The sequence below is a fragment of the Medicago truncatula genome, chromosome 5 (assembly GCF_003473485.1).
Source record: "Medicago truncatula cultivar Jemalong A17 chromosome 5, MtrunA17r5.0-ANR, whole genome shotgun sequence".
Classification (NCBI taxonomy): domain Eukaryota; kingdom Viridiplantae; phylum Streptophyta; class Magnoliopsida; order Fabales; family Fabaceae; genus Medicago; species Medicago truncatula.
The window spans coordinates 21,292,196-21,364,284 of NC_053046.1; the positions used below are offsets into that span (position 1 = coordinate 21,292,196).

The following is a 72,089-nucleotide window of genomic DNA, read 5'->3' on the forward strand; positions in this document are numbered from 1 at the left end:
ATCCTTTAGGAGGATGCGCCTAAATTCAATAACCCCTCTGGAAGGCCTCTAGGTCTTTACGGAGGGTGTTTAAGTCCTTCCAGAGGGCTTCTAAGCTTTGAGGAATATTATGACGGTCCATATATATATATATATATATAGTAAAAAAAGAATAATATAAATAATGTGTGTATATAACTGAACTCTCTCGCACAAACAAGGCTTTATTAATTTTTCATAATTAACAATAAAACACATACCTCGGATAAGATAATCCGGCTGCTCCACTTCCTCCGTATTCAAAGAAAACATTTTTCCCGCCGCCTTCTTCGGCTTGGTACACTTAGTACTGATATGACCCTTCTCTCCACAATTGTAGCAAGTAACATCATTTGCAACACCCTTGCATTCAAAAGCCTTTGTGACCCGCTTTCCCACACTTGTGACAATTAATGTCCTTCTTACAATCATTGGCATAATAGCCCATAGTTCCACACTTGTAGCACTTGACATCCGCCAAATTCGGCTTAGAGCCCCCACCGGCTTCTCTCTTATTTCCTTTGTCCTTGTTGTACGGTTTTCCAACTCCATGGCCTCTTCCTCTCTTCTCATTTTGAGCCTTGTAGTAATTAGTCTTAGCTCTTCCAGCATCATCAAACATACGACACTTATGCACCAAAGTATCAAAGTCTCGGATCTCCTGAACACATATACTGATAGATATCCGGCCTAAGCCCACTCTCAAACTTCACACACTTCGAAACCATAACATCTTCAACATTGATGTACGGACAAAACCTCGAAAGCTCCTCAAACTTCGCCACATACTCGGCTACAGACATGCTTCCTTGTTTCAGATTCAAAAACTCAACCTCCTTCTTGGTCCTCAAGTCTTCAGGGAAATATTTCCTCAAGAATTCAGCTTTGAACTTTGTCCAGGTCACAACTTCTTCACCAAACTCAAGTCTTCTTTTGGCATTAGTCCACCACTGCTCAGCTTCCTCAGCAAGCATATGAGTCGCCAATCTGACCTTCTGGTCATCTCCCGTCACCATAGCACGGAATATCCGCTCCATGCTCTGTACCCAAGTCTGGGCTCCCTCTGGATCAAACCTCCCCTCGAATGTCGGTGGATTGTTCCTCAAGAACCGATCAAGACTTCGCTCCTCAGCCTCCCCTTCGTTCTGACGACTAGCCACTGCATTCTCATTCGACTGGGCCAACACTTGAGCCCAGTTTCAGCAACTTTTGATTTTCTTTCCGGGCATTCGGGGATCAATCTGAGCTTTGTAAAATATTTCTTTCAACTTGTTTAATCACTGTTTATACTCCTTTATTTACTGGAACATGTTTTACTTATCCAAACTTGAGATTTTCTAAATGGTTTGAAACTTGAACTTTTGATATTTTCGAATTTGTCGGAAAATGAACTTTTGTGCATTAAAATAACTACAAGCTTGGTCTACAGTTCATATAGACTTAGACGAGACATGTAAGGATGGTTTAATGTCTTAATTATATCAAACTTGATTTTCGGGTGGGATTGTGGAATATGTGAACTTGGGGTTTTCTCATACGAACATAGGCTAATCTTTGAACTAATGCTTGATAGTTCGTAAGTGGCCCATGCTCATACTTATATGATTGATTAAGATTGAATTGTAGGTTTCCAAACTTGAACAAGTTACCTTGCTTTGAAAATTATCAATGTTGGTTGTTTGCCACTTGATACGGACTTTGTTGATAATGATTCTTTTAAGCCGGTTACCTTATGAACCATTTGTGATTAGCTTTATTTGATTAAGTGAAGAGATGTGAATAATTGTTAAGCATTGGATACGATGTTCATGATAAGGTGTTGTATTTTCTCGTTACTTGGAATGTGGGAAAGTCATGTATTGATATTGAATTATGTGAAGAAGATGATATTTGTAAATACATATATATTGATTAATTATGATATTGTTGGTGAATATATATATGTTGAATGATTGTGGTGAATTGTTGGTGAGTTCATATATGTCAAGTAATGGTGAATTGTTGGTGAATGCATATATGTTAAGTGTTTGGTGAGAATGTGGTGAATTGTTTGTGTGAACATATGCATTTGTTGTTGAGTCATATGTTCACGCATTCATGACTGATGGTGATGGATTTTATATCCAATTGAGGTGATTATGATGTTCTGTTGGCATCATGGGTGACGGCCTAGACGTTGGTGATGTCGGTACCACATGCATTTAGGTGTCGTGTCTAAGAACATACCATGTTGTGGCATGACTCCTAATTGTGAATGTGAGTAATTGGTTGTGATACTTTGAAGTATTATTATGAAGTAATATTAAAATTGAATATTCATATTAATTAATTGGAACTTGAATTGGTTTATTTATATTCAAATCTATTTTGTTGATTATGATTGATGTGAAGCTTAACCCCTGTGGTTTCGACCGCCTACTTGTTTGTATGAATGGGTAGACAGAGTAGATGAGTAGTTTTCTTTTGGTGAGTGCTTGGATAGCAGGAGCTAATCTCCGTTATCGTTCTTGGAGTCTTAGATTAGGCTCTGATTAGGACGTTGGTCTTTATGTCTTTGTTGGATTTATTTATTATTGAGATTTTACCCATATGTCGGGATTTGGAGAATTTATATAATGATGTATATTGATCTCATGACATGTATACTTTGGAGATGTATGACTTATATCCGCTGCGACTGTTGAGAATTTTTATATATGCATGTTGTTTGAATTTTTATGTGAAGACGTAGCGTCTATTTCTTGAATATTTATATTATTCACGTGTATTATCGCTTTAATAGAAATAGGGCGTTACACCTCCCATTACAATACCAAGCATCTGTCAGGATACTTATCTTTGTTGCAGGTATAAATAAATAAATAAGTATGTTTGTTTAGTAACATGTATGTCTTGATTGTAATGTATATTTACATGTGGTTGTCTTTGTTGCAGACTTTGGTATTTCAACATTTTAGGGGTATGAGTAACAAGGATCTATGTGCGCCAGATGGGCACATAGATAAACAATTGGGCACCCTGCGATGCAGGTTGTGGAGGCGAATCTAGGATACATCAGATGGTTTTATATCATCTCACATCCACGCATGATTCTTCCAGACGAGGATGTTCAGGTCCCAAGGTCGTCAGAGCATAATGCCCTTGATGAGATTGTTGTTGAGCAAGATGGAGAGCAGGGGGTACTTGGATTTGGCTGGAAGGTTGGGCCGTATCAGATACCATGTTTATGCTGGCATGTCCAGTGGTGTGATTGTGCAAGGGTTTCCCCAATGGATTAGTTTGGAAGAAGTCTTGAGAGAGGTTCATGGAGGACGAGTTTACCGCCATAGGTTTGATGTTGAGGGTGGCAGGGGCTGATTTTATGTTATGGTGTTGTAACCGTTGGATAATTTTTCTTTTAATTTTAATGTTATGTCTTAACATTTGGTTTGTAACCTTTGGATAATTTGTGTTTTTAATTTAATGTTGAAAATTGTGTTGTGATGTTAATTTCCATTTTGAATTTAATTTTATGTTTGGACATCTAATCAACAGATGTTTATGTAGTTTATAAGCAATTTAAAGTGTCAAATGCATGTTTCAACCAAAACAGACATTGTCTGTCTCTGAGCTTATACAGTTCAAGATTATATAATCTGAAATGTTTTTTACACATTTCAAATTATATAACCCGGAATGACCCTTTTTCCACTCTAATTGTTGACTTTTGATAGGGTGTTTGACACATTTTGGATTATATAATCAAATTGACTAAAAGTTTTTTGTATTATATAATCCGAACCATTCAAATGCACTTCAGCATTAAGATCCTTCAGGGTGCTGCAGGCTCCAACAAGGTCGAAATGTTTCAAATTTTATAACCCAAAGCTGGTTCGGATTATATAATCCAAACCAAAGGTATTTTGGAAAGAAAAAAAAAAGGGCGTGCAAGAATAACATTGGGTGGGAAAAGTAATAATCATCTTATTACGTTGATGTGAAAAGAATAGGCCCACCCACCTTTCCTTGCTCACCAAGTTACTCTTACATTAAATATTCACAAGATTCGGCAAGACATTGTGCGTTGAACAAAAAAAAGGGTTAAAAAATATACTTTGCTAGTTCAATTGGAATTGTATATCGAATGTTCGTGATTATGGTCTAAACGAATGTTGTCATGTGTGCTCGTCTAATGTTCGTGATTATGGTCAAATGAATGAGGCTTCTATAAATGAAATGAAAGGAAACTTTAAACTAGTTAAAACGAGGCATTAATGTCGTTTTTGTTTTATTTTTAAAATTTTTGGTTGCTTTGCCATGAGATCAATTAAATAATATGTTTAGTGCGATGGTATGTAAGGTAAATTTAATACGGTCCACTTATATATTATTGACCAACAAGATAAAATAAAAGGAAAATTCTATGGTGAAGTCATGAGAATGATTTTTTTGGTGAAGTTAACGCTATAACATCAAAAACGTAGTGACAAGACTACACTTAATTTAATTTTATCCTACCTTGTTTTAACTGTGTAACACTTCACATAATATCATCAACTCTGTTTGCATGTTAAAGATTCCAACGATGTAAGTCCAAGATGTTGCAAGCATTACTAAATGCATTACTAGATCATTAATCAGTAATCAACAAAATCAAAATTAACTTTTTTAAAAAAGTCAAGTTTTCTTACTGCACCGTAGAAACTCCCAAAATAAAAACTCTACATGTTTACCGCTTTTCAAGTATATGTGGTACATACCTCATATTTTACTTTTGGCTTACTGTATTTCTATTATATTCTTTAAAGTTTGATATGCTATGCAGTACTAATGTTTTCTTCTTCTAATATTCATGGAAATAGGGATTTGATCCTTCTGATATTGGACCACAGACATCTGATCCTTCTGAACTTGGAAACCTGTTGTTACAACCAGGTCAACGACAAGTGGATCCTCAGGCGAAGATGAGGCTTATCAAGGAGAGATTAATATGAATGGAGACAAGAACGCTTCTGATGCAAAACAAGATTCTAGGAGTTCAATATGTTTCACATACGACGTTCTTAACGCCTAATGACATTGCCTCTCAGGATGCTTTCTAATAGGGAATCGGCTAAACTCTCAGGAAATAGAAAGCAAGCTCGTATTGTTGATGAATGCTATAAATCTTTGGGGCCATAAATCATTTGGATATGAATGCTAGCTATGGTGGATTTGCATCTGCTTTGATTAAGAATCCTGTTTGGGTTATGAACGTGGTTCTTGTCGAGGTTAAGGTTGATACTCTTCGAGCAATATATGAAAGGGGATTGATTGGATGATACCATGATTGAACAATTTATCACATATTAAACAATATTCAATGTTATATTTCCATTGTGATTTCCTTGATTAATTAAACAATTGTGCTTTGATTATTTTGTGTTCACAATTGTTCCTCTCCTGGGTTGTTATTAAAAGTAAATTAACTATAATAATGGTCAACCAAATCATATAGAGTTATAATTTGAAATCATATTATATTTTCAATCTCATTATATTGGTATCATACCAAACATAAAGTCTTCTGCAAAGTACAGACAAGGCCTCAAGGCTTGAATTAAATATGTATGCAAAACTGAAAAGATGTTTATACAAAAAAAAGTGAATTAAATATGTTTCCAAGGTCTTTCTGCTAGGTTTACACATTCTTTGTGCCTATAACAACCAACAAGATGATCAATAGTCAATCCTGCAACTTGCATAAAAGAGTAAACAATCACTGGACCCAAATATCTAAACCCGCGTTTTAATAAGTCCTTGCTTATGGCATCTGCTTTTGGTGTCCTCAATGGAACATCTCTTGAGTATCTGTATTTGTTAATCACTGGTTTGTGATTCACGTAACTCCATATATAGCTACTGAATGATCCAAATTCCCTCCTAATCTGTAGAAAAAGAAAAAAAAAATCGCCAATAAGGGTTCTCAAAGCATTTTCAGTTTTCATTTTCTAAAATTTGTGTTCGTTTTAGATTGTTAATAAGAAGATAGTTGACTCATGTAGTGAAAAATGTCGATGTATAAACATTAAATATATGTTATGTACTTACCTTCATCATGCATTTGGCATTGTCGACTATGCACTTTACTCTGCACTCAGCTAAAACAAGTTCTGTGGCTGATGCTATGTCGATAACTTCCTTCTCCTCCATTTTGGAAACAGTGTAAGGATCAAATCCAGCAAAAACTTGTCTGTGTCAAGAACAAAATTATACAAATATGTTAATGTAATTACAAATCAAACAAACATGCATATAGAAGGTTTTTACCTTAAAACTTCTTTTCTTTTTAGAATTTCTGTCCAGTTGTAATCTATCAGCAATCCCGACAATGCAAGCAGCTCGAACAGTTTTCTGTCTCAGTGTTCAAGCAAATAAAAAAGTTGGCAAATGCATATGAACATATGGAAATGGATTCCTTTTGGTCAAAATACCAAGTCTATCAGAACTGTTGGATAAAAGATTGAGTATCGCATATTTCAAGTTGCTTTCATGTTGTTCAAATATATATATATAAACCATTATTTACACTTGAATAGAAGGCAAGCGGGCAACAAGTTGCGCCGCTAGACCTTTTTGGATGGCAAAACCAATCCTCGTAAACACAACATTCATGGACCTAGGAGACACGACATTGTTATGCATGACCTTTTGAGCTCGATGTAGAAGGTCAACAGCCTCTGGTGCTAGGAAACCGAAAGTGTCAAAAGCAAATGGTATAAAAGCATGTTGATTGTCAGACACGCTTTCTCGTGTTTGGCCATCTTACTTGACGCAGCTTTGAGGGCTGCCTGTCCTACGGTAAAAGGCCCGACACCTTATCCCACAGTTGCTTTCTAAATCTGGTTTATCGAATTTGAAATATGAAATTCATCGTCTTATATTTATCCAACTGTGCTGACATATACCGACTATGGTGAATGCATATGTAACTAAATATTTTTGTGTTTGAAGGAAAAAAGAAAAAGTTGTAACATATTGAACAGTTCTTACTTGTCATCATAAGCTGGAACTCCCCAACATTCGTCATGAAATTCTATGTATGCCTTATCTGCACAACATTGATATAGCAGAATTGGAATTTACCTCATTGGTGAAAATGTTATTGGAATTTACCTTAATATTGTTGTGTATGCAAAAATTTGAAACTGTCTTATCGCAGAATTGATTCTATTTATGCAAAAGAAAGTAAAATGATAACGAAAAAAAAAAATCAAAATGTTTATACCACAGTTCTTTGTGATCCAGCTGCATCTTTTCAATTCACCAAGCTCAGCCGCGTGTTGATTTTGTTGTTGCTGTGAAATATTAATAAGTGTATGTTCTCTTCTCTGTCGCGGTGAAATCGAATGAAGTGCTAATGAGACTTCTTCATCTGCTATAGTTAAAGAATCTGTGAAACAAGGGTCATTTGAATTTTGTGATAGTGATGATGAAAATGAAGATATGGATGAAGATGAAGAACTTTTTTGTAATCCTATAGGGTACACTCTTTTGAGGTGTTTGTGGAAAATTATTTGGTTCAATTTCTTTGATTCTTGGTCACTTGATTTTTTCTCCATTGCATGTCTTTTTGCATTTACTTTAGACATGTTTGGGAAGATGAGGAAAAATTATATAATGGTATGATCAATATGAATGATTTTGTAGGGGAAAATTCTTAAAGGAGGTTGGTGAAACGTGAGTTTCAAGTTTGTCAAATATTGTTGGTTCTTAATTTGTTTCTAAGAAACATATTTAAGTCTATAAGATAGGGAACTTTTTCTTGATAAGGAAATTAGGATACTTCAATGTTTGGCAACATGTATTAATATCAATATTAGCATCATATTCTTGAATGTAAAACAAAACATAATTAGCAACAAAAAAAAAAAAAACTATTAACAAATCTTTTGCTGCTTTTCTTGTTGAATATGCAGACTAAGACAAGGATTGCCATGATTGTATAGTCAGCAATCCATTTTTTTAGCCAATCTTTTTCCGTCTATACCTCAAATTAAGTAACCCACACACCCACACCCACTCAATTGTAGTCTAATATGGAATATGATATGATTCAATCCAATTATTGAATTTAAAGTATTGGTTAGCAAACAAGTGTCATTTTTCGAAGGACACTTATTAAGGATTCAAAAGAAGAAATGATTTATAAATTTAATGTAGAAATTAATTTAGAAAAAGTTCTTTTTTTTAAGTTTTAATTTGTTGAATACACAATATCTAAAAAAAATATTTCTTCTTTAGATTTCTTTTTAGAGAAACTTCTTTAGATTTCTAAACAAGTGTTCTAAAGATACTTGTTAACATTTCCTTTAAAATGTTATAAAAAAATGATAAGGTACACAAAAGTTTGATAAATTATTTAAATATTGTAAATGCATTATTAGAAAACAAAATTTAATGTATAACCTACTTTTTAGAATACAAGCATATATCAATTTAAGATTGTAAAAACATGAATGTTTGATTAATTTTTGCTCAAAAAGATAATATTTAATTTATTTAAAGTTATACCGTTTGTCAACTCTCTCTCTCCCCCTCTCTTTTGTGAGCTGTCAGCTAAAACCCTAATTTATTCTTCTTCATCCACCAAAGAGAGGTGGTTTAAGGTCAAATTTTGACCCCAAATCAGCCCTCTACATCGTTTTTCTCCTTCCCCTTTGTTTAAATAAGTGATTTTCACATCGAATTAGGTTTTTCTTTCGTGATTTCGTTGTCTTAGCGTGACGTTGTTTTGTTTGTCGTCTTTGTGCGAAGTTTGTCTTTTCCCTCTTGTTTAGGTGTTTGTTCATATCAGATTTCTAGATCAGCTTCGATATCCAACCAATGACTTTGGCGTCATCAACGTTGCAGATCCGGAGGCATGGCTATTTCGGAGATTTTAATATAGTCATATTTGTAGGCTTATATACTTTGTTGTTTTATGCTATTAAAAAAAACCTGGATGTTGTGAGTTTGTTCACATGTTCATCCTTTTTGTTTTTAGCGAATTTGTATTGCATCGATGTACTATATCAATTTGAATGAATGAATGTCGTTTGTTTTTTGTAAATATATATATATGGGATAGGATCAAATGACACCAAGGTGTCAAATTAAATTTGACACCAAATCTTAACCATTAATACGGTTTTAATCTAACGGCTCCCATCAATTCATTATGTGTTCACATGCTTGATCAAGTGACGCATCTTTTATTTTTAGAAATAATTTATTCTTTCTTCTTTTGGTTAATTGCTTTCCAAAAATTCTAATATTCTATATTTTTTTTTTATGAAGGATTCTACATCGTTTATTCTTAGGGCTCTCTTGCACATGATTTACCCCTATTTCATTACTCCAAAACCTAATTGCCATTTTTTTTGCTATACCATTGTTTTATGCTTCACTTCCCAAGCTATTCACCATTACACCTTCCTTCTTATCTTTTCCTATACCAGTCGAAAACTTAATTTTGTGGCTGCTGTCCAAAACTTAATTATCGTTTTCCTCATCCTATAACAACCATATTTCTTTATTGAGTTTATTTCTATTAACTATTTTTTCGAAGAGCCTTAAAAGATTTTTTTTTTTAAAGAAGGGCTAGGGATGCTAAAAACATGAACAAAATGAATAATGACTAATTCTCTAATTTAAGTTCTTTATACAAATGTTGTGAGTAATTCATACCTAAGAATAAAAGATGTAGAATCCTGTGAAAAAAAAATCAGAGAAGTTTTGGAAAGGAATTAACCAAAAGAATAAAGAATAAATTATTTCTAAAAATAAAAGATGGATCACTTGATCAAGCATGTGAGCACTTAATGAATTGATGGGCGCCGTTAGATTAAGCCCGTATTAATGGTTAGGATTTGGTGTCAAATTTAATTTGACACCTTGGTGTCATTTGATCATATCCCTATATATATATATATATATATATATATATATATAAAGCTCGACAAATGTGACTATCATGTTAAAATAATGTGATTAAACAATCAAATTCATTAAAGGGTCATGTTAACCAGTGTCCCGAGACACTGGTTAAGGAAACTAAAAAAGAAAGTTTTAAAGTGAAAATAACACTTTTTATGCTTTCGAGAAGTTGATAGCACAAGTTCCAATTTAATGTTTATTATATTTGATCCCTTAACCAGTGCCTAGAAGACATCGGTTAACATTTCCCTTCATTAAATTCATGTTATGCAAAAGGTCTTAAATAGAGCAAGAATTATACAAAACAGTATCAAAAGATCATCACCAAAGAACTTCAATATATTCGTATGGTGTTTGTTTTCCGTTTTAGTCAGAAAAAATGGTATAGTGAGGGTAGTTGTGGTGTTTGTCTCAATGCAAGATGTAATTAGTCCATTTCGTTATTCTTAACTCTTACTCGATATGCACCTGTAGCCTACATAGACAAAGATACAATATCTTTCTTTTTAGTTATTCAATCATCTCTATTTGAAAACGATATGGCTCTTTAACCAGCGTTGGGGCAAGAGATAAAAATTGGTGAGATTCTTCCCCAATCACTCACGCGCACTCCAAAATTTCAAAAATACTATGTTTAGATTCTATAATTCGAAACCAAAAAACATACTATAGAGTCTATAATTCGAATCATTTCATTATACTTTTTGACTAAGACTCTTCCATCCTCACTTCTCCATTTTTCGTATTCAACCTAAAAAAACTCCCAAAACCTACCGAAATTCAAATCGCAAAACTTTGCGTCATTTTTCATCTTAAGTTACTCGCATCCATAACATTTCAAACATTTTTATATATGGACACACACTGATCATGTTAGAGCTATCATGATACCCATAACCGCCTCTTGTTTGAGAGAGCGTCGGATGACGTATAGAGCTAGGCATGACAACAAAACCTGCATCCACGGTTATCCATCCGACCCAACCCCGATTTGACGGTTTTCCCCACTTTGATTGGGTTTAGGTATAGGTTTGAGTTTTTCTCGATTTCAAAACACAGGTATGGGACGGGTAGCATAGATATAAGTACCCACCCCGAACTCATATTCAAACTCGTTCCGAATGTTGAAAATTACTTTATTACCATATTATTGCTCATTTTATTCTCGTGTTACAACTTTCTTTGGTTATTTTGTTTGGGTTCGTTCACTCTCATGCCACGGCCTCGAGGACTCCTTTCGTGAGGAGCCCTTTGAAACTTATTAGTGGTTGGGCGCCGGCCCATACCAGAACAAATATTATTTTTAAAAGTAAAAAACATCAATATCAACTTAAAAATATGTAGATATGGGCACATGGGTTAAATATGTTTTTAGACCTTACACTTTGCGCTCCTTTGAAGAATAGTCCCTACATTTCAATAAATATTTTTAAAATCCTCACATTTTATCTCCGTTATCAAAAATAGTCCATGTTGTTAATTCTCTAACGGAATGCTGATGTGACAGTTAGTGGGTCCCAATTATTTTAAGGTTAAATATGTTTTTGGTCCCTACATTTTCCGTGATTTTGAAAAATAGTCCTTACATTTCAATAAATGTTTTTAAAATCGCAAAAATAATAAGGATTATTCTTCAAAGTCACGCAAAATGTAGGGACCAAAAACATATTTAACCCTAAAATAATTGGGACCCACTAACTGCCACATCAGCATTCCATTAGAGAATTAACAGCAGAGACTAATTTTGATAACGGAGATAAAATGTGAGGATTTTAAAAACATTTAATGAAATGTAGGAATAATTCTTCAAAAGGGCGCAAAATGTAAGGACTAAAAACATATTTAATCCTAAATTTAATATGGATATGGATGAAGAGGAGAAGCTACTCTTTTATTGGTTGAAATTAATGTACGTTTTACATTTTGTAAACATGTCCCACATAAACTAGTGCGACTCATATATATTTTTTTTTTATCAGGTAGTCTACTGGCTAGAATTTACTTTTTAAAGTGAATAAGTGGGGTGTCCGGGGTTTGAACCTCAGCCCCTGCATATAATAATGCATTGTTCCTGCCAATTGAGCTATGACATTTTTCTTCTATATAAATAAGGATAAAAAAGTTATAAATTTGTTCCAATACGTAAACTTTTCTCATACAATAGAATGATATTTTTGTTCTATATATATACTAATAAGAAAAGAAATGTCCCTTGAATTTACCATTTTGTCCCCATAAGGGGTAATTTGGTAATCTACGTATTGGTTGACTTTTTTTTTTAACAATGGCCTATGAATTTACATTTTTGCCCCTAACCAATTTTTTTTAATTATTTTCTAATTTTTATATTTTTAATAACTTTTAATTATTTTTCAATTTTTTTATTTTTAACTTTTTCAATTTTTTATCCCAAATTCAGTTGTTTCTACATTGCCGTTGTGAGAGATTAAGGTATCGTTTAGCCCGATATTTTTCAAACTTCTCTACATTTTTAAGGAGAAGTTAGGTCAAACACAATATGAATTAAATACTTACTAAAAAAAGTACTTTTTTTGAACGCATAAAATTGAATGGAATAAGCTTTGACCAGAAGATGTTGAATGTTACTTTAAAAAACTACTTCTCGACAATTTATTTCACAAACACCTAATCAACTTACGCTAGGAACCTTTTCTTTATTTTTAATATTATTTTTTTTTTTTAACAATGGCCTATGAATTTCAATATTTTCCCCTAACCAATTTTTTTTAATTATTTTCTAATTTTTATATTTTTAATAACTTTTAATTATTTTCCAATTTTTATATTTTTAACTTTTTCAATTTTTTCTCCCAAATTCAGTTGCTTCTACATTGCCGTTTTGGAAGATTAAGGTTTTTCAAACTTCTCTACATTTTTAAGGAGAAGTTAGGTCAAACACAATATCAATTAAGTACTTACTAAAAAAAAGCACTTTTAGAACAAATAGGTTAAATCTAGGGTTAATATTGCATCACCGGTTAACATTTAGAAATAAGAGATGACTGTAACACCCCGTTACCCAAAAGTAATTAAATAACAAATAATCATCAAAGTTAAGCACCAAACGGGCATGCTACATCGCAAATTCAAAATTCCTTAAATAGATAATAAAACTATTTAACTCAACATCGTTCATAACTTCAAAAATCATGCAGCGGAAATGTTTGCATTTAATAACAACAATGGTTTTAAGTCTCCAACAACATCTTGGCATTAAGCCTAATCATCAACAAGTCAACCAACAAGGGCTACATCAATAAGTTCCAAAATTTGATACATGGAAGGAAAAACAACAATAATATAAATAATGATTCCCATCCCACGTATCAGAGCCCTAGACACGACATTGAGCCACCACCAACTACTCAGGATCACCTGCAAGTTACCCATAGGAAGGGCAACATTTTCAAGCAGAAGGGGTGAGATTCACAACAATAAATATAGATATTAAATCTTCAATTGAATCTAGCACCCTATAACTTCAAATAAATCATTTTGCAAATATAAATAATTTATTCACAAGCCACAACAACTTCATCATAATCCACTTAACAAGTATGTATACAATGTACATATTTACCAACAACCTCATCATCACCAAAGCAACAACTACAATCAACAACTAAGACTCATGCAAATGACATGACAACACTGCTAAGACAACACCTTAGACACCTCAAATATGCAAATATGCATGTGGTACCAAACAAGACCGAAGCCCTCACCGCTTTTGAATGGTTAAAGCATTCATCAGGACCGAAGCCCTCACCGCTGTTGAGCAACTAGTACTCCAGGACATGAGTTGTAACGCCCACTTTCGTTTAATCGTTTATTTAATCGAGTTTAGGTGATTATATTATAATTATATAATATATGCATGATTTTGGTATGTTTTGATGATTTATGATGATTTGATCGATGACGTGATGAGTTATGAGTTTTGGAAGATTTGATAAGGATATGAGAATTATTTTATTGTTAAATAAAATAAAGATTTGAAATTAATATAAAATATTTAGTTAAGGGCTGTTTTGATATTTTAGATAGTTTTGGGGGAGAAAGTGAGATAAGATAAGTAATTAAGAAGAGGTATATAAAGGTTAGACCTAGTTTTAGAAAAAACATTGTACGTACGACTGTTTTGGAGAAAAAGGAGAAAAAGCCAAGTTTAGAGAAACCAAGGAAGAGTGCTGCGATTTTCTTCATACAAGGTACGGGTGAGACTAATAATTCAATAACGTTGATTGCTGTAATTCTGATGATTAATTGACAAAGTTAGGATTGATTTAGAAAAGTTTTGGAATTAGGTCAAAACCCTAAAAATTGATGATCAAACGGTAAAACTTGTTTAGATTGATGTAGAAACCGTCCTTTAACCTTAGAACATGTTTAGGATGGATTATGGGATCAAAATTAGGCTTTGAACCATGTTATTTGATGGATTTTCGAGAAAACCCGTAGTCTGCCCGTGCTTCTGTTCATCGCTCGCCACGGCGAGTGATGATCCTCGCCTCGCGAGTGATGACCTTCATCGCTCGCCACGCGAGCCCTTTCCCTTCGACTCGCGAGTTGTTTGGTGCAACTCGCCATGGCGAGCAACCCTTTCTCGCCTCGCGAGCTTAGGCAGAGAGCATGTCATATTTTGTGTTTCGACCTTTTTAGTTGGACCTTGGATGCCTTTGAGTGCCTGAACATACCTAGTATTGATTAGGAATGAATGTAGGATCAGAGGGAACCCAGAACAACATTAGTTTGGGAGATGAGTGGTACTCGCCTCGCGAGCTAGCCCAGAACGTAGTTTGTTTGAGTGTAGTGCGATCTGTGTCGCACGTTTTGACCAAGAGTGAACCCCTAATTGGTAATGAAACCTAATGATGAAGTCTAATGCAATCTGTAAAGCCTTTAAGACATGTTGTCATTAATTGAACATGATTATTGTATTGTGCAATTGTGTAAGATATGAAGTTTAATTATGATGCAAATGATTTGCTATTGATATAATGATATCATTCTGTTATGTAACTTGATTATGCTGCTGCTGCTGTTATTTAACTAAGTGCATGATGATTATGTGTAATGAATAAGATGACGTTTAGCTCCAAATTATTGGATGCATGTTGATTACGATGATTACGTGTTTTGTTGTTAAGAGTCCATGCATAGCATATCATTGAGCTTAGTCCTCACCACGAATATTAGGAGCTTTGTCCTCTGCACGTTTTATAGGAGCTTTGTCATCCGCACGATTAAAGTATATTAATACTTATGATGACGATTGGTACCACATGCATATAAGGAGTCTAAGAGCATTGTCACATTGTCATGATTAAGATGCCTTGTTGATGATGATTGAATACGTGATTACGTGATAAGTGTTTATCAATTATGTGATTTTGTTCATGATAATTGGATATATGATTATGTTATAACTGTTTAGCAATTATGCAATGTTATTTAAGGAATGATTATGATGTTAATTTAGGATTCGCAATTACATTGATTAATGTTATTTGATTATGAAATCTCACCCCCTTCTGCTTGAAAATGTTGCACTTCGTATGGGTAACTTGCAGGTGATCGTGCTTAGTGTGCAGTTTGCTTTCGTGAGTTGGCCTTGCCTTCACTGTGTCGTCTAGGTCGCTCTGATACGTAACGGGATGGGGTTTAATGTTATAACATGCTTCATTCTCTTACGTGACTATCATGTTTATGTTTTATGATGTTGAACAATTATTATGTTTTGTTAAGTTGATTTAACTCTCTTGAGTTACTTTATTGGGGCCTGCGTGCCAAACTGATTTATGACTTCTGAACTAATATTCCGCTGCTATGTTAAGATTTGATGTGGAAGTTAAATTATTATTTAACTGTTTTTGGATTACGTTTCTTTGTGATATCCCGTTTATGGTTTTTACTCTGATAAATGCTTAAGAAATTTGTATATTGGGAAAACGGGGTGTTACAATTGGTATCAGAGCAGGTCGTTCCGTCCGGTCAATTAGAGAGTCGTGTCGAGTCTTAGTAATATTTATATTACTATCTTATGTTGTTGTTGCTACTTTTGTAGAATATCAGGAATGGCTGGAAGAAACGATGCTGCGTTAGCTGCTGCTCTACAAGCTGTTGCCCAAGCTGTGGGACAACAACCTAACGTGAATGCTGGTGCGAATGCTGAAGCTAGGATGTTGGAGACTTTCATGAAGAAGAACCCTCCAACTTTCAAAGGACGTTATGACCCTGATGGAGCCCAGACGTGGCTTAAGGAGATTGAGAGGATTTTCCTGGTTATGCAGTGCACTGAGGATCAGAAAGTGCGGTTTGGTACTCATCAGCTGGCCGAGGAAGCTGATGACTGGTGGGTTGCTCTTCTGCCTACCCTTGGGCAGGAGGGAGCTGTTGTGACTTGGGCTGTTTTCAGGAGAGAGTTCCTGAGGAGATACTTTCCGGAAGATGTTCGCGGAAAGAAGGAGATCGAGTTCCTTGAGTTGAAGCAAGGAAGCATGTCTGTGACAGAGTATGCTGCCAAGTTCGTGGAGCTGTCAGAGTTCTACCCGCACTATACTGCTGAGAATGCTGAGTTCTCGAGATGCATCAAGTTCGAGAACGGTTTGAGGCCCGACATCAAGAGGGCGATTGGGTACCAACAGCTGAGAGTTTTTCCGGATTTGGTTAATAGCTGCAGGATCTATGAAGAGGATACGAAGGCTCACTACAAGGTAGTGAATGAGAGGAAGGGCAAGGGACAGCAGAGTCGTCCTAAGCCGTACAGTGCCCCCGCTGATAAAGGGAAACAGAAGATGGTCGATGTTAGGCGGCCTAAGAAGAAGGATGCTGCAGAGATTGTGTGTTTCAATTGTGGTGAGAAAGGCCATAAAAGCAACGTCTGCCCTGAGGAAATCAAGAAGTGTGTCCGGTGTGGCAAGAAAGGTCATGTTGTAGCTGATTGCAATCGTACGGACATTGTGTGCTTTAATTGCAACGGAGAGGGTCACATTAGTTCACAGTGTACTCAGCCTAAGAGGGCGCCGACTACTGGTAGAGTCTTTGCTTTGACTGGTACTCAGACAGAGAACGAGGATCGTGTTATCAGAGGTACTTGTTATATTAATAATACTCCTTTAGTTGCTATTATTGATACTGGTGCTACGCATTGTTTTATTGCTTTCGATTGTGTGTCTGCTTTAGGTCTTGATTTGTCTGATATGAATGGAGAGATGGTTGTTGAAACTCCAGCTAAGGGTTCGGTGACTACTTCTCTCGTATGTTTGAAATGTCCTTTGTCTATGTTTGGTCGTGATTTCGAAATGGATTTAGTTTGTCTACCTTTGAGCGGTATGGATGTGATTCTGAGTATGAACTGGTTAGAGTACAACCACGTTCTTATTAATTGTTTTAGCAAGTCGGTACATTTCTCTTCCGTCGAAGAGGAAAGTGGTGCAGAGTTTTTATCTACTAAGCAGCTGAAGCAACTGGAACGCGATGGTATTTTGATGTATTCTTTGATGGCTTCTTTATCTGTTGAGAATCAAGCAGTGATAGATAGGCTACCAGTGGTGTGTGAATTTCCTGAAGTTTTTCCAGATGAGATTCCTGATGTGCCTCCAGGGAGAGAAGTTGAGTTTTCTATTGATCTTGTTCCTGGAACGAAGCCGGTCTCGATGGCACCTTATCGTATGTCTGCTTCCGAGTTATCTGAGTTGAAGAAACAGTTGGAAGACTTGCTTGAGAAGAAGTTTGTTAGACCAAGTGTTTCACCTTGGGGAGCGCCGGTTTTGTTAGTAAAGAAGAAAGATGGTAGTATGCGGTTATGTATTGATTATCGGCAGTTGAACAAGGTAACTATCAAGAATAGGTATCCACTTCCGAGAATTGATGATTTGATGGATCAGTTAGTGGGTGCACGTGTTTTTAGCAAGATTGATTTGAGGTCAGGTTATCACCAGATTAAAGTAAAGGATGAAGATATGCAGAAGACAGCTTTCAGAACACGTTATGGTCACTATGAATATAAAGTTATGCCTTTTGGTGTTACCAATGCACCTGGAGTGTTTATGGAGTATATGAATCGCATCTTCCATGCATTTTTGGATCGGTTTGTGGTTGTGTTTATCGACGATATTTTGATTTACTCCAAGACTGAAGAAGAACATGCTGAGCATCTAAAGATCGTTTTGCAAGTGTTGAAAGAGAAGAAGTTTTATGCTAAATTGTCTAAGTGTGAATTCTGGTTGAAAGAAGTGAGTTTTCTAGGCCATGTTATTTCTGGTGATGGTATTGCAGTGGATCCGTCTAAAGTTGAAGCGGTATCACAGTGGGAGACTCCTAAGTCAGTTACTGAGATTAGAAGTTTCTTGGGTTTAGCTGGTTACTATAGAAGGTTTATTGAAGGGTTTTCTAAGTTAGCTCTTCCGCTAACGCAGTTGACTTGTAAAGGTAAAACTTTTGTGTGGGACGTCCATTGTGAGAACAGTTTCGGTGAATTGAAGAAGCGTTTGACGACTGCTCCAGTGTTAATTTTGCCGAAGTCAGATGAACCTTTTGTGGTATATTGTGATGCGTCCAAGTTGGGTTTAGGAGGTGTACTTATGCAAGAAGGTAAAGTGGTAGCTTATGCTTCAAGACAGTTGAGAATTCATGAGAAGAATTATCCTACGCATGATCTCGAGTTGGCGGCCGTAGTTTTTGTATTGAAGATATGGAGACATTACTTGTATGGTTCGAGATTTGAGGTGTTTAGTGATCACAAGAGTTTGAAGTATTTGTTCGATCAGAAGGAATTGAATATGAGACAGCGAAGATGGCTTGAATTGTTGAAAGATTATGACTTTGGTTTGAATTATCATCCAGGTAAAGCTAATGTTGTTGCAGATGCCTTGAGTAGGAAGACATTGCATATGTCCGCTATGATGGTCAGAGAGTTCGAATTGCTTGAACAGTTTAGAGATATGAGTTTGGTTTGCGAATGGTCACCTCAGAGTGTGAAACTGGGTATGCTGAAGATTGATAGTGAATTTCTGAAAAGTATCAAGGAAGCGCAGAGAGTTGATGTCAAGTTTGTAGACTTGTTGGTTGCTAGAGATCAGACTGAAGACTGTGATTTTAAAATCGATGATCAAGGTGTGTTGAGATTCCGAGGAAGAATTTGTATCCCAGACAATGAAGAGATTAAGAAGATGATTCTTGAAGAGAGTCATAGAAGTAGCTTGAGTATTCACCCGGGAGCTACGAAGATGTATCATGATTTAAAGAAGATTTTCTGGTGGTCTGGTTTGAAACGAGATGTGGCACAGTTTGTGTATTCCTGTTTAGTTTGTCAGAAATCGAAAGTTGAGCATCAGAAACCTGCTGGAATGATGGTACCTTTAGATGTGCCAGAATGGAAATGGGATAGTATATCCATGGATTTTGTGACGAGTTTGCCAAATACTCCTAGAGGGAACGACGCAATTTGGGTTATTGTTGATAGATTGACGAAGTCGGCTCATTTTCTACCGATTAATATTAGTTTCCCTGTTGCCCAGTTGGCAGAGATTTATATCAAGGAGATCGTGAGGTTGCATGGTGTTCCTTCGAGCATTGTGTCAGATAGAGATCCAAGATTTACTTCTAGATTTTGGAAAAGTTTGCAAGAGGCTTTAGGTTCGAAGTTGAGGTTGAGTTCGGCGTATCATCCGCAGACAGATGGTCAGTCGGAGAGGACAATACAGTCGCTAGAGGATTTGTTGAGAATTTGTGTTCTTGAGCAAGGAGGAACTTGGGATAGTCATCTTCCGTTGATCGAGTTCACATACAATAATAGTTATCATTCAAGTATTGGAATGGCACCTTTCGAGGCTTTATATGGTCGGAGATGCAGAACCCCGTTGTGCTGGTTTGAGTCAGGTGAAAAAGTGGTCTTAGGACCAGAGATTGTTCAGCAGACTACTGAGAAAGTTCGGATGATCCAAGAGAAAATGAAGGCGTCGCAGAATCGACAAAAGAGTTATCATGATAAGCGTAGAAAAGATCTTGAGTTTCAAGAAGGAGACTACGTGTTTTTGAGAGTCACTCCTATGACTGGTGTAGGACGTGCTTTGAAGTCAAAGAAGTTGACCCCGAAGTTCATTGGTCCGTATCAGATATTGGAAAGAGTTGGAACGGTGGCTTACCGAGTGGGTTTACCGCCGCATCTTTCGAATTTGCACAACGTTTTCCATGCGTCGCAACTTCGAAAGTATGTTCCGGATCCATCTCATGTGATCCAAAGTGACGATGTGCAAGTTAGAGACAACCTTACGGTAGAGACTTTACCGGTGAGGATTGATGATCGTAAAGTGAAGACGTTGAGAGGCAAGGAGATACCTCTCGTGAGAGTCGTTTGGACGGGAGCGACTTGTGAAAGCTTGACGTGGGAGCTTGAGAGTAAGATGCTGGAGTCTTATCCAGAGTTGTTTGCTTGAGGTAAATTTTCGAGGACGAAAATCTTTTAAGTGGGGGAGAGTTGTAACGCCCACTTTCGTTTAATCGTTTATTTAATCGAGTTTAGGTGATTATATTATAATTATATAATATATGCATGATTTTGGTATGTTTTGATGATTTATGATGATTTGATCGATGACGTGATGAGTTATGAGTTTTGGAAGATTTGATAAGGATATGAGAATTATTTTATTGTTAAATAAAATAAAGATTTGAAATTAATATAAAATATTTAGTTAAGGGCTGTTTTGATATTTTAGATAGTTTTGGGGGAGAAAGTGAGATAAGATAAGTAATTAAGAAGAGGTATATAAAGGTTAGACCTAGTTTTAGAAAAAACATTGTACGTACGACTGTTTTGGAGAAAAAGGAGAAAAAGCCAAGTTTAGAGAAACCAAGGAAGAGTGCTGCGATTTTCTTCATACAAGGTACGGGTGAGACTAATAATTCAATAACGTTGATTGCTGTAATTCTGATGATTAATTGACAAAGTTAGGATTGATTTAGAAAAGTTTTGGAATTAGGTCAAAACCCTAAAAATTGATGATCAAACGGTAAAACTTGTTTAGATTGATGTAGAAACCGTCCTTTAACCTTAGAACATGTTTAGGATGGATTATGGGATCAAAATTAGGCTTTGAACCATGTTATTTGATGGATTTTCGAGAAAACCCGTAGTCTGCCCGTGCTTCTGTTCATCGCTCACCACGGCGAGTGATGATCCTCGCCTCGCGAGTGATGACCTTCATCGCTCGCCACGCGAGCCCTTTCCCTTCGACTCGCGAGTTGTTTGGTGCAACTCGCCATGGCGAGCAACCCTTTCTCGCCTCGCGAGCTTAGGCAGAGAGCATGTCATATTTTGTGTTTCGACCTTTTTAGTTGGACCTTGGATGCCTTTGAGTGCCTGAACATACCTAGTATTGATTAGGAATGAATGTAGGATCAGAGGGAACCCAGAACAACATTAGTTTGGGAGATGAGTGGTACTCGCCTCGCGAGCTAGCCCAGAACGTAGTTTGTTTGAGTGTAGTGCGATCTGTGTCGCACGTTTTGACCAAGAGTGAACCCCTAATTGGTAATGAAACCTAATGATGAAGTCTAATGCAATCTGTAAAGCCTTTAAGACATGTTGACATTAATTGAACATGATTATTGTATTGTGCAATTGTGTAAGATATGAAGTTTAATTATGATGCAAATGATTTGCTATTGATATAATGATATCATTCTGTTATGTAACTTGATTATGCTGCTGCTGCTGTTATTTAACTAAGTGCATGATGATTATGTGTAATGAATAAGATGACGTTTAGCTCCAAATTATTGGATGCATGTTGATTACGATGATTACGTGTTTTGTTGTTAAGAGTCCATGCATAGCATATCATTGAGCTTAGTCCTCACCACGAATATTAGGAGCTTTGTCCTCTGCACGTTTTATAGGAGCTTTGTCATCCGCACGATTAAAGTATATTAATACTTATGATGACGATTGGTACCACATGCATATAAGGAGTCTAAGAGCATTGTCACATTGTCATGATTAAGATGTCTTGTTGATGATGATTGAATACGTGATTACGTGATAAGTGTTTATCAATTATGTGATTTTGTTCATGATAATTGGATATATGATTATGTTATAACTGTTTAGCAATTATGCAATGTTATTTAAGGAATGATTATGATGTTAATTTAGGATTCGCAATTACATTGATTAATGTTATTCGATTATGAAATCTCACCCCCTTCTACTTGAAAATGTTGCCCTTCGTATGGGTAACTTGCAAGTGATCGTGCTTAGTGTCCAGTTTGCTTTCGTGAGTTGGCCTTGCCTTCACTGTGTCGTCTAGGTCGCTCTGATACGTAACGGGATGGGGTTTAATGTTATAACATGCTTCATTCTCTTACGTGACTATCATGTTTATGTTTTATGATGTTGAACAATTATTATGTTTTGTTAAGTGGATTTAACTCTCTTGAGTTACTTTATTGGGGCCTGCGTGCCAAACTAATTTATGACTTCTGAACTAATATTCCGCTGCTATGTTAAGATTTTATGTGGAAGTTAAATTATTATTTAACTGTTTTTGGATTACGTTTCTTTGTGATATCCCGTTTATGGTTTTTACTCTGATAAATGCTTAAGAAATTTGTATATTGGGAAAACGGGGTGTTACATGAGTCCTCTCCGCTGTTTTATGCATATGCAATGGACCTACTTGTGTATATCTACATACAACTGACCATGCAATGCAAACTCCATGTGACACCACTTAACAACATGTATGATTCAATCAATAGCATACATTTCAGTCATCATCAGTAATCATCAATCCAGCAATCCAATCATCCAGAAATAATGCATAATTAAGTATAACCATGCTCAAAAACAACACTCAATCATCTACCATACATGCAAGCAAAACAGCACTCTAAACTGCACAGCTCGCCTCGCGAGCACATCTGCTCGCTATGGTGAGTTCACAAAATCACTAGCTCGCCATGGCGAGTTCAAGGCGAACTCGAGGCGAGTGAAAATTAGGTGCTCTCGGGAAAAATGACATTTTCTCAATCAAACTTCTATACTAAGCTCCCTAATCATCTTTTTAACCTGAAAATTATTCCAGTCTTCATTAATATCATCTAGGTACCTTAAACCATCCCCAAAACATCTTATAACAACTTTTCAAAAATCAAGTTTTAATCTGTGCTACTCGCCATGGCGAGTTGGTCTGCTCGCGAGGCGAGTGTTGATGTTGTTCACTCGCGAGGCGAGACATGAATGCTCGCGAGGCGAGCGATGAACATTAGTACGGGCAGAAAACTGATTTTTCCCCAAAATCCCATTTTTCTTCCAATCACTCCCCAAATCAGTTTACAGACATAAATTAACTTTCTGTATGTACTTAGAACCTATTTCTAACATCAAATTCACACTCACAACTCCAAAATCCACAATTCAACATAAAACCCAAAATCCTCAATTTTCACCAAAACCTATTAAACTCAAAATCAGAATCTAAAATCTACACTATTGAAGTAAACCTCACCCTTACCTTAATTCAGAATGAAAAATGCACAGCAAAAAGGGTTCCTCTGATTCTAAGTTGCTCTTCTCTCCTTCTTCTCCCAAAAGTTGGTTTTACGTGAAACTGGTTTTCTGACACCCATCCTTTTTTAACTTCCCATTAATTGTAACTCCCTACTATTTTCATTTAACTCCCCATAATTTCTATTAACTTCTATTAACTCCCCAAACACCAAAATAATTATTATTTCATACTTATTCTAATTATTACTAAATAAACCATATAATAAAATAATACACCACATAAATCACCCAAAATCACACACACACATATATATATATATATATATATACTCCACATAAATCACAAAACATCATATATAAATATATATATATATATACTCCACATAAATCAAATTAATTAGATATAACAACTAGGGTGTTACAACTCTCCCCAAATTACAGAATTTCGTCCTCGAAATCTTACCTCAAGCAAACAAATCCGGGTACGACTCCCGCATCTTACTCTCCATCTCCCAAGTCAAACTTTCACCAGTCGCTCCACCCCAAACGACTCTCACTAGAGGTATCTCTTTACCTCTCAAAGACTTCACCTTTCTGTCATCAATCCTCAATGACATAGTCTCAACTGTCAGGTTGTCTCTAACCTGTACATCATCCCTTTGAATCACATGTGAAGGATCCGCTACATACTTCCGAAGTTGAGAAACATGAAACACATCGTGCAAGTTCGAAAGATGTGGTGGCAAACCAACTCTATAAGCCACTGTTCCAATTCTCTCTGAAATCTGATACGGACCGATGAACTTAGGAGTTAACTTTCTCGACTTCAACGCACGTCCAACACCCGTCAAAGGAGTGACCCTTAGAAAAACATGATCACCCTCCTGAAACTCAAGATCCTTTCTTCGCTTGTCATGGTAACTCTTCTGTCGATTCTGCGAAGCTCTCATCTTTTCCCTTATCAACCTGACTTTCTCAGTAGTCTCATGAACTAAATCCGGTCCCAACACAACACTCTCACTCGACTCAAACCAGCATAAAGGAGTCCTACACCTCCGACCATACAAGGCTTCGAACGGTGCCATACCAATACTCGAGTGGTAGCTGTTGTTATAAGTGAACTCAATCAAAGGCAAGTGACTATCCCAAGCTCCACCTTGCTCAAGCACACACACCCTCAACAAATCTTCTAATGATTGAATCGTCCTCTCCGACTGACCATCTGTTTGAGGATGATAAGTCGAACTCAACCTCAATTTCGAACCCAAGGCGTCATGTAAACTCTTCTAGAACCTAGAAGTGAACCTCGGATCTCTATCCGACACAATACTCGACGGAACACCATGAAGCTTCACCACACTATGAATGTAAATCTCTGCCAACTGCGCTACCGGGTAACTGATATTGATAGGAATAAAGTGTGCCGACTTCGTCAACCGATCGACAACAACCCAAATAGCGTCATGCCCTCTCGGAGTGTTCGGTAAACTCTTCACAAAATCCATAGAGATACTGTCCCACTTCCACTCCGGTACATCCAACGGTGTCAACAACCCTGCAGGCTTCTGATGCTCAACCTTGGACTTTTGACAAATCAAACAGGCATAAACAAACTGAGCAACATCTCTTTTCAAACCGGACCACCAAAACAGTTTCTTCAAATCATGGTACATCTTTGTAGCCCCCGGGTGAATACTCAACCTACTCTTATGACTCTCCTCAAGAATCAACTTCTTCAACTCATCATTGTCAGGAATACATACTCTTCCTCTGAACCTCAAAACACCCTGATCATCAACCTTAAAATCACTGTCCTCAGCGTCACTACCAGTAGTCATCAAATCAACCAATTTCACATCCGCTTTCTAAGCTTCTCGGATACTGTTCAAGAAGTTACTATCAATCTTTAGCATTCCCAATTGTATACTCTGAGATGACAATTCAAAAACAAGACTCATGTCTCTAAACTGCTCTAACAATTCAAATTCTTTCATCATCAAAGCAAACATATGCAATGTTTTCCTGCTCAAAGCATCAGCTACTACATTGGCCTTACCGGGATGGTAATTCAAGCCAAAATCATAATCTTTCAGTAACTTTAACCACCTCCTCTGCCTCATGTTCAGTTCCTTCTGGTCAAATAAATACTTCAAACTTTTATGATCACTGAACACCTCAAATCTGGAACCGTACAAATAATGCCTCCAAATTTTCAAAACAAAAACCACCGCAGCCAATTCTAGATCATGTGTAGGATAATTCTTCTCATGAACCTGTAATTGCCTAGAAGCATATGCTACCACCTTACCATCTTGCATCAGAACACCACCTAAGCCCAGCTTAGATGCATCACAGTACACAACAAACGGTTCTTCTGGTCTAGGCAAAATCAAAACAGGAGCAGTTGTCAATCTTCGCTTCAATTCATTGAAACTACTCTCACACTGAGCATCCCACACAAAAGATTTACCCTTACAGGTCAACCGTGTCAACGGAAGAGCCAATTTCGAAAACCCTTCTATGAACCTGCGGTAATAACCAGCCAAACCCAGAAAACTTCTGATCTCAGTCACCGACTTCGGAGTCTCCCATTGCGATACTGCATCAACTTTCGAAGGATCCACTGCAATACCACTACCAGAAATAATGTGACCCAGAAAGCTCACTTCACTTTCAAAACTTGCAAGACAATTCTCAGATGCTCTGCATGCTCCTCTTCATTCTTGGAATAAATTAAGATATCATCAATAAACACCACAACAAACTTATCCAGAAAAGCATGAAAGATTTGGTTCATGTACTCCATAAACACACCAGGCGCGTTAGTAACACCGAAAGGCATCACTTTGTACTCGTAATGACCATAACGTGTCCTAAAAGCCGTCTTTTGCATATCCTCATCCTTCACCTTAATCTGATGGTAACCAGATCTCAAATCAATCTTACTAAAAATTTTAGCACCAACCAACTGATCCATCAAGTCGTCAATTCTAGGAAGCGGATACCTGTTCTTTATCGTGACTTTGTTCAACTGACGGTAATCTATGCACAGTCTCATACTACCATCCTTCTTCTTAACCAATAACACCGGTGCTCCCCAAGGTGAAACACTGGGTCTTACAAATTTCTTATCTAACAGGTCCTCCAACTGTTTCTTCAATTCAGCTAACTCAGAAGCTGACATACGGTATGGTGCCATCGACACCGGCTTCGTTCCTGGAACAAGGTCAATTGAAAATTCGACCTCCCTCTCTGGTGGCACATCAGGAATCTCATCAGGAAATACTTCTGGAAATTCATTCACTACAGGTAACCTGTCAATCACAACTTGATTTTCTAACGACAATTGTGCCATTAGAGAATACATCAGAATTCCCTCACGTTCAAACTGTTTCATCTGTTTTGTAGACAGAAGCTCAACCTCACCTTCTTCCTCAGCAGAAGAAAATGCACTGTCTTACTATAGCAGTTGATATGAACTCGATTATATTCTAACCAATTCATTCCAAAAATAACATCCATACCCGAAAACGGCAGACAAACTAAATCAACCACAAAATCTCTACCAAACATAGATATAGGACACCCCAGACAAACAAGAGAAGTGGTTACTGAACCCTTAGCTGGAGTTTCAACAACCATTTCCCCTTTCATATCACATACATCCAAACCCAACTTATAGGCACATTCAATAGCAATAAAACAATGAGTAGCACCAGTATCAATAATAGAAATTAAAGGAGTACTATTAAAGAAACAAGTACCTCTGATAAGTCGGTCCTCATTGGTAGTCTGCGTACCAGTCAATGCAAACACCTTCCCACCAGTTCTAGCCTTCTTCGGCTCAGGACACTGTGAACTAATATGACCCTCTCCATTGCAGTTGTAGCAGACAATGTCCCCACGCTTGCATTCAGCTAAATTGTGACCCTTCTGACCACACCTGAAGCACTTCCTCTCATCTTTACCATAAACATTGCTCTTGTGGCCTTTCTCACCACGCTTGTAACAAACAATCTCAGCAGGAGCATCTCTCCTCTTGGGCCTCCTATCATCACCAATCTTCTGCTTTCCTTTGTCAGCAGGAGCACTGTAAGGCTTAGGACGATTCTGTTGTCCCTTACCCCTCCTCTCACTCATTATCTTGTAATGAGCCTTGGTGTCTTCTTCATAAATCCTACACATGTTAACCAACTCAGAAAAGACTCTGAGCTGCTGATACCCAATAGCTCTTTTGATGTCAGCCCTCAAACCATTTTCAAATTTGATGCACCTGGAGAACTCAGCTGTCTCCACACTGTAATGAGGGTAGAACTTAGCAAGCTCCACAAACCTAGCAGCATACTCTATGACGGACATGTCACCCTGTTTCAACTCCAGAAACTCAATCTCTTTCTTACCTCTGACATCCTCTGGAAAATACCTGCCCAGAAACTCCTTCCTGAATATAGCCCAGGTTACCACAGCATCATCCTGCTCCAACACAGGCAACAGACTCACCCACCAGTCATCAGCCTCCTCCGCTAACATGTGCGTCCCAAACCGCACCTTCTGTGTCTCAGAACACTGCATGACCCTGAAAATCTTTTCAATCTCCTTCAGCCATTTCTGAGCACCGTCAGGATCATACCTACCCTTGAATGTTGGTGGATGATTCCTCAAGAAAGTTTCCAGCATCCTGGTTCCATCACTACCAGCCTCAGTCTTAGGTTGCTGTTGGACAGCTTGAGCTACAGCCTCAAGCGCAGCAACAAGGGCAGCGTCACTACTTCCAGTCATCTCGAAGTTCTACACGAGAAACAACAACTCAGAACAACAACAAAAAACAACATAAAAGTTGACACTCTAACCTAGGTGGCTCAACACGACTCTACTACTTGGCCGGACAGACCAACCTGCTCTGATACCAAATTGTAACACCCCGTTACCCAAAAGTAATTAAATAAAAAATAATCATCAGAGTTAAGCACCAAACGGGCATGCTACATCGCAAATTCAAAATTCCTTAAATAGATAATAAAACTATTTAACTCAACATCATTCATAACTTCAAAAATCATGCAGCGGAAATGTTTGCATTTAATAACAACAATGGTTTTAAGTCTCCAACAACATCTTGGCATTAAGCCTAATCATCAACAAGTCAACCAACAAGGGCTACATCAACAAGTTCCAAAATTTGATACATGGAAGGAAAAACAACAATAATATAAATAATGATTCCCATCCCACGTATCAGAGCCCTAGACACGACATTGAGCCACCACCAACTACTCAGGATCACCTGCAAGTTACCCATAGGAAGGGCAACATTTTCAAGCAGAAGGGGTGAGATTCACAACAATAAATATAGATATTAAATCTTCAATTGAATCTAGCACCCTATAACTTCAAATAAATCATTTTGCAAATATAAATAATTTATTCACAAGCCACAACAACTTCATCATAATCCACTTAACAAGTATGTATACAATGTACATATTTACCAACAACCTCATCATCACCAAAGCAACAACTACAATCAACAACTAAGACTCATGCAAATGACATGACAACACTGCTAAGACAACACCTTAGACACCTCAAATATGCAAATATGCATGTGGTACCAAACAGGACCGAAGCCCTCACCGCTTTTGAATGGTTAAAGCATTCATCAGGACCGAAGCCCTCACCGTTGTTGAGCAACTAGTACTCCAGGACATGAGTCCTCTCCGCTGTTTTATGCATATGCAATGGACCTACTTGTGTATATCTACATACAACTGACCATGCAATGTAAACTCCATGTGACACCACTTAACAACATGTATGATTCAATCAATAACATACATTTCAGTCATCATCAGTAATCATCAATCCAGCAATCCAATCATCCAGAAATAATGCATAATTAAGTATAACCATGCTCAAAAACAACACTCAATCATCTACCATACATGCAAGCAAAACAGCACTCTAAACTGCACAGCTTGCCTCGCGAGCACATCTGCTCGCTATGGCGAGTTCACAAAATCACTAGCTCGCCATGGCGAGTTCAAGGCGAACTCGAGGCGAGTGAAAATTAGGTGCTCTTGGGAAAAATGACATTTTCTCACTCAAACTTCTATACTAAGCTCCCTAATCATCTTTTTAACCTGAAAATTGTTCCAGTCTTCATTAATATCATCTAGGTACCTTAAACCATCCCCAAAACATCTTATAACAACTTTTCAAAAATCAAGTTTTAATCTGGGCTACTCGCCATGGCGAGTTGGTTTGCTCGCGAGGCGAGTGTTGATGTTGTTCACTCGCGAGGCGAGACATGAATGCTCGCGAGGCGAGCGATGAACATCAGTACGGGCAGAAAACTGGTTTTTCCCCAAAATCTCATTTTTCTTCCAATCACTCCCCAAATCAGTTTACAGACATAAATTAACTTTCTGTATGTACTTAGAACCTATTTCTAACATCAAATTCACACTCACAACTCTAAAATCCACAATTCAACATAAAACCCAGAATCCCCAATTTTCACCAAAACCTATTAAACTCAAAATCAGAATCTAAAATCTACACTATTGAAGTAAACCTCACCCTTACCTTAATTCAGAATGAAAAGTGCACAGCAAAAAGGGTTCCTCTGGTTCTAAGTTGCTCTTCTCTCCTTCTTCTCCCAAAAGTTGGTTTTACGTGAAACTGATTTTCTGACACCCATCCTTTTTTAACTTCCCATTAATTGTAACTCCCTACTATTTTCATTTAACTCCCCATAATTTCTATTAACTTCTATTAACTCCCCAAACACCAAAATAATTATTATTTCATACTTATTCTAATTATTACTAAATAAACCATATAATAAAATAATACACCACATAAATCACCCAAAATCACACACACATATATATATATATATATATATATATATATATATATATATATATATATATATATATATATATATACTCCACATAAATCACCAAACATCATATATAAATATATATATATATATATATATATATATATATATATATATATATATATATATATATACTCCACATAAATCAAATTAATTAGATATAACAACTAGGGTGTTACAATGACATTTTGCATAAATTAAATCTAGGGTTAATATAGTAAAGTCACACGAAAAAATTAGGTTAAATCTAGGGCTAATATTGCATCACGGGCTAACATTTAGAAATAAGAGATTCCAATTTTTATATTTTTAACTTTTTCAATTTTTTCTCCCAAATTCAGTTGCTTCTACATTGCCGTTGTGGAAGATTAAGGTTTTTCAAACTTCTCTACATTTTTAAGGAGAAGTTAGGTCAAACACAATATCAATTAAGTACTTACTAAAAAAAAGCACTTTTAGAACAAATAGGTTAAATCTAGGATTAATATTGCATCACCGGTTAACATTTAGAAATAAGAGATGATGTTTTGCATAAATTAAATCTAGGGTTAATATAGTAAAGTCACACGAAAAAATTAGGTTAAATCTAGGGCTAATATTGCGTCACGGGCTATCATTTAAAAATAAGAGATGCCATTTTGCATAAATTAAATCTAGGGTTAATATAATTTGTTTAGTAAAATTAAAGAGAAAAATTAGGAGCGATTTGTTTATTTTGATTTCCCTAACAATTAACGTTAACATTTTGATCAAATTAAACAGGGTTAATTAAATAGGGTTAATACAGTAAAATTAAGTAATGAAGTTAGGTTAATTCTAGGACAAAATTTTGCGTCCGGGTTAACTTTAAAAAATAAAATAAAATAGGTTAAGTATAGCAAGACGGGTTAACATTTATAAGTAAGAGATTAAGTTAAGTATATGGAGACGGGTTAACGGTTATTCATTTCCAAAAAAACAGCATATAATTGGGAACATACTTTTCTTTTACTTTAGATAAACATTAAATGCAAAAGTGTGGTGGAAAAAATTAGGTTAAAATTAGAGATGACATTTTGCATAAATTAAATCTAGGGTTAATATAGTAAAGTCACGTGAAAAAATAGGTTAAATATAGGGTTAATATTGCATCACGGGTTAACATTTAGAAATAAGAGATGACATTTTGCTTAAATTAAATCTAGGGTTAATATAGTAAAGTCACAAGAAAAAATTAGGTTAAATCTAGGGTTAATATTGCGTTACAGGTTAACATTTAAAAATAAGAGATGACATTTTGCATAAATTAAATCTAGGGTTAATATAGTAAAGTCACACGAAAAAATTAGGTTAAATCTAGGGTTAATATTGCGTCACGGGTTAACGTTTATAAATAAGAGATGCATTTTGCATAAATTAAATCTAGGGTTAATATAATTTGTTTAGTAAAATTAAGGAGAAAAATTAGAAGCGATTTGTTTATTTTGATTTCCCTAACAATTAACGTTAACATTTTGATTAAATTAAGTAAAATTAAGCAAAGAAGTTAGGTTAAATCTTGGGCAAAATTTTGCGTTCGGGTTAACTTTAAGGAATAAGATATTATAATAGTTGTTATGTTATTTTTTATGTAGTGTTTTAGGCTCTGTGTTACAAAATTTTGGTTTACGCAGCTTTGATTTTCACATTTATAAAGGACAACAATTTTCTGTAATTTATAAGATTTCTCCTTCAAAATTAAATTTTAAAAAAATACGTAATTCAACCCGTGCGAAACACGAGTTTGTAACTAGTTCCATCATAAAATACAGACACTGAAATTGAAATAAACGGGTTTGTAACTAGTTCCATCATAAAATACAGACACTGAAATTGAAACTTTGTTTCATTATGCTCCATACAGTATCATTTCATTATCTTTCATTTGCTAGTTTTTAAATATCCAAACATGTTCAATGGTCATACATAAAGACTATAGTCATTTTTTGAACGTCAATCTGTATCTTGTAGCAAGTGCTATTTGAAATCCAGTGAAGGATTAAACTCAGTTAGTTACATGAACGACACATTCGACTAAAATTCATTCAATTGTTGGAGTGAAATGAATGTACCAAACAGGACCAATTAATGTGTTTTACTTGAAATATTCAATAAAACTATCCGACACAATATTGCAATAGTGTTTGTGGTACAAGTAATACAAAAGAATTATCAGACACAATTAAATAAACATAATGGAAAAATAAAATATAGAAAAACATTGATATTTCAGTAGAGGGTCAAAAACATCTGAGTAAATTTTCAAGTTGAGACAGCCATATGATCCATTAAACATCTTATGTAGAACAGATTACGATGAATTGAACATAAGGACTAACCACCATATTTAAAAAAAGGTCTTGTTAAGCGGCGAGTGCTCCTAAGACACTAGTTAAGGAACCAAAAGTAGAAAGGAAAGTCAAGTTTTGTATTGAAAAAAAATTTTTTTTAACTTTCAAAAAATAGAATACATAATTTTCAAGATAAAATTTCATTTTATAATTCCTTAACTGGTTAACATTTCCCTTCAAAAAAAAACATAACCTTCACAAGACAGATTGAAGTTTTAACTTTAAACATAACAAGTTATAAAAAAATGCATATAGTGCAAGAACTACAGGTTACAAAAAAATGCATCTCATATTTTGCAAACTAAAGTCTATTCCTGTGAAACCCCAATACTCCAAAAATGACGAAGAATTGGTATCCGATGTGTATCCGACACCGATAGTATATTTTCATATTGCTGATACAATAGAAATATTTTGCAACCTAAAGCCTATATTTTGATATTGTTGATACAATAGATGCCCTGAATTACAAATGAATTTCACAACATTTGACTCTATATCACACTATGATCTTTCTTTAACACCAAGTTGCTGCAAAGCATGGACAAGTTCATTCAACTCTTTAGAGGAAACACCATCCTTACTCACAGCCCTAAGAGCTTCCTCTTTCATCAACTTAGCTCTTTTCTTTTGTGGACTATCCCCACTCATAATACTTGATATCACCCGACCCAACTTATTCGGGTCAGGCACCGTATCCATTCCCTCGCAAACTCTGACCGCAACTCCCATATCCTCCACCAACAGCTTTGCATTCACAAACTGATCAGCCTCCATTGGCCATCCAAGAATCCCAACCCCGGCAACCACGGCTTCCAACACCGAATTCCACCCGCAATGACTCAAAAACCCACCCACAACCCGATGACCTAATATCGCTATCTGTGGGACCCAACCCTTCACCACAATCCCCCTACCCGAAACCCAATCCTCAAACCCCTCCGGCACCAATCCATAACCTTCCTCTATTTGCTCCACCGTCGACGGAACCTTCACCACCCAAACAAATCGGATCCCGGATCTTTCCAACCCGAATGCCAATGCCTCCATTTGATCCCTTCTCATTAACTTCTGACTCCCAAAACAAACATACAACACTGACCCATCCTCATCCCACCGGTCCAACCACCGTAACACGTCGGATCCATCTTCCAAGTCAGACCCGACCCGATCATACCCTAACGGTCCAACAGCAAAAAGTCTTCTATTACCGAATTGACCTTCAATATTATCCAAATAACCACCTTCCAACGCGCTAAACGTATTGATAACAAATCCCCAGCTTTCATCATTGGAAATGAAACTCTCTTTTACAAACTCCGACTCAGGATCCGATTCGACGTAACGACGAAATAAGCTAGGAAGATGATCACGCTTAAACGACGGCGTTCCGTGAATTTCATTGAACTCAACAACCTCCTGTGACTGAAAGAAAAGTGGGTTTCTCCAGCAACGGTTAATTACCGCGGTTAAAAAAGCCCCAGATGAGTAAAAAGCGATTCTGGGAATATTAAGTTGAGTAGCTAGTTGTTGAGTCCAGCCAAGGAAGAAATCGGATATGAGAGCAACAGGGGGATTATGGTGGATGTTAAACCACTGGATTATTGGGTTTTGAAGATTGGAAAGTGCGTTAATGAAAGGATAGTTTCCGGGGTTTCCGATTTCACGGAGATTTTCAACATCTGAGGGTATTTTGGGGTGTGAAGGGAATGGGAAGATTAGTGTTTTGATTGTGTTTGGGTGTGTTGACAAAAGAGGGGTTAAGATGGGGAGGTTTTTAGGAGTGACGATGATTGTTATGGTGAAGGTGGATTGAAGGGCTAATTGGTGGGTTAAGTCAAGGAGTGGAAGCATGTGGCCTTGTGCTGGGTATGGGAATATGAAAATGTGAGTCTTTGAGTTTGACATGGTTGGTTTCTTGCTTGGGTTGTTTTGGATCAATTTGATATAAGCTATTATCCACAAAGGAACAAAGAGTGTTTGACTTTAAATGGGAGGGAACACACAAGGAAAGAGTGGTGTTTTTAAGGCAAGCAGACATAGCCACGTGATTCTCATAGAAATTATCTACCGACGGTCTCTGCCTCAAGATTAAATATGCAATATTTTCTGAATGTGCACTTCTGTTATCATTTTAGTATCTGACATTATATAATTTTGTTAATTGAAGACGTGGCAAATGTTTTATGATTATAAGGAGTATGAGGTGTCACAAAGACTAAAATGAAATAGAAAATTGTCATTTTAATCCTTGAACAAAAAATTAATATTCCCGAAAATCAATATCTCCAAACTCGTCCAAACAAATGTTGCTCTTCGTCAAGAATTGTGTCGTCTTTCTCAATGAAGTTGTTATGTGGTCGCAGGAGACTTGATGTTAGGTCACCAACTATGCATACTTACTATCAGTTAGGTCGCTTTATGACAGTGAGATGCAAAGTCAGAGATCAAAGTGACCATTTACTCAATAAAAAGCGAAATTGTGATTAATTTTTATGAAAAATGTTAACTAATGTAGAAATTTAAGTGAGGGAAGACGGAAGGAGAGAGTGGTCTTTCCACTTGTATCTAATGTAGAAATTTATTTTTGAGGATTTAAATGGGTCATACATGTACAAATTAGTACTCCGCTTGACCCATAATAAATGTCCTTTTGTAAAATATATTGTCATAAAATAATTGACTCATTGCACGCAATTTTTTTTCTCTTTCAATTATATACTATAACTAATACTAACTACATCACTTTCAATTTAGTATCTTACACTTTGCATTTATGATTATGGTGAATACATACTTGAACACTTAAACCATTTTTCATAGGATATTATGTCATTTCTAACTAATCAACATTAACAATTCAATTTTGATAGTGTCATTTCAATCTATAAACTACCACATTGCTGTAAAGTTGAAATATTTTGCAATTTTCCTAACCAAAGTTAAAAAATTATTTTAAAAATTGTGTATTCAACACATAAAAACTTTTAAAAAACAACTTTTTCAATATAAAACTTACCAACTTTTCTACATAAAGTTTTCTAGATAGAAATTTTAAAAAACAACTTTTCTACAGAAATTTTATCTTTAAAATTGTATAATAACTGATTATTGTCAATCTATAATTGATTAGTTAAATACTTCCTCTGTCCCTATATGTAAACACCCTTTTATTAGAGGCAAAGGATGCTTACATATAGGGACGGAGGGAGTAATTAATTGTACATATGGGTCAATCGTCATTTATATCCATGTACCAAATCCAATAATATTGAGTGTGAAGGGGTGTTTATAAAAAAACTCAATTCCACATGATAAATATATGGCCTAAATCGAGTTTATAAAAAGTGATGCCTTTCACCTCACAATCTGATTTTCCAAAATTCAGTTAGATCCAATGTAAAGTCCTAATGTGATATAGTCATTTGTGATCAATAAAATTAATGCAGTACAATTTTATCTGCTCGCACATATGGAAGATCTTAATCTAGTTTATTATTATACTTATCCCAATGCTACATTACAAAGTGAAAACATAACCATACATATATATTAATTAGAGCATATATTTGTATTTTGTTGTTCAAATAATACAACTGATTTATTAATTAGAGCATTTTGAAGCTAGATGGCTTGCATATTGTCTTCTCAATGAAGCAACGTGTTGCATATATTTTGTTGGCAATTTGAGAGGGGTGATCATCAAAGAAGAGATGAGTGTTTCTGTTTGAACAAGTAGCATTATAAGGATGACATTGGAGATCACCAAAAATGTTATTTGGGCAGCAAGGTTTCCATGTTTCTAATATCCCTACAAAGAAAATCAGTTACTATTCAATTCGGTCCACCAATGCCAACATAAGTTATTATAAGTTCGACTCAGGTCCTTTCCCACGAAGCAGCTGTATGGATTAACCAGTTAAAAAATGGTTATAGCTGCACCGTGAGAGAGGATCTGAATCTTGCTAAATCAAACATTGAATAACCATTTGAATTTCTTCTTACCATATTTGTGTCCATTTTCTCTTAGATACATGAAGGACTCATAAAGATCTGAGTGGATAAAAGAAAAGCCAGGAAGTTGAGACTGCAGCTTTTGAAGTACATTAGGCAAACAATTATTATAATAGGAAATTGCCTTGTTTATTTTCTCATTGCATTCTCCTCTTGGTCTTGGTCTTGGAGCAAATGATGGAAAGCACCCAAGTGGTGCAATATTATTCATGAAAAACCTTCTAGCTCCTAGGTTGTAAATTTTCTGCAATAAGCAAATGATTGCACAATTGAAATAAATTTCATTTGCTCCAATTTTATATTGTGGTAAACCTACCTTATTTTTATATTTAAAATTAAAGTTCAAAAAGTAGAAGAGTAATTTTAATGTAAGTAGTCCATACAAATTGAAGTATTATTGAATTTTTTATTTTTTTATCTCAGCTTATTATATTAAAACTACATAAGGGATTTATGAAAAACCAAAAATAAAATTATAGAACAAATTAAGTGTGAAACCAATACATGATTGTAAAAATTAAGGTAGTTCTTAAATAAATTCAAGTTTGGTTAGATATAAGGATCCTATAACCAAAATTTATTTATAAATTAAATGATGCATACATACTCAAATAAAATTATTGAAAAGTTTATCAAAAAAATATTTTATTTTTTAATATATTTTATTTTTTTGTATTAACCCTCCTTTATCAGAGAAAATGGACACCGATAGTCCATAGTTTTTTTTTTTTTTTTTTTTAAGGAACTGATAGTCCATAGTTTTATCATGTTTGATTAAATAAATTATATCTTCAAATTACAATAAGATTCATTAAAGATACACTGTAAAAATTTCAACAATGCTTTTTTTTTTCAATGGAAAAAGTCAAAATACATTACATTTAGTCAAATACATTTAGTTTCCGGACAAAATAATAAAACAATCATAACCATTCCTATTATTTTATAATATTTAATCAATGGTTCAATCAAGATGAGCATAAGTTGGGGAAATTTTGCTAAACGTTGCCATGAAATAATATGTATATGCAGTTTTTTTTTTTTTTGAAGGAATGTATGATTGCAGTTATAGAGTTAAAATTAACAATAAATTATGTCACATATACCTGCAAGCGTAGGGAAAATTCTTTTAGCAGATAGGAAGAAAATTTTCTAGAGCCACGGAAGGTTCTGTTAACCAAGTTGTCATTCACACCAGTAGAGACAACAAACAAGGATTCAGATAGATGCTTCTCTAATTTTTCCTTTTCATCAAACATATGTGGCAAGTTATTCTTAATAACCCTCTTGAATAACTTTATCTGTTTGTCAAGAGTCAAAGTTTTCTGCAAAAAGGAGAGAAAAAAAATGTTACATAAAATAAAAACTAAAAAACTCTTCAATTCAAAGAATAGTTAAGCTTATGAATCTAAAAAATGTAGGTATCAAATTTACATTGTTAGTTTCTGGAAGAATGCCTGAACCAGCAGACGCAAAATTTATGCCTGTAATGATTTTGTTTCTGTGAGCCTTTGAAAGTCCCAAATAGGGAGGAACAAAGGGTAGCCCTAGATGTATAGCTGCATAAATAGTGAAATGAAATGTCAGTCAAATAAATCTATGAAGTTCGGACACTAGACACTACTCATTAATACCGATATTTTTTTTTGAAGCTAAATTAGCTCACCTAAATTGGTGCTGGGGGAATCGAATCTGAGACCTCGAGAAGGAGCACACTCCTAGGTCCCAAACCAATAACCCTCCGGTCACTATTATAAACAAAAATCATCATTTTAGATTCATTCATTAAATGATGTATGTGGTCTAAAATAAAGACCATATACATCATTAATTGAATGAATCTAAAATGCAAATTTTTGTTTATAATAGCGACTGGAGGGTGTACCACCAGACCAACTCAAGTTGGTTACATTATTACCGATATTAATTTGAGAAAAGAGAATATGAATTGTGTTTTCTCACCTAAGTAATCAACCACAGTTTTTCCATTAGTGTTTCGACCAGTAGGTTTGCCACCATCAAAGTCTATACCGTAAGGAGGAAATTTTGCATTTGATTGAATTGGAAGATAATTGTTGTTACCACTGTCAACAAGGGAATCACCAAAAACATAGATAGCTGGAATCTGTTTTGAGTGATATGAATTTGTTGATGATGCTAGGGGTAACAACAAAGTAATTAACACATAAGAAAAAGTGAGATAATTAGTGTTCATTTTCTCACACCAATATAGAAATAGCGTAGGAGGGGGTGTAAATGTAATAAAATGGAGTATGATTGTGGTCACTTAGAGGGATTGACCAACTTGCTTCTCTGCTTTGTAATGATTGTTGAACATTTGTTTGGGGTTTTATAGTGGTATAGATGTTTTTCTAGAACAAAAAAAAAATATCAATGTGAACATAATATATATAATTTACAAGGATTCAATGTGAAAGAGAGACCTACTTTTGTCTACAAAATCCCCCCTTGAATAAAATTCCTTTTTGTTGATTTCTGAATATCAAATCAAGTGACTTAGCTTTTTGGATTTTTGCCTTTCAAGAACTTACCATTATGGAGAAACTCTTCAGCTTCATCTCTAAAGGCTTAGTACCTTAATTAGTGATGCATTTGAGGCTATCACAAGAATGTAAATAAGAGATTCCTTCTTTCCAATGTGGTATTAAATTACAACTTTTACATTAACATCAAATTCAATGGAATCTTTGGTTTAGGGAAAAACACAAAAGTACATAGTCCAATAAATGACAATTATGCATATACTTACACATTAGTTGCCTTATTATAGGGGTATTATTTGTTCCCTTAAAAAAAAAGTTGTATTATTTATTACTTTAAAATATCAATAAGATGATAATTATACTTTCTTAAAAAAAAATACTACCTCCGTTCCTTTTTAATTGTCACTTTTTGACATTTTACACAAATCAAAACAATTAATAAATGTTACTACTTTTGATACAATTGTTTTCATTTTTACTATAATGGCCTTATTAATTTAATATTTTTATTTCATATGTTTCTCTCTTCACAATAAATATCTAAGGGTAATATTGATAAAACAACATTTAATGTTGCATTGAACTTTGAAAGTGACAGTTAAATATGAACAAAAAATTTCTCTAAAAGTGACAATTAAAAAGGAACGGAGGGAGAGTATTAATTATATTTTTCAAATATTATGATATCGCAATATATTTAACTATTCAATTCGGAAGTAGAAAAACAAGCAAAGAACATTGTAATGAAGATAGAAGAAATTGGAAGGTTAGAAGATTAAACGAGTGTGGGAGTCCCACATAAAATCGAACCCACACATTAATCTAAAAAATAGAGTGTGGGGGTCACACCAATTAATTTTAGCTTATGCTTATTGTGATAAGATTGAGAATCCAACTGAATTTCCTATTTTTCCTTCATTAGTTTGTTTCATCTAATCTTGTGCGTTTGTTTCTTTTTGAACTTGTCCAATTAGTTTGTTACTTGAGCTTATCTGTGAGTTGCTTAATTTTTAAGTTTACCTAATTCTTAAGTTTCTCCAAATTAGTTACAAACTCTCCATATAAAAGGAGAGCTCACCTAGTTCAAAAATCACACCAAAGAGTTTCTATTGAATTGTCGAGAACTCTTTATCTCTTCCCCCTCTAGCTTGTGTTGACGAGATATTCTTCTCCTCATCTCCTTTTTTCTTTCCCTTCGAAAATAAGAGTGTTCTTAAGACCTTAGTCCCTATTCGATATAATGTCCCATCGGAATTAAGAAAGATCTTAAAAACATAGTCCATTCGATAATGTATCTCCCTTCAGAATAAAGAATACTTTTAAGATCATAGTCCCTTTTTGAAAAATAATGTCCCATCAAAATTAAGAATGATCTTAGTAGTATATAAATATTCTTTAAATATTTTTCTATTTGAGGAGAATTTAAAAAGTCGAAAAGGTGGTTTCACCATATTAGAGTGGTTGTAGTACCATATTGATAGTTTGGAGAACTTAAAAGTTAGAATGGTGGTAACACTATATTTGAGTGGTCTCAACATCATAATAGAGTGATAACAATACCATATTAATGTGGTTTTAGTATTGTCATACCCCAATTTTTAACTTAAAATCCTATTTTAAAATAACTCATTTTAGTTGGTTCGTTTCAGGCCCACCTTTTTATTTATTTTATTTTATTTTTATTTAAGTTTTTTATTTTTATCATTCTTTTTTTTATTATTCAGTCTTTTTATTTTATTTTACTTTAATTTAATTTCATTTTCTCTTTTTTATTTTATTTTTATTAATCTAAAAAAAATATTAATAAAGTGTCCAAAGGGGTCCGAATTTTTTTTAGCCAGCGCCACCATTCGTGGCCAAAGTCAGGTGTCAACTTTCCCATTTCAAATCACATTCAATCCTTATCAAAATCCATTAAACCAGTTTTCCATTTTCATCAACCTTTGAACCTATAAATAGAACTCTCATTCCTCATTTATACTCACACCAAAGAACTTTTCTCTCATCTCCCTCCTTTAGCATATGTTGACAAACTATTCTTTTCCTCTACCTCTTTTTCTGTCCCGTCGGACTTTAAGAGTGTTCTTAAGACCATAATCCCTATTCGGTTTATTGTCCCTGAGAGGTATTTTAAAATACCTCATTTTTGGGTTCATTTTTGGTCCACTTTTTTTTATTTTATTTTTGTTTCATTGTTTATTTATTTGATAGCACTTTAATTTTGTTATTTATTAATTTGCAATTAGAATGTATTTTAGGAAGTTGTAATATAAAAAATAAAAAATATACATTGTCAAAAAACATTAGGTTTAGTTTATTATCCAAGGGAAAGGGGCTCATTTTGACATAGTGTCACTACGGATCTCTCGCACATTTAATTTATCGCTATTTTAATTTTTAGGCTTTCAAAAAAAAAGAACTCTTTTCTCTAAAAATCCTTGATTCTTACAAGAGATTTTTCCATTTTAATTTTCTTTAACAAAAAATTTAATTCATTTAATCGTATTTATACCTTTTTAAAAAAAATAAAAAACACTAAACAAAGTTCCTCTTTGCCATTTGGCTTTTATTTTTTAAAACATTTCAAAAATAACTAAAAAAAATCAAACAAATCATTCAGCTTTATACCTCGAACTACGTAGTTTTGATCCCTTGCGGATATGTAGGCAAAAACAATTGTCTTTCCAAATCAAATAATAATAATAAAAACATTTTCTTTCTTTCTACTCACCACATTAATATTTTTTAAGCAAATAAAACAATTTTGCCAAAAATAAATAAAAGCAAGAGGTTCCTATAGAATATTATAGACGTTTAGGGTGTTAACACCTTCCCTTCACGGGTGCTAACACCTTCCCTTCACGTATCCAAACCCCGAACCTTAAATCTCTTTAAAATGTGGGTTTATTCAAACTTTTCCCCCTTTCCCTTGGAAAAAATTAAAGCTCGGTGGTGAATAAAAATTTGTGAGTCAACGCTAATCAGTAGCCTGATCTCCAAAAATCACCACGACATAAATGATGACTTCATTGGGGATATCCCTTAAGAGGGTTGAGCCTATCTTGATTTTATTTATTTTTGTGCTATAATTTTGATGGGATAAACCGCAAGTGTACGGTTCTATCGAAGTAGTAAAATAAGAGTATCGTTCCGACAGGGAGTTGTTAAATTCAATTAACTTTTGTTGATCATTAGAAGAGAATCAAGTTGCAAAGTTGGGGTTTTCAAACGGTTGAAAGATAATATAATAAAGGGTTAATGGTGCTTTACCCCCCTGTAATATAGGTCATTTTTGGTTTTCCCCCTGTAAAATATTTTTTTTGATTTACCCCCCTGTAAATTTTTTTTTTTTGGAATACCCCCCTAATAGGTCATAAAAAAACGCCTTTATTTTTTTTTTTTGCTGAATTTTTTTCGTTTTTTTTATGACCTATTAGGGGGGTATTCCAAATAAAAAATATTTTACAGGGGGGTAAATCAAAAAAAAAAATTTACAGGGGGGAAAACCAAAAATGACCTATATTACAGGGGTGTAAAGCACCATTAACCCTATAATAAAAGGAGTCTTGGGATCATTGGTTCATCTTAATGACAAGTCCTTCTCAAACCAAACTATTAAACCTAGAACCTTATGTTAGACCTAACTTCTAAAGACAGTTTCTCTTTTGTTCCTGTAGCAACCAAGCATATTTCACTGACTTGATTACTATTAGATGTTGGTTCCGCTAGCAACCAAGCCTATTTCACTGACTTGATTACTATTACTTTCCTTGAAGATCGAAACTTATATGTCTCAAAGATTGCAAAGACTATTTTGCTGCCTTTGCAACCCTTGTCTAAATTCACTTGTTCGAATATCAAAGCTCCACTTTCGTTTTATGAATTGATATTTGAGATGATGGATTAACAATTATCAAACCCTCCACTTTCGTTTCCACAGTTTGATAATGGTTAATTCATGTTAAAACGGTGAATTTAGATTAGAGATTAGGGTTACATAAGATTAGGGTCAATAGCTTGGTTTGATTAGGATTATGTCATTTAGACTTATCCAACAATCTCAAGACAAGAGAAGTCTACTCACTCATGTTCTTCGTAGACATGGAGAAGAAGGAGAAAAGCATAAAAGTAAATAACAAGAAAGTAAAGGAAAAGAAAATAACTTTTATTAGAAAGACAATTGTCACTTATTGAATTCCATTAATAAAAGATGAATTTTTGTGATGGCTAGCTACTCTATTTATAGTTTACATTCGACTTAGAATCTAAGCAATTACATCACTAGAATGTTCCATAAGAAAACTAGAATAGAGTAGCGTAAAATCTAAGCAAAAGCAGCAAAAGGCTGTCCTGGGAGTGTGGCACGGCCGTGCCAATGTTAGCACGGGCCGTGCCAAGCTTCTGACTTGGGGGAGACATATTTTTGTCTCCGAATCTTCGTATTTTTGCTCCGAATCAGCTCCAAAACCCCTTTCTTTTGCTCCAAGACTCAATCCATCAAATATTCGTTCCTGTAATATAATAATATGCAATTGAAGTAAAATAGCTCTAAAAGGAAATAATATTAAAATAAAATAAACTTAAATCTAATTAAAACGAAACTAAACATTATACTAAAATAGATAATAAATGACTCATCAAATTCGCTTGTAAAAATGTAAATACTTGCGTATGTGTTTCGGTTTCTTCGTGAGTGGTGAGATAAGTCCCCTACCTGGACTTGAGGGAAACAAAAAAGATAGGAAGGTGGTATAATCACAGTGCCATGCCAAGAGTAGTCTTGAGCCTTGTGTACATGAGATATAACCCCGCTAAGTGGAGGCATCTTGAAGGTAGTACTCTGTCGTCATGAATAGTCGTGTCGGCGTTATTACTTTTCAATATGAGTGTCCCGTGAAGCTGAGGACCTTTAGAGTTACCTTTAACCCATCTTGGCCTTTTAGGACGTAGTGCGGTGACTAATCAAGAGTAGGCTTGAAATTAGTTGACATGCGAAACAACACTCAAATGAGAATTTCTTGCGAATATTGTTGGACCAGGAGCCGGTCTTATAAACCAATAAAATCCGGAAGGGGTCAATGACTTCGGGAACTTGGTAGAACCCGTGATACAGGTACAAATGAAACCATAGTCCTTACCATGCGGCGGAACTCTTACCCTTAACTTCATCATTGTGGGCCTAAACCATAGACCATGTTTTCAATGTTTTTTGTGCAAAATCATGCATGCATGCATTCATAAAAATAAAAATAAAAAATCATTAATATCGAAAGACTTAGATAAGTTATCTTGAAAATATCACAGATATGGACCTTGTAAAAAGGAGCACCAAGAAATACAACTTCAAAAGTCTTAACTAAACTTTAGCTTTTGTTAAAGACTTTTCCCTTAGCTTTGTTCTTGCTTTTAAAAAAAAGGGAACTCATGGTTAAATAAAACAAGATTCTTTGTGATGTTTGAAGCTGCTTTAAAAGTCCTTTGATACAATAAAAATTATCCATATTTTGCATAAGCATCATGCATCATTTTACATTCATAGTTTCAAGTCCGAGTCTTGCACGTTGTTATTTTTTTTTTTTAAAAAAAGGTCAATCCGCCTCAGAAAGTGGTCTGACGTCCAAAGTCAACTCATACCTACAACACTCGTGCAAACAAGAAAAATAGAATGTATTAGTTTGAACAAGAGATCCACGAGCTTCGTGAAGAGGTGACAACACTCCCGGGCGAGTTAGAGAATTTGAGTACACTGGTAGCCTCGCTGGCCGTTGTGCAGGATCCGTTGCAGTTCCAGCAAAGGCCCAAACAACGATATCAACAACGGTATCAACAACAGGATCCCCAACAGTTCGCCCCACATAATCGTGTTTAGAGGACGCCCCAGTTTGGTCTGATCCATATGGTGTATGTGAAGCTGCTTCCCGTTTTGCTTGAGAAGAACCTTGTCCAGACTAGGGCGCCTCCTCGGGTACTTGAAAGATTGTCGAATTGGTATCGATCTGACCGCTTTTGTGCCTTCCATCAAGGGGCACTAGGACATGACATCGAGCACTGTTACGCTTTAAAAGCCGAAGTCCGGAAGTTCGTCCAAGATGATATCTTGTCCTTCAAAGCTTCAAATCCAAACGTGCAAATTAACCCGCTACCGAATCATGGTACCTAGTGTGGTGACACTTGGAGTGGTTAGCCGCAATTGGGTCGCTGTTGATGTTTCTTTCGCTACTCATTTGTTCAAATAATGTGTTTGTTTGTTGTTTTCTGTTTTTCAAAAAAAATCCTTTCGTTTCGCCCGAGACGAAAGTGAACTTGTGTAGGGCTTTTTGCTTCTTGTATTTTCCATCATTAATTAAAAAGCCGTTTTGATCCCGACCTTGTTTCATTTTATGCTTTTTCTGGAAAAATGGTAATACAAAGAACTGATAGGATAAAACCACAAGTGCACGGTCTTACCGAAGTAGTAATAAAAGAGTATTGTTCCGACAGGGAGTAGTTTAATTCAATTAACCTTTGATAATGATTAGAGGAGAATCGAGTTGCAAGTTGGGGTTTTCAAAAGATTGAAAGATGATATAATAAAAGGAGCCTTGGGATCATTGATTCATCTAAATGACAAGTCCTTCACAAACCAAACTATAAGCTTATAACTTTATGTTAGACCTAATTTCTCAAGACAGATTCTCTTTTGTTCCTCTAGCAACCAAGCCTATTTCGCTGATTTGATTACTATTAGATTTTGGTTCCTCTAACAACCAAGCCTATTTCGCTGACTTGATCATTATTAGTTCCCTTGAAGATCGAAACTATATGTCTCAAAGATTGCAAAGACTATTTCGCTGCCTTTGCAATCCTTGTCTAAATTCACTTGTTCGAATATCAAAGCTCCACTTTCGTTTTATGAATTGATATTTGAGATGATGGATAAAGAATTATCAAACCCTCCACTTTCGTTTCCACAGTTTGATAATGGTTGATCCATGTTAAAGCGGTGAATTTAGATAAGAAATTAGGGTTACATAATATTAAGGCTTAGAGCTTAGTTTGATTAGGATTATGTCATTTAGACTTATCCAACAATCCCAAGACAAAGAGAAGTCTACTCACTCATGTTCATCATAGACATGGAGAAGAAGAGAGAAAGCATAAAAGTAAATGACAAGAAAGTAAAGGAAAAGAAAAGAACTTTTATTAGAAAGACAATTGTCACTTATTGAATTCCAAGAAAGATGAATATTTGTGATGGCTAGCTACTCTATTTACAGCATACATTCGACTTAAAATCTAAGCAATTACATTACTAGAATGTTCCACAAGAAACTGCAGGCTAAAATAGAGTAGCTTAAAATCTAAGCAAAAGCAGCAAAAGTGACTCTAGAGGGTGGCACGGCCGTGCCAAGCTTCTGACTTTGGGGGAGACATATTTTTGTCTCCGAATCTTCGTATTTTCATACCGAATCAGCTCCAAGTCCCTTTCTTTTGCTCTAAGACTCAATCCATCTAATATTCGTTCCTCAAAAAGGAAATAATATTAAAATAAAATAAACTTAAATCTATTTAAAACGAAACTAAATAACATATTAAAATAGATAATAAATTACTCATCAAGAACCTAAAAGAATAATCCTTTCCAAATGTCTGCATACAATCATTCACTTTCTAAAATCAAACATAAATGCGGATTAAACATTGATAAGTCCGTTGAACACATTAACCATGTACTCTCTTCCAACTTTTGAGTTCCATGTGTCCGAAACTGAAGGAGAGGAGGATGAAGAGGTTCCCGATGAGATCTCTCGCCTACTTGGGCATCTTAGCCGTTCAAGTTGGATACAAAAATATCAAGAAGATTGTCCAGAAGATGGCATCTAGTTACAAAGACTGACATAAGATGCTACCGTTCGCCTTGCACGGGTATCGTACTTCAGTACGCACTTCAACAGGGGCAACCCCTTTTTCCTTAGTATACGACATGGAGGTCGTGCTTCCCATGGAGGTCAAAGTCCCGTTAATGAGAAATCTGACGAAAGCCAAACTTGTTTGAACTTGAACGCATGACTACTTTATGTCATGAACAATTATATCAAAAGAGAATGGAACAAGCTTTTGGACAAGAACGTTCGTCCCCGAGAATGAGAACTTGTGCAAATAATATTATCTTTTCAACCAGACTCCAGGGGCAAATGGATGCCTAATTACGGAGGCTCGGATGGATGGTGACAAACTCGCACGTCATGTGAACACCGATGCAGTCAAGAAATACTTTGTCTAAAAATATAAGAACAGCTCCGTAAGTCGCAAACCTGAAAAGGCGGCTTAGGAAAAAATGAGCGTCTTAGTGGATTGAAAACCCGAAAGGGCGGTCCAGGCAAAAATTTGAGACATGAACATAAATGATTATCCTGATAGGTTGAAAACCTGAAAGGGCGATCTATGCAAAAGTTAAGGATTATGACAAGGTAACTACATAGGGGCGGACATGATTCACTTGGGGCATTTCAGCTGTTAAAAGGCCTCCCATTCGAAGCACCTGCATATCAAAGACTCGGAATAGTGGGATTCAAAGTTGTTAGGGAGAATAGCGGTTATTGTGTTCAATGTACCTTTCCCATATATTTACCATTTCCAAATTTTGCAAAGATTCGTGGAGCCACGCCATTGGCAGGCCACCACTCAATTAATTAATTTGAGCATGCGCCCATTTATTTCGAATTCTCATTTATTCTGTTTGCAAAATTTCTTCTATTTTTTATGGTAATACTTAAAGCAAAAAATTTCAAAAAATAAATAAAACTTTTTCATGTCTTTTTGAAAATGTGAACAACAAACACACTATCTTTGAACTCGTGAATAGATGAAGTGTACGCCAACATCCGCCTCAAGAATGGTTAAACTCTACAGGGAAAACATGGCTAAACGTTGTGGAAGGACTTCTATAAAAAAAATACAAGAAAAAAAGTTCGCTAAGCTGAAAACCTGAAAGGGCGGCTTAGGAAATAGAGAGCGCCACGGTGGACTGAAAACCCGAAAGGCTGTCAAGACAAAAATTAAGGGCACAAAAAAAGAAATATACTCCCGGTGGACTGAAAACCTGAAAAGGCGGTCCAGGAAAAAGTTAGGGATTAAAAAAAACACGACTACTACAGCGTGCCAATGGAAGAACACTCTGTGTCGGTTCAGAAATGACGAATTTCTTCCAGACTTTTGGACTAATAGTGGGCTTTCACCCCAGGAAGTGTCTACTTCCCCATAAATTGTTACCTTGTGTCGGGCTTTACCCCATCTGTGGCTCGATCTGTCTCCAATGATACCATCTCCGATGAAGTTTGCCAAGTGTTTGTACTGAGATGTCAGTCCACCTCCCAGTTCATTTGACCATGTCTTGTTTCATCGAGTTCACCTGTCATACAATTATACAGTCGCACAAGTTGTACATTCACACATTCATGCATACACAGTATATACACAACATCATTCATACATGATTGCATTAATCACCCATTGGTCGAATCTCTTCAAGTTTAATCTTGACCCAAACAGCAAGTGGTAGGTTCTACAAACGAACAACTTGCAATTGCTTTTATTTTCTCGAATAGCTTGCAAGTACATTTTTTCATCATGTGCCATGTGAATAGCTTGCAAATACATTTTCCCATCATGTGCCAAGTGAATAGCTTGCAAATACATATTCCCATCATGTTTCAAGCGAATAGCTTGCAAATAAATTTTTTCATCATGTTCCAAGTGGCAGGTTCTACAAATGAACAGCTTGCAATTACCTTTATTTTCCTCAAAAAATGACATCCCAGTGTGTCTGGTCAAGAGATGACACTAAAAAAGGCATATGTCTTCATTAAGCTATCAATGTACGATAGTAGACAATGCCATGTCTCTTATTATTACCTTCTTTAAGCTATCATAATGAGATAGTGGGTAATACCTATCATTCGTCTTTTTTTAAGCTTTCCTTTCAATGGTAGTAGACGGTGTCTCTTACTATTACCTTCTTTAAGCTATCATTATGCGATAGTGGGTAATACCTGTCATTTGCTTTTTTTAAGCTATCCTCTCGTTGGTAGTAGACGGTGTTTCATTTTTACCTTCTTTAAGCTATCATCATGTGATAGTGGGTAATACTTGTCATTCATCTTTTTTTTCAAGTTATCCTCCCGTTGGTAGTCGACGGTGTCTTTCATTTTTACCTTCTTTAAGCTATCATTATGTGATAGTGGATAACACTCTTCATTCGTCTTTTTTAAGCTATCCTCTCGTTTGATAGTGGACGATGTCTCTTTCATTTTACCTTTATACAACTATCAATCCCGATAGTAGGTAATACTTGTCATTTGTCTTCATACAGCTATCATACAGATAGTAGACAGTGTGTGACACCCTAAATCCCAACAAAAAAAATCTACTTAAAAACAATAATTTAAGCCACTTTGAACTATTAAAATTATAAATTTTCAAAAACTTTTAGACAAGGACGTCACAACTTATACATACAATTCATACTCCATTATTTGAAGAATTAATAATAAGAAAATTTGGCTTTACGACTAACATTTGAAATTACAAACGTTTTACAGATTGAGCTTAAATCGAATAAATTAATCCCAACCCGATGTCACCTTTCAGAGCGGGCTATCTTCCCAAAATAAAATGCGAACACACAATAAGTCTTCTTAAAGGCATGTACTTCACTTTTGGACTCATAACCTATAGGACTACGATTTTCGCAACCGCAGGGTTAAGCCAGCAAACACAATCAACGATGAGGTGAGTTTCGAGAACATGAAATAGTATAAAATAAATGCAAATAACCGGCGATAAAATCAAATCTAAACACTGTATCATATCAATCACATTTAATAAAATCACCGACCTTAAACATCAATTAATTCAAACTGTCAAAGCATAAACTTCCTCATACTCCCTCCGTCTTGAAATATAAGCAAAAAAATACTTATTTTCTTTGTCCCAAAATATAAGCAAAAAAGACAAACTTTTATTCTATTTAATCTTGTTTTTAAAAATATCATCTTTTTCAGTAAAAACTTTTTCTTATTCTCATGAAATTAAATGCAAATTACATTTAATTTTCTCTCTCTTTTATTTTTTCCATAACCAATTGCCAATGAAAATTGTTTTTACATCTCCCCATGAAACTTATTCCAAAGAAAACACAAAAAACTATGCTACAAATTCTTATGCTTTAGTTTTCTTAATAAGTATGATTTTTATTTTTTGCTTATAATTTAGAACGGAGGGAGTATCAAATAAAAGTATGAATAGTTTTACCCCAATCATATTTGTCATGAATCATCGAGATAAAACAGTTTAACTCATTACATTCAACCAGATAGTCGCAAACATAATATTCAAAATCTTTAAAAATATGATTTACCATCTCAATCCACTTTAATCACAAGATCACCAAGACAAAACATTTCAAATCTTCACGAGTAAATGTCATCATTCAATCCCAATATAGTCGCAACTAAAACAATCTTATAATAACGTCCAAGGCAATCAACAAGATAATTCCACAAGTCATTCCACATCAATCACAATAACGCAGTCATAGTTTAGGCAATGATATGTGTAACACCCTGTTTTTCCCAACTTAAAAATTTCATAACAAATAATCAGAGTTTTTCACATAAACGGAATGCTACACTTCTTAAAAATCATAAATGGAATAATTAACTAATTATCCTTCAAAATATAATCAACATAATAATCAATATTTCGCAGCGGATTAAATTCAACAACTAAAATAGTCTTTGGTACGAAGGCCTCATCATAACATCTCATAAAATCCAAACTAAATTATAGTCATGTAAAATCATAAGCAATACGTAAGGAATAGAAAATAGCCACAAAAGTTCACATCCCGTTACGTATCAGAGCACCTAAAGACACAGTGAGAGGTAGCCACTCACGACAGCAATCAACAGCTACTTATTCTCGATCACCTGCAAGTTACTCATATGAAGAGCAACATTTCCAAACAGAAGGGGTGAGATTCACAGTCATTAAATAATAGACATATAAATCAGTGACGACATTTAACAATATAAGCAATAACAAATTGTTCAACATTAATATTACATGTCTCTTCAACCACAATAAACATTGACCACTCAGTCAACAACGACACCTACTACGACAATGCACGACACAACGACAAATGCCACAATGTAACAACCCAACATTAATATTCCATGGTTTGGCATCAACAACAACTTCAACGATTCGATGACAACAACGTCAACCTGACAATACACTACATGAGAGTTCACCACCTCCTATAAATACAACAACGTAAGAGTACACCACCTTTCGCAAAACAACAACGTAAGAGTACACCACCTCTTATAAAACGACAACATAAGAGTACACCATCTTTCGCAAAACAACAACATAAGAGTATACCACCTCTTATAAAACGACAACATAAGAGTACACCACCTCTTATAAAACAACAACATAACAGTACACCACCTCTTATAAAACGACAACATAAGAGTACACCACCTCTTATAAAACAACAACATACAACTCAACAACACTTACATCAACTTATAACTCAACGGCATCAACAACAAGGATGATTTTCAACAACAACGACAGCATTGCATAATTTACTTATGACTTACTTCGCAACTTGGTCAACTGTGACACGACAACCTTTAACAATGAAATCCATCAACATAGTATGTATTCACATGGTCATATACACATAATTCATTAATCAACAATCAATCATGTTCTTGGTAAACAATGCAATCACATATAATCATCATCATAACCAAAAGAATCCACCAAATAGTACGCACGACAAGGTACACAAACATAGATGCGGCTTCAGCCACTGTGCAACTCGCCTCGCGAGTGCACTGCTCGCTATGGCGAACTCAAGAAAAGGGGTAACTCGCTATGGCGAGTAAGTTGTTCGCCGTGGCGAGTAGAAAATAGCTGCTCTCGAGAGTTTTGACATTTTTCTCACTAAATCCTCTCATTTACACAGCATCTAATCTTTCATCAATCCAATTCATTATCTAAAATTATTATTTCAGACACGTTTAAATAATAGTACAAATAAATTCAATATAACTATCATACCTATAAAAATCACCATAAAATTGTAGTATATTATTTTAATTATTATAGTTGCAATTCTTCAGATGAAAACATGTATGTATAAATCGCCAATTAGTTAGTATATGTGCACTTGGAATATGAAGTAGCAACAAGTCACAATCATTGATATTCAATGTCAACTAGTCATAGATAAAAGTGTTATCTAATTAGTTGTATGTATATATTCACCGTATGTAACCTCTAATCCTGAAACCGTGAATCACAATTGATAATCATAAGAGCAGAAATTCACATAACTGTAAATCGAAGGACATATATAAAGAATGGTAATTCAAAGGACACATATCATCAATTCATAACTCATAGTAAATCGACGTCTTAAAACAGAGCTGAATTTGAGAAAATATTCAATTCAATAGAGTTAGGTTTTTATCCAAGTAAATTATATCACAAAAATTATTATCCAAAAATCCAAAATTAATATACCGTGAAAGAACATGAAAATAACAAAGAATCATCGAAGGAATCAGAAAACAATGAAAATTAACAACCCTTCACTACCCACATGAGTAAACAACCCTTATGATGAATAAAACTCCCCCTTACTTAATTCAGACGAACAAAGCTCTACGATCTCCACTTGGCTCTCCTTGGCTTCACTCCATTTTTCTCCCCAAGTGCTTGTTTTTCCGTGAAACTGATTTCTGACTTCTCAATTTCTAACTCCTTAATTTAACTCCCATTTATTTCTAATTAACTCCACACAACTCTCCTTATTTCTAATTCAGCCCCTAAACTCCAATTATTTCTAATTCTCACATATTCTAATAAATAATAAAATATATCATTTAATAAAATACAACACACCACATAATCAACATAATTATATAAAATCATATATAAAAAGACTTTAAATCAACCAACAATAATTAAATAAAATTGGGGCGTTACAATATGCATATGCTCCTAGACTCTAGACATCTCTTGGTACCATTCTACTCCGAAGTACTTGGTTAGGAGGTCGATAGTGCTATGCTACCACATGGTAGATGGACAACTCAAAAATGGCTGAGTCGTTACAAACTATTCAAAGTTGGCCGAGTCCTTACGGACTATTCAAAGTTGGTCGAGTCCTAGCGGACTATTCAAAGTTGGCCCTGCCCTCATAGACCCCCTCCTCAACCCCAAGACAATATGCCTCATTCATTAGTACTTCCACAATCATATTAGGTTTGTCAGACCCTACCTAGATGATGACCAAACACTCCACTAGGTCCTATACCTTATCATTCAATCCATATTCATTCAATAATCACAATTCACAATGTATGCTTCACACTATTCAATAAAAATCCATATTCATATTCATGTATTTCAGTCAATCTCAATCAAGTCTCAATAGTTCAAACATATATAATCATGATTTTAACTAGTCAAATTTTACCAGTCAGTAAGAGAAGAGATTCAACAGGCAGCGTCTCTTTAAACATAATTTCATACCAGTTAACACAAATCTGCACACACACACACATCTATCACACCATAATTAACCATTAAAACATGATCTCCCAAAGATAAAATACTAAACAATCTTAACATAATTTCATTCACGGCAGCTTAGATGTTTCAGAATCATATTTTTAATCCTCATTATTACCTTTAACATATTCTTAATAAATTATTATTCATGAATCAAACGCTCTCATACTCTTTACATGCTACGTCTAATCTCTCCCTCGTTGGTCTAGGATACAACTTAAGAGCAAACACAAATCAAAATTAACACCAACTCATGGTTTAAGGGTAATCAAAAGTATTCATTCATCTCAAGTTAATCACAACAATATGAATCCGACAAGAGCATTTAGTTATATTAAATTAATCACATCAATCCTCATCACATATAAAGAATTTTACTCATCACAGAATACATACATCACATCATATATACATCGCCAAATACACGCAACTCATGTCTATTCAAGAACAAGAATTACATCAGTTAACAAAAATAGCAACTAGCCAATTAGGATCATAATACCTATTCGACAATAACATCAATGAGGACACATTCCAACATAAAGCAAGTCAAGCATCACCTTAATAAAATTTATAATTTCTCTTTTAACCTCACTTCCATATTTGCACATTAACTTATTCATCTCTCAAAGGCTACAACCGTCGCAACGAGCCTCAAATTAATTTTGGGAAATATAATTTTCCCGTTCATCACAGTTATTTTACATATGCATCTTTTGGATGATAGAGAATTCGGCTCATTTCAGTTCGTTCACCAAAATGGAACCAAAGGCACAGAGCCATGATCGAAGAAATTGATGTCAAAAACTAATTTAGAGGCTGATTTCTAGTGGAAGGGTGGTTAAATCGATTTATAAGCTAGAGAGATAGAGAGATTTGGATGATAGAGAAATGGAAGTTTTTAGAGAGAGAGAGAGAGAGAGAAGTGTTGTGCGTTCTGTTTAAACGAGGAACAAGAACTCCTTATAATTAGCATATGAGGTGCAAATTGAAGTGAATATATAACAGGGTTATGGATAGCAGATCTGTTAAGCAAGTGCAATATGCAGTACAAACAAGAGGTGCAGAAAATAGTCTGGTTTAAATATACTTTTCTATAAATTCAAATTCTAAAAATAATACTAACTCGTCTCTACTAGTCCATACTCAAATATTGGTCTCTAAAATACTCAAACTAAATTAATATCATTTTTCCATAATGATTGAAATACATAAATATATATATATATATATATATATATATATATATATAATAACATAAAATATCAACATTTTATATTACTCCTAAATCAAATAAATTTGTACAATAATATGACGCCATATACCTCTAAAATCACTTAAAATAATAACCGTAAAAATTGGGGTGTTAGACAGTGTCTCTTTCATTTTACCTTCATACAGCTATCAATCCCAATAGTAGGTAATCCTTGTCATTTGTCTTCATATAGTTATCCTATAGATAGTAGACAATGTCTCTTTCATTTTTCCTTCATACAGCTATCAATCTCGATAGTGGGTAATACTTGTCATTTTTCTTCATACAACTATCATACAGATAGTAAACAATATCTCATTACCTTTACATTTTACCTTCATTAAGCTATCCTCATGCTGATAGTAGGTAGAACCTGTCATTTGTCTTCATAAAGCTATCCTCACACCGATAGTAGACAATGTTTTCTTTTTTCAAATTTACCTTCATTAAGCTATTATGCGAAAGTAGGTAACCTCAGTCTTTTGTCTTTATTAAGCTATCGTTATGAATCAATACGATAGTAGACAACCATTTTCCTCAGTGAAACTACATTACTCCCTAGTGGAGTCGGATCCCTTTCATCAACGAATTTGGGGATCATGTTGTTGTTTCTCTCTATCAATCAGATCGTCTTTGCCATCATGCATTCATACTTGCATCACGTGCATTCATATTATCTTAGGGTCAAAAATGGTGTACTCTGTATTTAAGTCTCTTCGGCCTGACAAATCGAAGATTTCATCTTCAAGCCTCCGGATGAAGAAACTTAAATAGGGGCATTTGTCATACCCCAATTTTTGACTTAAGATCCCATTTCACTTTATCTATCGGCCCAGAATGTTGTCTTTTCAAGAAAAATTTCGGCAGAGAGCTATTTTAAAATAACTAATTTTGGTTGGTTCGTTTTGAGCCCACCTTTTTATTTATTTTATTTTATTTCTATTTTTATCATTCTTTTTTTTTTATTATTCAGTCTTTTTATTTTATTTTATTTCATTTTCTATTTTTATTTTATTTTTACTAATCTAAAAAATTTTATTAAAAAGTGTCCAAAGGGTTCCGAATTTTTTTTAGCTAGCACCACCATTTGTGGCCAAAGTCAGGTGTCAACTTTCCTTTTTCAAAAATCATTCAAATCACATTCAATCCCCGTCAAAATCCATTAAATCAGTTTTCCATTTTCATCAACCTTTGAATCTATAAATAGAGCTCTCATTCCTCACTTATACAAACACCAAAAGTTCTCTTAAGTTGTCAAAAAACTTTTCTCTCTTCTCCCTCCTTTAGCTTGTGTTGACTAGCTATTCTTTTCCTCTCCCTTTTTTTCTGTTCCGTCGGATTTTAAGAGTGTTCTTAAGACCATAGTCCCTGTTCGGTATATTGTCCCTGAGAGGTATTTTAAAATACCTCATTTTTAGGTTCATTTGTGGTCCACCTTTAATTTATTTTATTTTTGTTTCATTGTTTATTTATTTGATAGCATTTTAATTTTTTTTATTTATTAATTTGCAATTAGAATGTATTTTAGGAAGTTGTAATATAAATAATCAAAAATATGCATTGTCTTTATTTATTTAAGTTTTCATATATCAAAAACTACAAAAAAAAAAAAAAAAAAAAAAAAAAAAAAAAAAAAAACATTAGGTTTAGTTTATTATCCAAGGGAAAGGGGCTCATTTTGACCTAGTGTCACTAAAAAAAAAAAACTCTTTTCTCTAAAAAAAAACCTTGATTCTTATCAAGAGATTTTTCCATTTTAATTTTCTTTAATACAAACTTTAATTCATTTAATCGTATTTTAAACCCTTTTTTTAAAATTAAAATACTCTAAACAAAGTTTCTCTTTGCCATTTGGCTTTTATTTTTTAAAACCTTTTCAAAAATAACTAAAAAAACATCAAACAAATTACTCAGCTTTTTACTCCAAAATACGAGGTTTTGATCCCTCACAGGTACGTAAGCAAAAGACAATTGTCTTTCCAAATCAAAAAATAATAAAAAACATTTTCTTTCTTTTTACTCACCACATTAATCTTTTTTAAGCAAATAAAACAATTTAGCCAAAAATAAATAAAAACAAGAGGTTCCTATAGAATAATATAGACGTTTAGGGTGCTAACACCTTCCCTTCACGTAACCAACCTCCGAACCTTAAATCTCTTTAAAATGTGGGTTTATTCGAACTTTTCCCCTTCCCTTGAAAAAAATTAAAGCTCGCTGGTGAATAAAAATTTGTGAGTCAATACTAATCAATAGCTTGATATCCGAAAATCACCGCGACAAGTATGAAAGAGTGGTCTTAGTACCGTATTTGAGGGTGTAAATCTCAAACGGTTTTCTACAGTGCAGTAGTTAACCGCGCGCGCACAGTTGTAGCTGAGCTTGTTTTATCCTGGAGGCGACGTGGTTGATAGTGTGTCTTGCACAACTTTGGACAATGCCATGAAACGTCTTAAAAAAAGCGACATAGTCGTGACTCAACCTAGTAATTACAACTTCGGTAGATATTCTTTTTCAAAAAGAATTTCGAAATCTAAATACAACAGTTTGGAAATCCAAAAACAACAGTAATTGACCTCAAGTCATTAATAAACTTATTCAAATGACAATATTGATTTCGAGCTTGATTCAAAGTAGCAGTCAATGTCTTCACCAAGAATCGAGATGATGCTACGGACATTGGATATGTTATATTAGCTTGTAAACATATTGTTGCCTCTCAATTCACAAACTATCAAGTTAAATTTAGTCAAAGACAAGCAAATGAGATTGCTCATGATTTAGTATGGGATAGCTATATTTTAAGCTAGATCCAATATTCCCTCGAAAAGAAAAAAAAAAAAAAAAAACTAGCTCCATTATTGTTTTAAACTTTGACCCATTATTACTAGGCAAACACATGATGAATTTTGTCCCTTTATGATAAATTCATTCATAAACAAAAAATAAAAATATTGTAAAATCTTACCCTAAATTTTCTCTCAATATTCAAGGCCTAGAATCACTCTTCCGAACTCTTAACAATTTTCTGGTGTAGAAACTCTACGAGCTTTCGTTTTACACATTTGTATGGTTAACAACCACAATCTTTTTTTTTTGTGTGTGACAAAGACACCACAATTAAGTACTACAAGAAATAAGATATTTAGCAGCGACATTTTCGCAGCGACAATCAATTTGTTGTCAATAATATGCTTATAGCAACGACTTATTTAAGGCGTTGTAATAAGTTGTTTTTTTCACAACAATTTCGTTATCGTTGGGAAAAATGACTTATCCCAACAACAATTATTATCGTTGAAAATAATACAATTTTTTTTATATGCATATAGCAACGACTTATTTAAGTCATTGTAATAAGTTTTTTTTTCGCAACAATTTCGTTATCACCGCGAAAAAATGACTTATCCCAACAACAATGCATATAGCAACGACTTATTTAAGTCATTATAATAAGTTTTTTTTTTCACAACAATTTCGCTATAGCCGGAAAAAATTACTTATCCTAACAACAATTATTATCGTTGGAAATAATATAATAAATTTTTTTTATATGCATATAGCAATGACTTAATTAAATCGCGGTAATAAGTTTTTTTTTCCACAACAATTTTGTTATCGCTGGAAAAAAAATAACTTATCCCAACAACAATTATTATCGTTGGAAATAATATAATTTTGTAAAGTCGGTTAAGTTTCTCCAAATTTGTAGGCTTTATTTTTTTATTTTTTAGGAATCCAAGTTTGTAGGATTGTTTGTTGCCACTTACTTTTAAACTGTAATTTTGTTCTATAAAAAAAGATATGGAGATATCTTGCAACTAATTAATATTAAAAAAAAAAATCAAAGAACACCAAATTTTAGAAGAAAAAAAAAAGAGACTAAAATTCACCATTGGCCAATAAGCATTGAGAAAAAAATGTTTCACGTGACATAAAAACAAAACAAAAAGAAGAGACACAAGACTTCTCCTTCTTTCTCTTCTTCCTCGCCAGCCAACTCTAACCCATTATTTCACTCAAATTTCTCCATGCATGTGTTTTATTCAAGCTTCTTCTCCACCTAATTGAAGGAATCAAAGAGTAAGTTGAAGGAATTTTTCCCTTTTCTTCTCTCATGTGGCAGAATTTTCTTTCTCCCTTTCTTCTCTCAAGTGGCCGAGCCACTTCCCTTTCCATATCTCTCTTAAATTTTTCCTCAAAATCTGATGATTTGTGTTGAATGTTTGATGTATTGACTGAAAATTGTGATGGCAGGGATCAATATAGAAGGAATTGGAAAAGGCAAAGAGGTTAAGTAGGTTAAAAAATATAAAAGCTGGATTTAAATATCTTAAATAAAAAATGGTTAAGTATGTTCTTTTTTTAAATGAGGTTAAGTACGGTTTGCTCCTTATAAATATTTTAAATGCTATCTATAGTTCCTTTAAAAAATTCAGCAAGTTTTGGTCACCTAAATGTTTTTCATCACAATTGTTGGTTTCTATTTTTAAGTAAATTCATGTACGGTTCGTATTTTTTAAAGAAATTTTATAAAGATATTTAGAATATTATAACAATTTTTCCAATGAAAATTCATATTTAATCGATCCATTGTTAACAAAAATTAAACTTGTGAAAAAAAATCCAATAATATAGAAAGATCTTTTTACGCAATAAAAAGAATTTTCGGGATTATCAGTTTTCTAAATCTTGTATTGCTCAATTACAATTTCAATTGACATGATTTATGGATTACTTTTTTCTTCAAACAAATATTATGAATAACATAAACCATAATAGCGAAATGAGGTATATTTGCAATGACTAAAATCGAAGAAATTATTTTTATATTATAAATACTAAAAGAAAAAATTTATATATTAATGAGGGAGTGGGAGCAGAATGTGGCGTAAAGTCAGTAACACAGAAAGTGTCTCTTTTTGGAGTGTTCCTTAGTTAGTGAAGTTCTTTTGTGGAGTAGATTTAGGCGCCAAAGGGTTAGGAAGTTCTTTTGTGAAGTTCTTTTATGGTAGCTGAAATGAGTAGGTTAGGTTGGAGGGTTGATGGAAGGGTTTGGAAGTGGCGACGGAGACTGTTCGCTAGGGAATAGGAGCAGGTGGTGCAGTGTGATTCTCTATTATTCAATAACATTTTTTTCTTGCATGATAATGTTTTGCATAAATGGATTCGGAAACATGATCATGATGTTGGCTATTATGTAAATTATATTTAATGTTTTCTCAATCAGAATGAGGAAATGGGTAACGATTTGCATAACGACATAATTTGAAACAAAGTAGTGCCTCCAAGTGTCGCTTTTTGCTTGGAGGCTTTATAATAAACAGATTCCCACCATGTGGGATAATTTGACTCATCGTGAAGTTGTTTTTGTTAGGCTCGTTGTTGCATTCACGTGGCTATGGGAATGAGTAATCAATTAACTCTATCTATTTATGGAGTGTAATTTTTATAGAAGTATTTGGCATCTTCGTATTTTGATGGTTGTTGTTTATGCAATTCATCCTTATGATATTGGTAGTTGATTTATGCATTCAAGATGTTTGATTTTCATTATTGGTGGTTTGATCGGTCACTTTGTATTAGGTATATGCCACTTAGGAGTGATGTTTTTGGCTTTACTTTCGAATTTTGCCTTTGTTTGCTTTTTAACTTGACTTTGATCCATTCTAGGCATATCTTGTACTTCATAAGGATTTTTTAATTATTTTAATTTGGCTTCTTAAAAAAACAGATATTTTAAATTCTATTTATAGTTCCTTTAAAAAATTCAGCAAAGTTTTGGTCCTCTAAATGTTTTTCATCATGGCTTTTGATTTTTGTTTTCAAGTAAACTCTTATGTACCATTCATATTTTTTAAGTAAATAGTTGCTCCGAAAAAATCATATTTAATTCATCTATTGTTAAAAAAATTAAATTTGTGCAAAAAATTTCTATAATATCCTAAACAAAATTTCAGAAAATAATTTAAAATTTCAAAAAATACATATGATTTTATTTAAAAGTTGGGAGTAAGAAAAAATTGGAGCCAATATATATAATTTTTATATATTTACGTAACCAAAATCTTATCTATGGAAAATGTTAACGATTGCTACCGGGACACTTTTTAAACACTTAAAGTGGTAAGATTTTATGAAAGTTTGTGCATTTATTATATTGGAAATTAAAGTCTTTAATTTTATTTTTTTAAAATAATTTCTTTAAAAATACTTAAAGAGTGTCCTGGGACTATGAGATTTTTTTTTTTTTTTTTTTTTTTTTTAGGAAATGACTATGAGAAATTATTATTTTTTTCCAAACACTTTTTAAACACCAAGTAACCATAAACTTGTTTAACCAAAAAAAACTTAATAGAATTATAATTTTAACAAAAAATTGGCGGCATTGTTTAGCGCTAAAATAATTGAGCACTTTCTCTAACTCTTCAGTAACTGATACCCATTATCTCCTTCTACTCAAACATATACCCACTAACGTTTCTTCACTGAAAGCAAGAAACTCTGCACAATATGGAGGTAATGAGAGAGACCAAGCAACGCTCAAGTATTTTACAGATTCAGATAAATAGCCTTCAAATCTCTTTCAATTTCTTGCAGATTCATAGTTCACATTCAGAATTCAAATTTCTTCCCCAGGTAAGTATTTTCCTGCCTCCGAAATATAGTTTGATTTCTTGAATCTTTTACAAGCTACATTTTTCCTTTGATCAATTTTGGTAAAATGTTTGATTGCATGAATGGCTTGTTTATGGGGTTTGTCAATTATTTGTTTCCTCTGGCTTTCTCTCTCAATCAAAATCTAGGGTTATTTTTGTTTGACCGTGACTGTTGCTAAAAGGGGAATAATTGGGAATATGAATGTTTTGTTTTGATCAGCATGAGTGTTTTCCTGTTTTGTGATTGTTGATGAGGCTATTATGGTGGGAGGGCGCGTGCTCTTAGTAAATTTGTAACTTTAATTGAAATATGAATACTCATCTAGTTCTTTATGATCATAGTCAGAGATACACAATTTATGTATATGATATAGCATTTGAAAATTAATATTTGTTTATGTAGGATTGAACATGTGACATTAGATCTTTACATATTAGGGTGTGTATATACTATATACACAATTAATATGATTGTGATTTTGGGTTACTAAGAATGGATTCTAACACACACATACACGTTTCAAGAGGTTCCCAATTCTCATATCATTTTAAGTTGGAATGGAGTCAGAAGGATTGCCTATTGCGGTTATTTTAGCTTAGTGGGATTTGTTTGGTTCAAGGGATTGGGGGCTGTTGCTGTTTTATTTCTGCAAGGTCTGTTAGCAGTTTCTGTTGTTTGCTGCTACTGCTTTATTGACCAGCTGCGGTGAATCGGCAAGGCCTGCGGTTTTTTGCTCCTTCTGGTGGAATGTTCAGCTGTTACTAGGCTGCAATCCTGGGTTTCAGCCGCTGTTCTGTTATTTAAGTGGTGGCTAGTGATTAGTTTTAGCTATGGTTGTGTATTTTGGTGGGTTTCATCAGATTGCAAGGCCATAACTGTTCTGGAAAATTGCATGTTGTTATTCCGACAGATAAAATGGTAGCTGTTGGATCAGGAGCTGCTAATTTTGTGACTGAGATCTCTACTGTTGTCCTAAAAAATCATAATCTTGTGCCTTTTTATTTTATTTGATTGCTTTTACATACTCATTATAGTTTTCATTTTAATTGTTGAGTGCAGGATACTTTTGATATTGATAATACAAAGCATAACAGAGATGTTATTATTGATACTGCTAAAAGACTATATCGAAATCATAGATGTAGATTTCATAAACACTTTAGCCAATACAAGACAAATGAGATAGCTTTGGAACATAAACCAGATGATTTAAGTGACGAAGATTGGAAGTACTTGGTAGATTATTTTTCAAGTCCTGAATTCAATGTATGTTTGTATTATATTTACTATATAAATATAGGCAATTTAATTCTATACGTAAACATCTACTATATTTATACCTAAACGGTTTAATTGTGGAAGGAAGTCATTTCAAGCTGTTAGCTATGACGCGGTAAAATATATAATATCAAATCTCCTTTTTCCTAGTATATTTGTCATTGACTTGATAACTTATATGTATTTATATTTTGCAATGATGAAAATTTGCTTTTAGAGAGATCCCGAAACCAAAAAGGAGGCTAACTATAAGGATTTATGGAGAATGACTCACACAAACAGCAATGGAGAATGGATAAATGATGCTTCTAAGGAAGTTCATGTATGGCATCCTTTTTTGATTTGTTAAACATATATAATTGTGATTAATATTTTATTCTAGTTTTAATTTATAATTTACATTTTTAAAATGAAGGTTGAAGAAACTTCTTCAGTTTTCTTACAAGCTGGATATGAGGACACTGATTCTAATGTAATTTACTTTTGAATAGTTATGACGATTTAAATTACAAATGTGATTGACACTAATTTTATTAGAAAATAAAAGTTAAAAATAATCATTTTTATTAAATGACATAAGTTGTTGGAAATGTAATTTATACCAATTACTCTGGTTGTTGCGATTAATAGAACAACTTATCGCAACAACTTTAGTTGTTGAGGAAAATACTTTATCGCAACGAATAGTCATTGTGACATTAATTGTAACTAGCAGCAATTTGTATTGTTGGCAAAAAAGAACTTATCACAACAACTTTAGTTGTTGAAGAAAATACTTTATCGCAACGAGTATAGTCATTGTGACATGTGACATAAGTCAACAATAATTGTCGTTGCAAAAACATTAGTTTTCACAGTGACATCAAGTGTCGTTGCAAAACTTTTCGCAACAGCACTTATGCCAACGACATGCAACGATATTTTTTTCGCTGGAAAAAACATATTTCGCAGCAACTTTTCATTTTTCTCAACGACACATGTCGCTGTAAAAAACCTTTTTTCTTGTAGTATGTTATATTAGCTTGTAAACATATTGTTGCCTCTCAATTCACAAACTATCATGTTAAGTTTAGTCAAAGACAAGCAAATGAGATTGCTCATGATTTAGTATGGGATAGCCATATTTTAAGCTAGATCCAATATTCCCTCGAAAAGAAAAAAAAAAACTAGCTCCATTATTGTTTTAAACTTTGACCCATTATTACTAGGCAAACACACGATGAATTTTGTCCCTTTATGATAAATTCATTCATAAACAAAAAATAAAAATATTGTAAAATCTTACCCTAAATTTTCTCTCAATATTCAAGGCCTAGAATCACTCTTCCGAACTCTCAACAATTTTCTGGTGTAGAAAGTCTACGAGCTTTCGTTTTACACATTTGTATGGTTAACAACCACAATCTATTTTTTTTGTGTGACAAAGACATCACAATTAAGTAATAATAAACTAACATATAATCTATTTTCCCAACCAATGAACTTGAATCAATGATCTATAAACCCCATGTTTAATTTTAGCTTTCTTCACACAAAAATGGTTGAATCAAATTAAATACATCCTAAATTAAGTTTCACAAATATCATATAAATTGCATAACCAATCACACATATTCACAAAAGTAAACAAAAACATAAAAAAAAAAAAAAAAAAATCAAAAACAAGTAAAATGGTATCAAAAACAAGAACCTATATGATTAATGTTGCTATCATAGTAGCATTATTCATGGTCAATGTTGCATTATCAGATGACACAATTCCAGTTCCTGCTAACAGAGCCCAAGTAGATTCATGGTTTAATACGAATGTAGGTCCATTAGAACAGAGAAAAAGTACCCTTGATCCTGCATTGGTGACTGCAGAAGCTGGTGCTAAAGTTATTAAAGTAATGCAAGATGGTAGTGGTGATTTCAAAACCATCACCGACGCAATTAATAGCATACCTACCGGAAACACCGTACGTGTGATTGTGAACATTGGTGGTGGAAGTTATAACGAGAAAATCAAAATTGATAGGACAAAACCTTTCGTTACATTATATGGGGCACCCGGAAATATGCCAAATTTAACATATGGTGGAACTGCAAAACAATATGGCACAGTTGATAGTGCTACATTGATTGCCGAATCAGATTATTTTGTAGCTGCTAACATCCTCGTATCGGTTTGTATACTTTCTTGCTATTTAAATCCAAATTGTTCATAAGAAATTAAAAATACGACCAGTCTTGGCTATAACATTAACCAAAGTAAAAATTGGTAATTGATTTATCATTTTTATGATTTTTTTTTCTGTTTTCTGGTATGGACTTGATGGTACAGAATTCTGCACCAAGGCCGGATGGAAAAACCGCGGGTGGTCAAGCAGTTGCATTGAGAATTTCTGGTGACAAAGCAGCGTTCTATAATTGTAAGTTCTTCGGATTCCAGGACACAATTTGTGATGATAGACATAATCATATTTTTAAAGATTGCGTAATTCAAGGCACTGTGGATTTCATTTTTGGAAGTGGGACGTCTCTATATTTGGTAAGTAATCACCGGCAATCACACTTTAGCCGCAATTGTTTAGAATTTGTCCTCGTAAGCTTAGTTCAGTTAGTATGGATAATTAATAATAGTCTGAAATTTAAACCCTGACCACCGCAAAAAAAAAAAAAAAATTGTTTACAATTCAAGAATGGTGATGCATCTAGTTTAAAACATTGGTTGTATATCTTTCAATACAATTTTTTTTAATTAATTGAGGATTAATTTGATGATGCAGAAAAGTGAATTAAGAGCACTTGATGATACTGGGCCAACAGTGATAGTAGCACAAGCAAGAAAAACTGCATCAGATGCTGATTTATACTCATTTGTGCATTGTGATATTACTGGAACTGGATCTTCCACTTTCTTAGCTAGGGCATGGATGACTTATCCCAAAATTATCTATGCTTACTCAACTATGACCAATGTTGTTAATCCCAAAGGGTGGGATAACGCCATGCACCCTGAATTTGACAAGTAACTCCTTAACTCAACTCAACTTTGTAGTTTTGAATTTATAACTATATATAATTAACATATCTCTCTGTGAGCTTAGCTCAGTTCGTAGGATATTGCATATTATATGTTGGGTTCGGGGTTCAAACCTCGAACACCATTTATCCACAATTACATTATGTGAGTTCTAGCCACTAGACAACTTGACAAAAAAAAATAATTAACATGTAGATTCATCCATTAATAATATGTTAATATCATTTTAGGTTAAGTATATTTTTAATCATCATAAAATCATGACATTTTTAGTCTATGCATGGACTAAAAATAACAATCTCTAAAATTGACGTCGAGACTAAAATTAAATTAAATTTATGTAGAGACTAAATTTGAAATTTCATGATTTTTGCAGGGACTAAAATATATCGAATACTATAACTTTTAAGTAGCCTAATTCATAATACTTGTGATATTTTTGCAAATAACAGTAACCATTTCACAATATGGACGTTGTATTTATAATTGATTTTGTCCTCCATGGATTAGCGACAATTTGTTGTTTGCTTACCTTCTATTTAAATATGATTTTTTTTTTAGCAATATTTAAATATGAACTATTAATGCATTAAACATCTAATAATTATTGTATATTCCACAGTCAGAAATTTAATTGTTGTGAATAATTAACATAAATTGCTTATTAATACATTATGTTATCCATGTAACAAAAAAAAATTATGTTATCACAGAACTTCATACTTTGGAGAATATCAGAACACAGGACCAAAGTCAGATCCTAAAGGGCGTGCAAGTGTTGCAAAGCAACTAACTGAAGCAGAGGTTAAACCTTTCATTACACTTGGAATGATTCAAGCATCTAAATGGCTCCTTCCTCCTCCAAAAGTCTAATTAATGTTGCTCTATGAAGTACGAACATTCCTTGGATTAGGCGTGTTCCGATGTCGGACACATGACGTGTCCAACACCGACATTTGTAATTACGCTGAATTATGTCATTTTTTTTAAATTATGTCGATATGTCCGTATCCGTGCATCATAGATGTTGCTTGAAGAGTTTTTCTTTGCACCCCACATTCTAGTGAGTGGTGTCTGTAAAAAACTTAGGCAGTTAGAATTTCTTTGTTGATTTACTTTTTAACATTAAGTCAAGTCCTTTGAGGAAATATATTGTAATAGATACAATATGTTTGTAGCAAATGTAATACAATGAAGTAAAAATTGTATGACCCTTCTTAAATAAGAATGAAAAAATAGTTAAATTATTCGGAAGAATTCGGGTTTAAATCTTTGCTAGAACAATCATTGGTCATTGTATAATGGTTTAATACCAAAAAAATTATTGATCGTATTATGATAGTTTAAACTTGATTTTTGTAAAAGTCTTCTAGAAAAGTTGGCCCTCTAATGTCCTTGTTCTTGGTTTGAATTGTAAACATGTAAGCATTATTTCCAACTTCACCTTAATTGATATTGGAATCGGGTTGATTATCATGATTAATGGCCTAGATCACACCCTATAGGACATGTCAACAATTATACTATAAGTACGAAGTGTATATTGTCGTTTAACAATGATTAATCTCCTTTGAAATTTGAATTGCAAACATGTAAGCATTATTTCAGACTTCACCTTAATTGATATTGGAATCGGGTTGATTATCATGATTAATGGCCTAGATCACACCCTATAGGACATGTCAACAATTATACTATACGGAGTGTATATTGTCGTTTAATAACGATTAATCTCCTTTGAAATTTGAATTGCAAACATGTAAGCATTATTTCAAACTTCACCTTAATTGATATTGGAATCGGGTTGATTATCATGATTAATGGCCTAGATCACACCCTATAGGACATGTCAACAATTATACTATACGAAGTGTATATTGTCGTTTAACAACGATTAATCTCCTTTGAGAATTTGTTAAACACAAAAGGGGATTCTTCCCTCTCAATTGAAGTAGTTAAGGTGTATGAGTTTCTTATCACTAAAAACAACCACATGTTGATGTCGAAAACTATAGTATAATTTAATTTTACAACAAGTTCTTTAAATCAGATATTTTCATTTACTAATTTCTTCACTCAATTACTTATGTATTTGAACTTTATTCTCTTTTTAATATTTTAATTTTTCTTCACCCTTCTCGTTTTTTATTTTTTGTTCCTCTTTTCTAAATTATTTCTACACTTTCACATGGCACAAAATCGTATCTTTTTACTATGTCTAACACATTATTAGATAATATTTTATACGATAAAAATTCCACATGAACCTCATCTCCTACCCAACTACTACACTATGTTCTCTTCTCAATTCAATGTATCCCATTTTGCAGATTTAATTAATTGAACACTGTCCCTAAGTGAGGTGAAATTAAATTAAATGCATGTCTTTACTACGATGATTTTGACTATAACGCTATTAAAAAAATTCACACATAGACCTATAATAGTGTTTTTTAGTCGAATGAGAGTGACACTTATAATAGCATTTTTCTTAAAAAATTATTATATTGTGTTATCAAATAAATAAATAACAAAACATCAACGCTTTTATGAAAATGCTATTATAGGTGTACCTCCTTTTTTGGCGCGTTCTGTTAAACTACAATCACATATCTTTCTCGGAAAAAAAACGAACAAAGAAAGATGCGCAATTTCGTTTTGCACAATAGGGGAACGCGTTTTGTTAATACATTGAATGCACAAGATAAAATTAATAACTTTAGTGCACATGTACTCCACATGTTCACTAACGACACTGCTAAAGGATGAAACTTCAAACAAAAACAAAATAAAAAATTTCCAAAATACGATCGACATAGAAAAGAAGTTAAGAAAGTTATTGAGATAGCACACACTAAAAAATAGAGGAAAACTAATCAAATCAAGAGCAAACAGTAAAAAATATATATATCTAGAGCAAAAAGTGTACGAACAAATAAAATCTAGAGCACACACTAAAAATTTATATATGCTGGAAAAAGAAAAGCATACAGTAAAATAAAATAAAAAATCTGTTGGTATTGACTTCAAATTAGTGGTTTGGGAGAACAGAGGAATCGTGTCACGATTTTGCAGTCGTGACACGATCAGGGAGGCAGTGAGCTAAGTTTGCTGGAAGCAAAATCGTGGCACGATCTTGGGAAATCGTGACACGATTCAGAAACTTGCTGGTTAAGTATCTCTGATAAGGACTGGTCAACTTGGGGACCGTTGCAGATCGTGACACGATCTAGGGAAATCGTGGCACGATTTCCTCAGGACAGGACTAGTATTTAAAGTGTTCTTGTGCTCTTTTGAAGAAAAAACCTTAAGAGACAACCTTAAGACAACCTTGAGAGGTTGGAAGAGAGATAACTTGGAGATCAAAGAGGGGATCCTTTGGGGTGTGTTCCTTTGATGAGAGTGTATCTTAGGTTGGGAAAACAACATTGTAATCACCTTGGGATTATGGGTTCATAGTGTGAGGTTGGGAAATTACCAAAGGGTAGGTCTAGGGTTTTGTCTTGTGTAAAGCTTGATAAACTAGATTCTTGTAACTCTTTTGTAACACATTCACATATTGGATTGGAGAGCTGCTCTCTCCCCCAGATTAGGCCACATTGGCTGAACTGGGTCAACAATCTTGCTCGGTGTTTTGTTCGTTTTCTTTTATCGTTTTATCTTGTATGCTTGTTAGCTCTTAGTGTGGATTTGCTTACATTAGGCTTAGGCTGTTTTGTTGTTGATTAGCTTGGAGGCCATTTGCACTCATAGATTACCTCTATCTCTTGCTCCACACATCTTTGATTTATTCTCATTGGTGTGAAGGTTCATTAGTTGAGCCGGATTCACAACAATTGGCGCCCACCGTGGGGCATAGGCGTGATTGATAGGAGGTATCATGGGGTCAAAGTGGGACATCGAGAAGTTCACCGGAAGTAATGATTTCGGGTTATGGAAGGTTAAGATGCAAGCGGTATTGACACAACAAAAGTGTGTAGAAGCATTGAAGGGTGAAGCGGCGATGCCGGCAACCTTGACACAAGAGGAGAAGCGTGAGATGGTAGACAAGGCAAAGAGTGCCATTGTCTTATGTCTCGGAGATAAGGTCTTAAGGGATGTCGCGAGGGAAGCTACCGCGGCATCGATATGGGCAAAGTTGGAGTCATTGTATATGACGAAATCTTTGGCTCATAGGCAACTCTTGAAGCAACAACTCTATTCATTTAAGATGGTGGAGTCTAAATCGATCTCGGAGCAACTAACGGAGTTTAACAAGATTCTTGATGATTTGGCCAACATTGAGGTTAACATGGAAGATGAGGATAAGGCTTTGTTGTTACTTTGTTCATTACCAAAGTCCTTTGAGCATTTCAAGGATACCATCCTTTATGGTAAGGAGGGCACTACTACTTTGGAGGAGGTCCAAGCGGCTTTGAGAACCAAAGAATTGACCAAGTTCAAGGACATGAGGGTTGATGAAGGTAGTGAAGGCTTGAATGTTACAAGAGGGAGGAATGAGCATAGAGGAAAAGGCAAAGGGAAATCAAGATCCAAGTCTAGGTCCAAGGGCTTTGACAAATCAAAGTATAAATGCTTTCTTTGTCACAAGCAAGGTCATTTCAAGAAAGATTGTCCGGATAAGGGGGGCGATGGTAGTCCTTCGGTTCAAGTTGCGGAGGCTTCGAATGAAGAAGGTTATGAGAGTGCGGGTGCGCTAGTGGTAACAAGTTGGGAACCGGAGAAGAGTTGGGTTTTGGACTCGGGATGCTCTTATCACATGAGCCCTAGAAAGGAATATTTTGAGACTTTGATTCTAAAAGAAGGAGGAGTTGTTCGACTCGGAAATAACAAAGCTTGCAAAGTCCAAGGCATGGGCAACGTTCGTCTAAAGATGTTTGATGGCCGTGAATTCCTTTTAAGGGATGTGAGGTATGTTCCCGAACTTAAGCGAAATTTAATTTCCATAAGCATGTTTGATAATCTAGGTTATTGCACTAGAATAGAGCATGGGGTTTGTAAAATTTCGCATGGTGCATTGATTACGGTAAAGGGGTCTAGAATGAATGGTTTATACATTTTAGATGGATCCATAGTAATTGGTAATGCATCGGTAGCTAGTGTTGCATCTCATAATAATTCTGAATTGTGGCATTTGAGATTGGGGCATGTTAGTGAGAGGGGTTTAGTTGAACTAGCTAAACAAGGTTTGCTAGGGAAAGATAAATTGGATAAGCTAGAATTTTGTGAACATTGCATACTAGGCAAACAACATAGGGTGAAGTTTGGAAGTGGCATGCATCATTCTAGTAGACCTTTTGAGTATGTGCATTCGGATCTTTGGGGTCCTTCTAAGACTCCTACTCATGGGGGAGGTTCCTATTTTCTTTCTATCATTGATGATTATTCTAGGAGAGTGTGGGTCTTTGTTTTGAAAAACAAAAGTGACACCTTTGAAAAGTTCAAAGAATGGCACACTCTCATAGAAAATCAAATGGGAACTAAACTAAAAGGTTTAAGAACTGACAATGGCCTGGAGTTTGTTTCAGAGCAGTTTAATGAGTTTTGCAGGTTGAAAGGAATCAAGAGGCATAGAACCGTACCAAGAACACCTCAACAAAATGGTCTTGCGGAACGCATGAATAGGACCCTTTTGGAGCGTGTGAGGTGTATGATTCTAGGAGCTGGGTTACCTAAGAGTTTCTGGGGTGAAGCCGTGACAACGGCTGCTTATTTGATCAATAGATGTCCATCAACGGGAATAGACTTCAAGACACCTATGGAGGTATGGAGTGGGAAACCGGCAGATTACTCCTCTTTGAAGGTTTTCGGAGCTTTGGCATATGCGCATATCAAGCAAGACAAGCTTGAGCCTAGAGCTTTGAAATGTGTCTTCATTGGTTATCCGGAAGGTGTGAAGGGATACAAGTTGTGGAAATTGGAATCTAGTGGAAGATCAAGAGTCTTGATAAG

The 72,089-nt window shown here is 34.6% G+C and overlaps 5 protein-coding genes across 6 annotated transcripts in view; 1 reads left to right on the plus strand and 4 right to left on the minus strand.

Annotated features, from left to right (window-relative positions):
* The window catches only part of LOC112418460 (MADS-box protein FBP24-like), a 1,686-nt gene extending 1,095 nt beyond the window's left edge, over positions 1 to 591 (minus strand). Inside the window, exon 1 of the mRNA XM_024774807.1 lies at positions 240 to 591. Coding sequence (XP_024630575.1) covers positions 240 to 591 — 352 coding nt within the window. The remainder of the gene's footprint in view (positions 1 to 239) is intronic.
* A 4,926-nt stretch (positions 592 to 5,517) lies between these two features.
* Positions 5,518 to 7,659, minus strand: LOC25479532 (DNA-3-methyladenine glycosylase 1). 2 transcript variants are annotated; one of them, XM_013588051.3, is made up of 5 exons: positions 7,268 to 7,659; positions 7,030 to 7,087; positions 6,307 to 6,390; positions 6,088 to 6,229; positions 5,518 to 5,924 (listed from the first exon to the last, which is right to left on the minus strand). In XM_013588051.3, the coding sequence occupies exons 1-5, from the start codon at positions 7,626 to 7,628 to the stop codon at positions 5,646 to 5,648; spliced, it is 924 nt and encodes a 307-aa protein (XP_013443505.1). In that variant the 5' UTR covers positions 7,629 to 7,659; the 3' UTR covers positions 5,518 to 5,645. The 2 variants fall into 2 exon arrangements, with proteins under 2 accessions (XP_013443505.1, XP_013443504.1); XM_013588050.3 differs by having other exon boundaries at positions 7,265 to 7,659.
* A 25,318-nt stretch (positions 7,660 to 32,977) lies between these two features.
* Positions 32,978 to 34,768, minus strand: LOC25479533 (UDP-glycosyltransferase 89A2). Its single transcript, XM_013588052.3, has one exon. It carries the CDS (start codon positions 34,670 to 34,672, stop codon positions 33,269 to 33,271), a length of 1,404 nt encoding a protein of 467 aa, XP_013443506.1. The 5' UTR covers positions 34,673 to 34,768; the 3' UTR covers positions 32,978 to 33,268.
* A 1,469-nt stretch (positions 34,769 to 36,237) lies between these two features.
* On the minus strand, positions 36,238 to 39,170 carry LOC25479534 (GDSL esterase/lipase At2g03980). The gene is made up of 5 exons (XM_013588053.3): positions 38,741 to 39,170; positions 38,213 to 38,337; positions 37,885 to 38,103; positions 36,770 to 37,022; positions 36,238 to 36,575 (listed from the first exon to the last, which is right to left on the minus strand). The coding sequence occupies exons 1-5, from the start codon at positions 38,991 to 38,993 to the stop codon at positions 36,373 to 36,375; spliced, it is 1,053 nt and encodes a 350-aa protein (XP_013443507.1). The 5' UTR covers positions 38,994 to 39,170; the 3' UTR covers positions 36,238 to 36,372.
* A 25,612-nt stretch (positions 39,171 to 64,782) lies between these two features.
* LOC25479538 (pectinesterase PPME1) lies at positions 64,783 to 67,010 on the plus strand. The gene is made up of 4 exons (XM_013588057.1): positions 64,783 to 65,277; positions 65,436 to 65,642; positions 65,881 to 66,122; positions 66,851 to 67,010. The coding sequence occupies exons 1-4, from the start codon at positions 64,783 to 64,785 to the stop codon at positions 67,008 to 67,010; spliced, it is 1,104 nt and encodes a 367-aa protein (XP_013443511.1).
* The last annotated feature ends 5,079 nt before the right edge of the window (positions 67,011 to 72,089 follow it).

What these genes read in the sequence shown, in the direction of transcription:
- LOC25479532 (XM_013588050.3), bottom strand. Translation starts at nt 7,628, where the DNA reads ATGTCTAAAGTAAATGCAAAAAGACATGCAATGGAGAAAAAATCAAGT. An exon ending in AAAAGAAAAGAAGTTTTAAG is followed by an intron (nt 6,230 to 6,306) that starts GTAAAAACCTTC and finishes TTCTTGACACAG; the next exon opens with ACAAGTTTTTGCTGGATTTG. An exon ending in ATGCCAAATGCATGATGAAG is followed by an intron (nt 5,925 to 6,087) that starts GTAAGTACATAA and finishes CTTTTTCTACAG; the next exon opens with ATTAGGAGGGAATTTGGATC.
- LOC25479533 (XM_013588052.3), bottom strand. Translation starts at nt 34,672, where the DNA reads ATGTCAAACTCAAAGACTCACATTTTCATATTCCCATACCCAGCACAA.
- LOC25479534 (XM_013588053.3), bottom strand. Translation starts at nt 38,993, where the DNA reads ATGAACACTAATTATCTCACTTTTTCTTATGTGTTAATTACTTTGTTG. An exon ending in TTCTTCCAGAAACTAACAAT is followed by an intron (nt 38,104 to 38,212) that starts GTAAATTTGATA and finishes TCCTTTTTGCAG; the next exon opens with AAAACTTTGACTCTTGACAA. An exon ending in AATTTTCCCTACGCTTGCAG is followed by an intron (nt 37,023 to 37,884) that starts GTATATGTGACA and finishes TGCTTATTGCAG; the next exon opens with AAAATTTACAACCTAGGAGC.
- LOC25479538 (XM_013588057.1), top strand. Translation starts at nt 64,783, where the DNA reads ATGGTATCAAAAACAAGAACCTATATGATTAATGTTGCTATCATAGTA. An exon ending in CTGCTAACATCCTCGTATCG is followed by an intron (nt 65,278 to 65,435) that starts GTTTGTATACTT and finishes TTGATGGTACAG; the next exon opens with AATTCTGCACCAAGGCCGGA. An exon ending in GTGGGACGTCTCTATATTTG is followed by an intron (nt 65,643 to 65,880) that starts GTAAGTAATCAC and finishes TTGATGATGCAG; the next exon opens with AAAAGTGAATTAAGAGCACT.